Genomic DNA, 72089 nt, shown 5'->3' with positions numbered 1-72089 from the left:
TATAAAAAGAAGCAATGTCTACATGAAAAGTTATCAATTTGTTGAATATTTAAAGATATTAAAATTCATCTCTCAACATCAAAATATATAGCTACCCAAATTTTTTTATAAAAAATTATACTTTTTTTAATGAACATGCAATGACAAAGTTGTGTAAGTTGTAGCCTCTAGCTCTGATCAATTAAAGTGTAAGTGACTCAATATCTTCCTCAATTAATATGAATAGGCCAAGTATTATGTTCAGGCAATTGGGATTTTAAATTGTTCAAAACATCAACTTTTCAAAATATGTGGTGTAAAATGATACACCATAGCCTGTTTCCTGTTTTGTTTATGAAACAATTCTACCTCTTACAACTTATTATATCATTCTTGGTTTACTGCATACTCAGTTTGCACCGATAGGTTCTAATGCAGAAAATAATTCAATAGATATCTATATGAACAAATTGTAAGCTATGTGATCATGAGAAGAAATCCATCCAGTTAGTGTAGTGTGTTTAGTTTCTTTGAAACTATTACTTGAATTCAGTAACTTGTACTTCAGTGCAGTAATTTTATTTTTCATATGATTCATTATTAATTACCAGTATATATTTTTGATTTACTTTGTCATTTTAGGTGCTAAGCAATCTTAAAATAGGCATAACAGCTTTGTTGTATTGGAGTTTCCTAAGAAGGTATGTGGTCCTGTAATGCTAAAATTTTAAACTGCACACAGAATAAATTCTGAATTGTTTAGTTCACCCCCAGATTTTGGAAAGTTAACATTAAATCTTATTATGATTGAGTAATTCCTAGCTTTCTGATTGGCTGAGATCCATCATATTGTAGAAATTGTAATAAGTTGTGTTCTCCTGCACAAGACCTTCCAGGTGAACATAATTGAACATAACATTTATTTTTTTCTACATTGGTCTAAAAATAGATTGAGAACTTCCAGATTGATACAATTACTTATAAAAAGTTTTTCACCTGCACCCTACCTTCCAGGTGAACATTTGTTTTTTCTATATTGGACCAAAAATAGATTGCGAACTTTCAAGTTGATACAATTGATTATGAAAAGTTATTTCAGCTGCACCCTACTTTTTAGGTGAACATAACATTTTTTTTCTACATCACTCAAAAAAAGTGAAAAATTTCCAAATTAATATAAGTGAATATATTTATTTTATCTTACTTCTCTCACTGCATTCAGCTAGGACTTAAACAAATGTAATTAATCAAGAAAAGTGGCAAGGTTTGCTTACCGAGTTTGTATCATTTTTTCATTGAATCATATAATAAAACAATTATTGCTGTTTTTTTTAGTCACAATAATTTAGCAACTTTCAAAGTAGTTAGTACAGTATTTACCTTACTCTTCAGGCTCAGTAAATATTGTACTTTTCATGTGGCTAAATCATTATATTGACCTCAAAACAGCAATACTTGTATAATATTTAGCAAAGATGAAAGATAACTTTCCACTAAAACAAGATGTAATTCAGTAAGTTATAAGTACAGTATCGTAAGATGTCCAGTTTACAAACAAGCTAATATATCCAACACAATGTTGAAACAAAGAGAAAGTAAGTGGATTACCTTGACAACATATTTTACAGGCCCCTGTCTCTACGTCAGTGGATTGCTATAGGAATTTTAACAACAGCAGGATTCCTTGACAGGTAGTGTTTTTTCCCGTGTCAGTGGAATTAGGTAATCTATTGAATCACTCTTGATAATCTTTCTTTCAAAAACAAGCCACATATTAAATTGCAAATTTATGAACTATAGAAAAGTCATTTAGGCCCAAGCTTGTGACAAAGTCACATATGGAAATGTATATGTATGAAATATATCTTTTCTTTAAACTGTCACTGATAGTCAAGGTATGTATATAATTTAATTATGAAATTGAGCCTTTTACAAGGATTCTGAAATTCATTACCCATGAGTAAAGGGTGAGACCCCATGGTATATCTTATTTATTTACAAAGAATACAAGTCTTTTTAAAATCCTCTTTACACTTTGGGATCCTGTATTTGTAGAAAATTTTATATAATGAAATTCAAATTATGTCCACATTGCACTTTACCAAGATTTCAAAACTTGAAGGTGGAATATAATTGAGAGTGACTCAGTGTTTGGCAGTCATGGTCAAAGGTCATGTATACAAGGTCAAGGACACTTGAGCATGAAAAATGGAGAAGTTTAAACTTGAATAAAAGTTGTAAGTGTCAACCAAGAACAGCAACATTGGAAGCATAACTCAATATTTAAAAAATGGCGAAGGAACAGAGGTTGTTGCGGCTTATTTGAACAGCTTCATTGTCAGAAGGAGGAAGATATATGGAACCAAGAAATGTGTAAGAGGATGTCTTGTAATCTCTACTCAAGGTCACTGGGACAAGGTCAATCAACATTTTAGGGGTAAAAACTGTGTCCCTGGATTGGAACCATTTAGGATTCAAATTTTTGATAAGATTCACTGGTTATGTAGACAACATTGTCACCAAAGTAACTCTGTAGTACCGAGGAAAAAGCTTGGTACAAGGTCCTTACTTTGTCAGTTTTCTTTGTGGGATTCATTTCATGTACACTTTAATAATCCAGCTTTTTACATTAACAGGGAGAGAGAAAATAAAATTTTGCAAATCTTGCTGTGTTTTTCAAGATTCAAAAGATTCTTGAATTTAATTGTTTCCCCCAGCTTTTTGCGTTACTATAAAGTGTTCTTTTACAGCTATGGAAGTTATGTGTCCAAAGGGAAGGAATTTTCTGAGCTATACATCACAATTACAGGACTTGTCATGATTGGAGTCCAATGTACCGTGTCAGGGATGGCTTCTGTGTATGCAGAGTATATACTTAAAAAGCAAAAAGAGGTAAATTATTCAGTTAGGATTCACAAGTATGACAAAAAATATTTGTCATATGTTTAAAGGATGATATTATCCGCTTTAAATAAGCTTAAAAATCTTTATTGTCCCAGCTTTCACAAGAGCGAGCGAGTTTTGAATGAGAAAAGATAGGGTTTTCATATTTCAGATGTTTATTACCTATGGCAAGACCTTTTCAAATATACTATGATTTTTGACATTGTGACCTTGACCTTGGAGTTTGACCTACTTTAAAAAATATACAATGGTCATAACTCTTGAATGAGAGAAGATAGGGTGTTAATATTTCACATGTGCATTACCTGTGACCAGACCTTTCCTGTGATTTTTGACTTCATGACGAAGTTTTAACTACTTTTCAAAAACTTTAACATTGGTACACATAAAAACTTTAGAATCAGTGAAGAAAGGGCTTTTATATTTTACTTGTACATTACCTGTGACAACACCTTTCAGAAAGTAGTACAACTGCATTATTTTTTGACCTCATGACCTTGATCTAGAAGTTTGACCTACTTTTCCAAAGTTTTAACTTTTGCTGTTACTTTTGCACCAGGAGAGACAGAGCCTTCATATTTTTATGACCCGTATTGAAGATTCGTTGGTATATAGTTTTTGCCCTGTCCGTCCGTCTGTTTATTTGTCTGTTTGTCCGCAAAAACATTAACCTTGCCGATAACTTTTGATTGGTTGGAGCTATGGCTTTCATATTTCACATGTGTTTTCCTTGTGACAGGGCCTTTCTTTGGGTACCACCATATTTGACCTTTTGACCTTGACCTTGGAGTTTGACCCAGTTTAGCAAAATTTTACCAAACTTTAACCTTGGCCATTACTTTTGAATGGTTAGTGCTAGGGCTTTCATACTCCTCAATGTATTCCATGTGACAAGACCTTTCTTTGGATACCAACAACTTTGACCCTTTGACCTTGACCTTGGAGTTTGACCTACTTTTTGGAAAACTTCGATCTTGGCCATAACTTTTGAATGGTTGGTGCTAGGGCTTTCATACTTCACATATGTATTCCTTGTGACAAGACCTTTCTTTGGATACCAACAACTTTGACCTTTTGACCTTGGAGTTTGACTTACTTTTGGAAAACTTTATCCTTGGCCATAACTTTTGAACAGTTTGTGCTAGGGCTTTCATACTTCATATATGTATTCCTTGTGACAAGACCTTTCTTTGGATACAAACAACTTTGACCCTTTGACCTTGACCTTGGAGTTTGACTTACTTTTGGAAAACTTTATCCTTGGCCATAACTTTTGAACAGTTTGTGCTAGGGCTTTCATACTTCAGATATGTATTCCTTGTGACAAGACCTTTCTTTGGATACAAACAACTTTGACCCTTTGACCTTGGAGTTTGACCTACTTTTGGAAAACTTTAATCTTGGTCATAACTTTTGAACGATTGGTGCTTCGGTTTTCATATTTCACCTAAGTATTTCTTGGGAGAAGGCCTTTCCTTGGGCACCCTTAATTTTGACCATTTGGCCTTGACCTTGATGTTTGACACACTTTTGAAAAAACTTTCACCTTTTCCATATCTATTCAATGATTGCTGCTAGGGCTTTCATATTTCACAGGTTTATTCCTCGAGACAAGACCTTACTTTTGGACCAACATATTTGATTTGCATTTGAGAAAGTTTAACCTTTGCTATAAGTTACCATACGGGGGCATCAGTGTTTCACAAACACATCTTGTTTCACATGTACATTAATTGTAAACAAGACCTTTCAGAATGTTTTATGATATTTGACTTCATGACCTTGAAGTTTAATGCAGTTTTCAGAAACTTTTATCATTGTTGTAACTTTTATTAATTCCAAAATTTTAATATTTTTGTATGATGGACAGACAGGACAGGACAGGACAGACAGACAATACAGTTACAGTATGCCATAAATAATTGCATCCCAAACAATAAGACCCCGAAAACCAGGGACCACAATTATCTGAATTTGCTTGTTAATCTCAAGTTCACCTAAGCCAAAAGCTCAAATGATGGCCAAGTATGGCTAGAGTTGGGCTATCATAGCAGATCAAAGTTGAATCAAAGTGTTATATGAGATAGTTAGAGACTTTCTCAGTGACAACCTGCAATCACTTAGTATACCATACTCTGGATTATGAATTCTTGAAAACAGATGCATTAGGTTTAGGTCCACAATAAAGGGTCTCCTTCACTTCTTCATTTGTTGGGAAGGGAAATGTTACTCTTATTTGTGTGTTTTTGAGGGAAAAAAAGGTGTGTGTGTGTGTGTTAAAGGGTGGGGGGGGGGGGGGGGGAGGGGAGGGGGGTCTGTCATATAAGAATGCATTTACTTCATTTGCAAGAACTTTTAGTACATGTATTTTTGAATTAATTTTTCATACAAAAATAAGCAATATTTGTATTACACTGTGCATTTGTTTTAGATGTCCCTCCACTTTCAAAACATTATGCTGTACACTTGGTTAATTATCATTAACACTTCCTTTTGGATCTATGAAGAAACAGTTCATGAAGAAAAAGGTAAATGACTAAATATGATAAAATTCTACCTGAACACTTCTTGACAAATTTAGAATTATAAGTAACTGGCCTCTTTCTCTTGTAAAGAAGATGAAATAGAATTCATTCTCTGATAGATATGATGTACATGTATATTGTTCTAATAGAAAGTAGATTAAATTATTTTGATTTAAATCCTGGTCTCTGAACTTTTAATGCTCAAATTAATGGCACTTTGAAAATCTTTCACCTCAGTGGATTACCTGGCAGAAGATGCAAGTAAATTTCTATATGCATCCACTCAATGAACTTGGGAAAGAGGAGGGATGCACAACAGTTTTTACAAAGGGATTCAATTAATTTTACCTGTTAGAATATCATATAAATGTAGTTTTTTCTGCAGAATCATAATTTTTGTTCGATCCACTGGTAGAAAATTACACAGATTTCTTAATTGCCACTATACGCCTTAAATGTACTTAAAAGCAATACGAGCTGCATTTTTGATTATTTTGCTGTTAAAATGTGGTGTTATGATAAATCTGTATGTAATTTAAACCTTTATGATCAATTAGTCTAAAATAAAGTATTATTTTTGATCAGAAGAAATATTTTTGTACAATGGAATGTTTAGTGTTATATAAGAAATCAATATTGTACAGGATGACAATAATGCAATTTTGCTTCAATCAAAGCTTATATGAAATAGTTCTTCCATCACAAATATTAACAACAGAAATTTTTTAAACCTTCTTTTTTCTGCCATTGAAATAGATAACTACATATTGACACAAAAAATTCCGATAATTACATATTGACACAAAAATTTCTGACACCAAAGTAGCAGCTCATATTGCTTTAAGTACACAGGGACAAATTTGCAGAGAAAATTTGTGACCTCATACACAGAGTAAATTAATACCATGCAGAAAAAAGTACAGTGTACTTCTACAGTAAACACTGAATTTGACTGTTGCATTGCAGACATCACTAAGAAGTTTCACATATTCAGAGGTTATTCATTGGCTACTTGGATGATTGTTATTACCCAGGTAAATATAATGTACTCTTTTTTAAACTTGTAAGTTATCAATATTTTTATTACATACAAATAAACAGCTAGAAATTTTGTATATCAATATTTGTAGACAAGTATTTGTGACATTCTTTGTTAATTTTTGGTTAATCTGAGAAATACTTTGAATAATTTTGTAGATATATGTTGGTCTAGCGATGTCCTTCATCTTGAAACATGCCAGTAACATTACCCGCCTGTTTGTGGTGTCTTCCTCTCTGAGCGTGACAACCATTCTATCTGTGCTAGTCTTTGGATTACACTTAAATTCTTTCTTTTTCACATCACTAGGATTATTATTGTTATCTCTGTATCTGTTTCATGGTGCCAAATGATTCTTGTGTATTATATATGGTATTACAAAATTTAACAGATGTTGGTATATATAATTTTTTTAAATGGATGTGTAAATGGCTTTGATTTAGACATTGTACACCCTACGTAATAGTCACAAACATGTTGTTTTGGGTTTTTTTCCATACTTGCCAGAGTTATATTGTGTCTTTTATAGATTTTTTTTATTTTATTTTATTTTGAAAATAGTCAGCGTTTATCAGCATTTATGTAGATTTGTATAGACTTAATTGAGGTACCGGTATGTGCCAATTTTTATGTGCAAAGTGTGTGTGTTCAAATTTTCTTTAACAAGAAGAATAATTTACTTAATTGAATTTTTTTTTATTAAAAAATGAATGGATCAATTAATTTCAGCTGAGAGAAACAACATTGTTTTCTTTATTTTTTTGTTTTATTTGATAGACAAAACATTTGCCCAAAAAAACTTTATAGAAAGATAAAGTTAGGAATAAAAAAAAATTGGATGCTGCATAGATAATAAAATTGATGAAGATACATGTTTATAAGATTTTATAAATTTCACAGTTTTTGAGGGGATCCAAACATCTTTTACATTCACATGTTTTACCATAATTTCCTCCTCGCTTCCAACAATTTCATTTAGTTTTATTAAATGGTTTCAGATATTGTTTTGTGTAAAATTAATTATATTCATACTAGCTTTGAGGAAATTTTCTTAAGATGTGCGCTTTAAAATCATAACTTTATTTTAAACAAACTAAACAAATATTAGAGAGAGAGAGAGAAAAGTTTATAAGGAAGAAAAATCATATTTTTTTGAATATCAAAGCTTTGATGATAGAAAATATTCAGTTTATATGTCATTATGCCAGAGGAATTTTAATTTTCTTGGCTTTGTTGGTTTCTACATTACATTATTACCTATTGACTCAAAGGCTGTATAGAATATTGGTATTTTAATAGGTTAAGTTTTGTAATTTTTTGTTACATTTTATTATTCTATGACTGGATGCAAAGTACAGTTGAGCTTCGCTATCCTCATCTTCGCTAGCCATGGGTTTCTGATACGCTACTCTCCTCATAAACCCTTGGCATACGGTGCTGACAAAGGACGGGATTGTTTTGTCACGTGATCATGATTCTTACCAGGTACGCACAGATTGCGTCATCGACAGAAATAAAAAGCGTATTTAAAAAAATTTTGTTTTTAAAGAATAATTAACAAGAAGGTATTGAGTTATGTTAATTTGTTATTTAAACATGTAAAAATGCAAATCTACATATTCAGTATAGATTCTTAATCACATATTTTGCACGTTGCTTTAGAAATTGGATGACACCATATTGCTATTCATAGAATGGCATGTTATCTTACGGATCATTGTTTACTTGCATTTTACATTACCGATATTAAAGAGTCAAGATATATCCCGAACGCAAATATCATCATTTACAAAAAACAATTGCTGATTGGTCGAACGATGTCGATCAACTCCAATCACAACTTGAGAAAAAAATCCCAACTTTTTTTAACACCGTATGCCAAGGGCTTATGAGGAGAGTAGCGTATCAGAAGCCCTTGGCTAGCGAAGATGCGCTATCCTAAACTCTGATATCTTGAATACCATGGATATGTCAAACTGATCTGGAAGTCCCAAGCACTTATTCTTTAAGTGTTTTACCCTTGATATCTCGAATCCTCAGATATCTAGAAGTTTTTTCTCTGCCCCATCAGGTTTGAGATAACAAGGTTTGACTGTATGTGGATTGTTGACTTCAGAACCGTAGCTCTCTGGGAAAGAAAATTTAGAAAGACATATCATACTCTGGTATGTCTGTGATTTTTCTTTTCCAGAGAGCTACAGTTCCACAGATAAAAATGGAATGTTCATGCCTTCAGTCTGTATGCATAATTAATGCAATGACATGTAAAATTGTTGATCAAAATTTGCATATTCAGAAATTCAAGCTAAGAATTGCTGAATCATCAAATATATTAATTTTCTATCAAATAAATTTAAATGGATGACTTTAAATAGCATGTAAACTTTGTTATGTCAAAAAATGTTGAAAGGTGATAAAAACCATTGAAGTTAAAGTAAGATATAATATTTTGAGAACTATTTTGTATCTTAGCCATATTATCCTTGTGGATAAATTATGCCTTTTAATCATTTTGTTGTGTGCCATATATAATAAGGAGATTAAATTTTCATGGTTATTGAATTGCCCAGCAAATTCATAATTTGTTTACCTTTTTTGCTTTTATGCATATTTGGTTGTTTGTTTTTTTGTTTTGGGGGGGGGGGGAGGGGGGATCTCAACTGGGCTGTTCCAAGTTCATTTCAGACCAGGGGTATTTTGGTCTTATTCAATGTTCATACATTGAATGTTTATTGTAAAGTTGAAGGTTTATCAAAACTTTTAAAAAATACATGTATTGAAAAGAAACTGGTACATTAAGTTACACTTAATTGTTACCAGTCTATGCATTGTTGGTTTTCTAATAATTACACTACATTTGATGTTGAATGTAGTGTAATGGTGAGAAGACCTGATTCTGATGTTGTAGTCTGTGGAAAAAAGTTAAAATTCTGCAGTATTACTGGTACTTAAGTTTGCTATGTCTGCCATGTTCAGCAACTGTTACAAAATATTTTTTTTATATGTTTGGGTTTTTTAGCTCACCTGAGCTGAAAGCTCAAGTGAGCTTTTCTGATCACCCGTTGTCCGTCCGTCCATCTAGCTGTCCGTCCGTCCGTCTGTAAACTTTTCACATTTTCAACTTCTTCTCAAGAACCACTAGGCCAATTTTAACCAAACTTGGTACAAAGCATCCTTGGGTGAAGGGGAGTTTAAATTGTAAAAATGAAGGGCCAAGTCCCCTTCAAAGGGGAGATAATCAAGAAAATACGAAAATTGGGTGAGGTCATTAAAAAATCTTCTTCTCAAGAACCACTGGGCCAGAAAAGCTGAAACTTATGTGGAAGCATCCTGGGGTAGTGTAGATTTTAAACTGTTCAAATCATGACCCCTGGGGGTAGGGCAGGGCCACAATAAGGAATCCAAGATTTACATTGAAATATGTAGTAAAAATCTTCTTCTCAAGAACCACTGGGCCAGAAAAGCTGAAACTTATGTGGAAACATCCTGGGGTAGTGTAGATTCTAAATTGTTCAAATTATGACCCCCGGGGGTAGGGCGGGGCCACAAGAGGGAATCCAAGTTTTACATTGAAGTATGTAGTATAAATCTTTAAAAATCTTCTTCTCAAGAACCACTGGGCCAGAGAAGCAGAAACTTACATGGAAGCATCTTGGGGTAGTGTAGATTCTTAATTGTTCAAATCATGAACCCCGGGGGTAGGGCGGGGCCACAATAAGGAATCCAAGTATTACATTGAAATATGTAGTAAAAATCTTCTTCTCAAGAACCTCTGGGCCAGAAAGGCTGAAACTTAAATGGAAGCATCCTGGGGTAGTGTAGATTCTAAATTGTTCAAATCATGACCCCTGGGGGTAGGGCGGGGTCACAATAGGGAATCCAAGTTTTACATTTAATTATGCAGAAAAAATCTTTAAAAATCTTCTTCTCAAGAACCACTGGGCCAGAAAGGCTGAAACTTATGTGGAAGCATCCTGGGGTAGTGTAGATTCTAACTGTTCAAATCATGACTCCTGGGGGTAGGGCAGGGCCACAATAAGTACTACAAGGTAGGGGGGGAGGGGATCAGGTGAAAAACAGCAAGGCCAAAGTTACTCAGGTGAGCGTTTTGGCCCATGGGCCTCTTGTTTATGTTTACCTTTTTCATAGCTCAGTTCTACAAGGAGTTTATGCAATTTGGTGTCAGCACACCTCTTTTGGATTTTAGATCAGGTTCATTGATAAATATGAGCTCTGCTTGTACAAAAAAATGCATGTAGGGATGCATACAACCAGTGGAACTGGCTGGCTTAAAATGGTGGAGTTTACTATGTATCTTAATTTTGCCTTACAGATTACATTTGTCAATGTGAGCTTTGTACTTTTTTGTTATCTTGTACCTGTTGTATTATTGAATTTATGGAAAACATCTTTACTGACAATTGTATATTAAGGGGTTGTATACTAGTATCTTCAACCAAAATAAAGATTCTGTAAATACAATTGTCAATCAAAATTCATCACAGTGAATGGCCGAATCTAGAGAGATCGTCAGAATTACTTGCTATTCTTTTGCACTACTTGTTGAAAAATACTTGTTATAAGTTGGAGTACACCATATTTTCTATAAACAGGTTTGACAACAGAGGCAATTAAATTTTTTTTATAGAATAATTATTGCTGAATGATTCCAGTTGTTAATGCACTGGCTAAAAGGCATTTTATTAAAAATACTGAGTATTGTTTACTTTGACCCCATGTAAATTCAGGCTGATGTTGGTTCCCTTTTCCATTAGATGTCTATAAAAGAATCACAAAAAATCAAACATAGTATTCACTGGGTTTGTATTTGCCATTTATTTGAATGGTAAAACACAATTTCCTGTGTACTGTGAAAGAAATTACAAATTTTTTCCCATCTTATATATATATATATATATATATATATATATATATATATATATATATATATATATATATATATACACAATTCAACTTTGGTATCTCGAACACCGATATCTCAAATACCTTTGATATGACAAAGTGATTTGGAAGTCGGTCCCATCAAGTTCAAGATAACAAGGTTTGACTGTATATATATATATAACTCTACACCACTTTCCATGAAAATCGAATCCCTGCATATCGGTATTTTCCCATAGAACAGGAAAATTTGACCCCACAGAAATAAGTGATTTTACAGTAATTGCCTAATCTGGCAGTTAAGAATTAAACTATTATGACAGGATGTCACACTCAATATGCCAGAGTTTGATATACACATGTACATTGTTATGCCTGCTCTAACTATATGGTCTGTAATTTAATTTGTGCATATTTGATAAAGGGAAAAAAATGGCATACGGAAGAATTCTTTTCTTCTTTGAAGCCAGAGTGACAGTGATTCTAAAAATTCAAACTTAATTTCCTGTACCCATTATTTTGACCTTGTCCTAATAACCATGAGTTGAGGTCATGGTTATTCTTAGGTCACATACACTCTGCATGAAATGAGCTTCAAATGTTTTTTTTAGCTCACCTCAATGAAGTTGGGGGAGCTTATGTAATACTTTCGGCGTCGGCATCCCAGGTTAAAGTTTTTAGTGCACTCAGCAGCAGCTTTTTCTTTTCAAGTTCTTCTGTGCCCTATATTAATCAGAGATGCATGGTGGATGCTTACAGTATGTTTCATTGTACCAGTCAAGGTTTCAGATGCTGCAATTTCAGCTGAAGAATGACCAGGTTAATGTTTTTGGACCATGTTAAAGTTCTTAGAGCACCTAGATTAAAGTTTTTGGAGCAGGTCTCATTTACAAGTAACTATAAGTCCTATATTGACCAAACTTGGGATGATACATCTAAGGAAACACACTAATGGACTTGCTTTGGATGCTGGATCTGACCTACATTTTCCTGATGAGTGACTCGGTTAAAGTTTTTAGAGCAGGTCTCATTTCCAAGTAACTATAAGTCCTATGTTGACCAAACTTGCATGGGTGATACATCTAAGGATGCACACTACTGGACTTGCTTTGGATGCTGGATCTAACCTACATTTTCCAGATGAGTGACCAGGTTAAATTTTTTAGAGCAGGTCTCTTTTCCAAGTAACTTTAAGCCCTATATTGACCAAACTTGCATGGATGATACATCTAAGGATGCACACTTTTGGACTTGCTTCGGATGCTGGATCTGACCTACATTTTCCTGATGAGTGACCAGGTTAAAGTTTTTAGAGCAGGTCTCATTTCCAAGTAACTGTAAGTCCTATGTTGATCAAACTTGCATGGATGATACATCTAAGGATGCACACTACTGGACTTGCTTTGGATGCTAGATCTAACCTACATTTTCCAGATGAGTGACCAGGTTAAAGTTTTTAGAGCAGGTCTTTTTCCAAGTAACTTTAAGCCCTATATTGACCAAACTTGCATGGATGATACATCTAAGGATGCACACTTTTGGACTTGCTTCAGATGCTGGATCTAACTACATTTTCCGGATGAGTGACCAGGTTAAAGTTTTTAGAGCAGGTCTCATTTCCAAGTAACCATAAGTCCTATGTTGACCAAACTTGCATGGGTGATACATATAAGGATGCACACTACTGGACTAGCTTTGGATGCTGGATCTGACCTACATTTTCCAGATGAGTGACCAGGTTAAAGTTTTTAGAGCAGGTCTCATTTCCAAGTAACTATAAGTCCTATGTTGACCAAACTTGCATGGATGATACATCTAAGGATGCACACTACTGGACTTGTACGGATGCTGGAACTGACCTACATTTTCTGGATGAGTGACCAGGTTAAAGTTTTTAGCGCAGTCTCATTTCCAAATAACTTTAAGCCCAATAATGACCAAACTTGCATGGATGATACATCTAAGGATGCACACTGTTGAACTTGCTTTGGATGCTGGATCTGACCTACATTTTCCAGATGAGTGACCAGGTTAAAGTAAACTATAAGGGCTATCTGAACCAAACTTGCACAGATGATGCATCACAGGATGAACACTCTCAAACTTGCTTCAGATGCTGGATATGACTTACATTTGCTGGATGAGTGACTAGTTTAAAGTTTTTAGGTAAGTCCATTCCCAAGTAACTGCAAGCCCTATCGGACCATCTAGGGATGCACACTACTAGATTATTAGTTTGGGACTTTGCCTTACTTAAAGACAACATCCGTTGAAGTGAGCTCTGTAATCTCTGATTACTTATGTTTTTTTCTATAACAAAGTTATTGACCAGATCATTATGAATGAAATATTTTAAGTCCCTGCTATCTTCACAATGTTCATATCTAGGATCAGTCATGACAAACTCTTTGGTAAAAACTACTTTGTAATGTTACAAAGTAACAAAGTTATGGGCCAGACAAAGCACACTTTTCAATCCTGTCTCCTTGTGAATTACCGGTACCTGTTCATAGACATCTTCATTACAAATACCAGACAATTTTTTTTCTATGACCTTGACCCTATTCAAATGATTTTATTTTCCAGTCAGGACATGCCTCTAGTCATAAGATCCTATATATAGTCTCCAAGTCACTTCCAAAGTTAGGAGCAAGGTTGAAGTTGTAGACAGAATAAAACATCAGTCCTAGCTGTCAATCTCATGTGCATAAATAGAGGTACAAGACATTCCTTCCCCTTTTACAAAACAAAATGTATGCAGGGGGTTAATTTGACAGTTACCCAGGTGATTTTCTTTTTACGATATTCCCTCCTATATTGAATCAGTAAGTCTCAGTGGCATCACATACTCTTTCTTCTGTAAACAAATATTACTCAAGTACAAAATGCTCTTATTTTTCCATGAAAGTACAATATCATTTTATTCACTAAGGCAACAAATACTTTTCTTTTCCATAATATGGAATAACCCAATGAAGCAAAATGGGTTAAAATAAAATGCAATTTTACATGAAAAACTAGTCCATGAATTATCGGAATTATAGTAAATTGGTAGATGTAAGGTGTGTAGGGAACTAAGTGTGCATGTATAATTTCACTTCAAAAACACAAAGATAAATTGCAAATACATGTAAATGAAATGACTTGAATACCTGTTCATCTTTATTTTTAAAGAAAGGTTTAGTTTTTAAAATTTTGACTGCATAAAAAACCCTTACAAATGTATCAGAATTCTGAAATGCATTGTACACATATATTGTTTTTTAACTGTTCATTGCATCTGAAGTCATTGTAAATGCTTATGGTACCACAAAATAACAAAATGATACTAAATACATAACATGTTAGACGGTGGAAAAGGTGTATGTAAAATGAAAGACAAAAACACTTTTTAACAATGCTACAAATACTTGGGAATAATATAAGCTAAGATAAACAATTACATTTTGAAAAATTGATAAAATCTGCACAATATTAGTGGAGAGGAAGAAAGATGTTCATTTAATATAAAGGTGAACCACAGCAGTTAAATGATTTATAAGTGGAAATATCACTTATAATCATGCAGTTTTTTTTAATAATAAATATAAATAATGAATTCATATAGTATACATCCTGAATAAAGATGATTTTAACAGTGATATGATTAAAAAACAAGAGGCCAATGGGCCACATCGCTCACCTGAGTAACTTTGGCCATGCTGTTCTTTACCAGATTTCCCCCCTTCTAATACTTATTGTGGCCCTGCCCTACCCCTGGGGGTCATGATTTTAACAATTAAAAATCTACACTATCCCAGGATGCTTCCACTTAAGTTTCAGTTTTTCTGGCCCAGTTGTTCTTGAGAAGAAGATTTTTCTTACATATTTCAATGTATAAATTGGATTCCCTATTGTGGCCCCGCCCTACCCCCAGGGGTCATGATTTTTACAATTTAGTATCTACACTACCCCAGGATGCTTCCACATAAGTTTCAGTTTTTCTGGCCCAGTTGTGTTTGAGAAGAAGATTTTTCAAGATTTTTCTTACATATTTCAATGTAAAACTTGGATTCCCTATTGTGGCCCCGCCCTACCCCCAGGGGTCATGATTTTTATAATTTAGCATCTTCACTATCCCAGGATGCTTCCACATAAGTTTCAGCTTTACTGGCCCAGTTGTTCTTGAGAAGAAGATTTTAAAAGATTTTTCCTATTTATTTCAATGTAAAACTTGGATTCCCTTTTGTGGCCCTGCTCTATCCCCGGGGGTCATGATTTGAATAATTTAGAATCTACACTACCCCAGGATACTTCCACAAAGTTTCAGCTTTTCTTGCCTAATGGTTCTTGAGAAGAAGATTGTTAAAGATTTTTCTTATATATTTCAATGTAAAATTTGGATTCCCTATTGTGGCCCTGCCCTACCCCCGGGGGTCATGATTTTAACAATTTAGAATCTCCACTACCCCAGGATGCTTCCACATAAGTTTCAGCTTTTCTGGCCAAGTAGATCTTGAGAAGAAGATTTTTAAAAATTTTTCCTATTTATTTCAATGTAAAACTTGGATTCCCTATTGCTGCCCCGCCCTTCCCCCGGGGGTCATGATTTTAACAATTAAAAATCTACACTACACCATGATGCTTCCACATAAGTTTCAGCTTTTCTGGCCTAGTGGTTCTTGAGAAGAAGAATTTTTCAAGATTTTTCTTATTAATTTCAATGTACAACTTGGACTCCCTCTTGTGGCCCCGCCCTACCCCCGGGGGTCATGATTTGAACAATTTAAAATCTACACTATCCCAGGATGCTTCCACATAAGTTTCAGCTTTACTGGCCCAGTTGTTCTTGAGAAGAAGATTTTTAAAGATTTTTCCTATATATTTCTATGTAAAACATTGATTCCACATTGTGGCCTCGCCCTACCCCCGGGGGTCATGATTTGAACAATTTAGAATCTACACTACCCCAGGATGCTTCCATATAAGTTTCAGCTTTACTGGCCCTGTGGTTCTTGAGAAGAAGATTTTTTAATGACCCCACCCTATTTTTGTCTTCTCTTGATTATCTCCCCTTGTGAGGGGACTTGGCCCTTCATTTTAACAATTTAAATTCCCCTTCACCCAAGGATGCTATGTACCAAGTTTGGTCAAAATTGGCCCAGTGGTTCTTGAGAAGAAGTCAAAAATGTGAAAAGTTTACAGACGGACGGACAGACAGACAGACAGACGGACGGACGACGGACAAAATGTGATCAGAAAAGCTCACTTGAGCCTTCGGATCAGGTGAGCTACTATCCTAGCAGGACAAAATCCCATGAAGCACACCTTTTATCAGGTGATAACTTCTTATACAGTATATACAATCTGAATAGCTGACTAGTGATTGGTTGGAGAATTAAATGTTAACTGTTCTACCTAATACCAAATGTGCATTTCCTACTAAAAAAGCCAACCTTAAGAACCCAAATTCTTTTACATAATTTTCAAATTTTAGTGTACATATTCAATCTGAAAATATGTTCATGTATTTGAATCAAAATATACTATTCTATTCAAGCAACGAAAAGTCTTTCAATGTATTTAAGATATGCAAATATCAAGCTTTGAAAGTAGTCCATTACATATCTTGTATCACAATGCTTTATTTTAGTCACATATTTAAGTAATGAATAAGGGAAGTACTTGCAAAATGTTGGCACTAAGTGTGAAAACAATAATGATAAATTTAACAACAAAGGTTCCTTTATGGCTAATCCCACATATCCCAGTGTTCTAGTGGCACTATACTTAAACAATAATAATAATGGAATACATAGGTTACCATACAACACAACAATTCAATCTGAAAATTAATATACAAAGATAATTTAACTACTGGGTATTTATCGCAGCATTGAAGTCTACAAATTTTTAAAATTTTGTGAATTAGTCAAACAGTTTGTACATTGTCTATGTTTGTGTAATTAGTGTCACATGTCTTAATTTACCTCTGCAAAAGATTTGAAAGGAAGTCAAAGTTGTGAAAACAGACTTTAAACCAATTACTATTAACATACATAAATTAATGAATGCACTCAAAACTTAGGGCAATCTTCCTCATCAATTGATTAGTATAATCGTATGTGGACAAGAAAGCAGCAGGAAAAGGGCTAAAATATGATTACAACTAACATAAGTATGTTTACATCATCTTTTCACAGATAATGGATGATAAATCTGTTCTTGGTATTACATGTGTATATCCACAGTCAGCCTTCTTTAACCTCACATACATGTATCATACTGCATCAAGTTGACAAAATATTAGTGAGTGATGATCCTCTGCAGATCTTGCAAATTTTTTTTTTAATTTGAATTTTAGTGATTCACACTGCTTGCAGAAACTTCTTAGATATGATACATTTTCAATATACATATATATATGCATATGATCAACTTAGCCTAAGGTGTAGACTAGGGGTATGGAATTTAAAAATTTTGGAAGTGGGCTGAAGAGTTTGCTTGCTAGATGTTCATTAGAATGAAAGATTTTTGAAGATTGCAATATTTCTATTAATATATAAGGCCCTACAACTCAGGCCTTGGGGTGCAGGGATCTTGAAATTCAACATTTCTGTTTCCCTTTTCCCAAAGATACTATATACTGGCAAAGATGTGTTCATGCATTTCAGAGAAGAAGCTAAAAAAAATTTCAACAAATTACTTCTGATGGACATAATTACATTGTAAGACAGATGGGAGTGACTCAGATGACCTAAAAATCTGGCTTCAGAGTATTTTTCATACCATTACAAGGTTTCAGTAATTTTAACATTGTGAAATTATACATCAGTGTAAGCCAGCATAAATTAACTTATATTTTTCTCTGTTTTTTTAATTGCTCAGTCCCCCCTCGTATAGATTTCCTTTTAAGTGAGTCCCTTTTTTCTCTACTCTCCAATCCCAAATCATCAAGACTATTACTTGAGCATGCAATAATTGAAGAAGTTGATGATTGTGAACTCAAACAGGTGTCGCTGTCACCTTTGATTCGACTCAGTTCAGAGTACACATCAGCAAATTTCTGATCAAACTCTAAGATTTTTTTACTGAGATCGCTTATTGTCTGGCTCTGTTCCGATATTACGGTGTGCTGACTCTGTATTTTCTGTCCAAGTTCTGTGACAGTTTTGCTCTGCATATGAATCTTTCTCTCATACTCCAATACTTTCTTGCGTTGTTCAACATAACGAGCCTTGTTCTCAGAAAGCTCTTTTTTCTGCTGTTGTAAGTTGGCCTGAAGTCCTCTTACTTGGTTTGATAATCTTGAAATTTCTTGCTTCATTGAATGTCCTCTTAATGTTCCTCCATCATTCAATGCAACAACTTTCAAAGATGGGCCTAAAATAGTAAGATAGGAATTAATTTTCAGTATTTCATACCAAGCATACAGTTGGAATGGTGCAAGTATATGTCTAAAGATTTGAAATTTAATATACAGATTTAAATACATGCATTACACAGACAGATGCCAACACTTATGATTTTGGCATAAGGCTTATGCTTTGAATGTCTAAAATATGCCTACGATTATTTAATTTATTCTTCTGGTTTCCTTTTTTTCTGCTTCAGAATTTTGAAATACATTGTACCGGAATTTTCATACCTGTCCCCTTTAGTTTTCACTATTATAATAAAAAATTCATAGTCCTTACAGTGCTTGCTTGTATAGAGTTACATTGTCTGTCTCTATGCTAATGATCTAAATCGTTATTAAGTAAAATCTCAAGCAGCCAGAGGCCTAGGTGGCCCTGGAACACTCTCCATACGATTTTTCATTTTATAACATTGACAGATCTGTACAGATTCAAAATCAAAGCACTTTTTTCTATAAAAAATATATTAGAATGCTTTTTCCAAATCACAGCATAACTGTAATTCGTTGCCACATATGTATTTCATACAAAGATTTATGATTCAAACGTAGTACAGGTCTGACGACTATGTGAAAGTTGATTTTTTTTTGGGGGGGAGGGGGTATATTACCTGGACTCTGTTCCCTACTGGCACAGTCAGTGAAGGGATAAGGAAGAGTGACAGCTGGCATTTTGGTCTTTAGTGATGGAGCAATCTTTTCCTCAAAATGCTCCATAGCCATAGAAGAAATATCTCTAAGTTCTTGGAGGAATTCATGGGCCCTTGGAGGTTGTTGAGGGTACTTAAGTGTATTTAGAATCCTGAAAAGTTCATCCAGAACCTACGAATGAAGAGCACAATTACATCAACATAATTTCTCAATCTATGAGCACATGTCACTTACATAAGGTTTCAGAACAACTCACAAGGAAAGACTTTAAATGGCTAAAGTTATAACTTATTAGAGGTTTGATTTTAATTACAGATATAGATTACTTTTTTTCTAGTTATGTCAAAAATGCACTAATCCTCTCTACTGTTTCAACAAGAAAAATTAATTTACCTTCCCAGGAATAAAACAGCAAAGACCCATGTCCATATATCTCATGTATGTCATTCCTAATAAGGACAGCCTAGTCTCAATCGCTGACAGGATATCGACATGCCGAGCCAGAGGATGATTACGCCTCTCAGATTCACGCCTTGGCAGCTGACTTTTGACTCTCTTCTGTATTTGAGAATGAAGTTTGTCCACCTTTGAGAATCCACTATTTAAAAGTTGTTCACAGAGTTTGTTGAAGATCTGACAGGCCTGGAAAAATTATGACAAGAGGTTGAAATTCTACTGTCACTTTACTTCTGTCAAAGAATCAGCTGACTATTATGGTTGAAATGTATTAAGAGAGAGGGAGTCATTTCAAAAAAGACTATTTTTTTTTTTAAAATATCTGATAATACATTTGTATTTCATTTTGGTTGTAACACATCATTTGATTGGATAAAAAACAAGAGGCCAAGGGGCAACATCGCTAATCTGAGCACTCTTGCTAAGAAAAAGCAGAAATCAGTTCAGTTTTGAAAAGTTTAAATATAAAATTTGGGGGTGGGTGGGGGTAGCGGTGTTAATTTGAACTAACTTGAATCTATACTTCATAGGGATGCTTTTGAATTAACATGACAAATAATGGCTTTGCTGTTCTTAAGAAGAAAATTTTGATTGATATATCCTTTGTATTCCTTTGTATTACTATGATCCCCTGTTATGCCCCCCCCCTTTTCTTCTGGGGGGGAGGGTCATGATTTGTACAAATTTGAATTTACATTACCTGAGGATGCTTCCATTTAAATATGACTAATCATGGCTTTGCTGTTCTTGAGAAGAAGATTTTTAAAGATTTTCCCTATGTATGCCTATGTAAAACTTTGATCGCCCAATGTGGCCCCACCCTACCCCAGGGGGTCATGATTGGAACAAGCTTGAATCTACACTACCTGAGGATGCTTCCATATAAATATGACCAATCATGGCCTTGCTGTTCTTAAGAAGAAGATTTTAAAAGAATTTTCCTATGTATTCCTATGCAAAACTTTGATCCCCCATTATTCCCCCACCCTACCCTCAGAGGTCATGATTTGAAGAAACTTGAATCCGCAAAACTTTGATCCCCCATTATTCCCCCACCCTACCCTCAGAGGTCATGATTTGAAGAAACTTGAATCTACACTACCTGAGGATGCTTCCATATAAATATGACCAATCATGGCTTTGCTGTTCTTGAGAAGAAGATTTTTAAATATTTTTCCTATTTTTTTCTATGTAAAACTTTGATCGCCCATTGTGGCATCACCCTACCCCCAGGGGTCATGATTTGAACAAACTTGAATCTACACTACCTGAGGATGCTTCCACATAAATTTCATACTTTCAAGCACAGTGGTTCTTGAGAAAAAGATTTTTAAATCATGCCATTAATTTTTCATGAATTCATAATTATCTCCCCTTGGAAGAAGGCGTGGCCCTTCATTTGAACAAACTTGAATCCCCTTACCCAAGAATACTTTGTGGCAAGTTTGGTTGAAATTAGCCCAGTGTTTCTTGAGAAGAAGATGAAAATGTGAAAAGTTTACGACGATGACAACGGACAAATTTCAATCAGAAAAGCTTACTTTGAAGGCTCAGGTGAGCTAAAAAATAGTTTATATCGTATAACATCCTATGTCACAATGACTTAAGTCAAAAATGTCTCAATCTGCTTGATGTTTCACAATTTAAAATATGTACAATTTGAAGGCATTTTTGAAGGAGAAATTAGAGAGGTTGAGATCTCATACGTGTACGGGTACGTCTAGTAGGGGATTTCCCTAAATTTCTTGCGTATTACATCATCAGTTTTGGTGTTGATCAGTTTTCTACACATTCCTACAACTTGTAATAAGGCATCTACACGTAGGTGTAAACTTGTAGCTTTTTCAATAAAGACTAGTCAATTTATGTGTGAAACTGTTATTGTTGTTAAATATTAAGACAGCGGAACATTAACTGGCAAAATTGGAAATATGCAGCTTACGTCATTTCCAACTGTTACAATCAAAACATTAAATGATAGACAATGGAATGGGCGGGTACAATTCGGCACGGATGTCCGAGAAAACATTGGATTGAGATTCTAGTTTGAAAATCATTTTCAATCCACCTCAGCTACGCTAGAAGGCAATGAGTTACTGATTGACCCATTAGACAAATAATTTCAATTTCCGAATATTCTGAAGTTCAAATATATTAAGATTTTCTGACCCTTGTTTCAAAAAAAATATAAACTTAAGGGACAAATATTGATTTCTGTTAGGTATGTACATGCATGTATTGAGAGGGGGGGGGGGGGGTGCAGGGGGCTGAACGATCTTGGAAATTAAAAAAAGAAGAGTTTTTTTTTTAGTTTGGACAACCCCTAAAACTAAAGAAAATACCCCTTGTCATCCTAGAAATATATAATATATTTTGTCATGTAAAGACATGATCTGACTCAACAAGTTTTTACCCCCCCCCCTTTTCTAGAATCAAAAAAGCCATCCCCTGAAAAAATAATTTCTATCTTCTATGACTTTTACATGTCCTTAAAATCATAGGCTAAAAACTCATATAAACAATAATAAATATGAGTTTCAAATCGTGTATTTGGGAATGAAATTATTTGTCTTTTGGATCTTACATTCACTCTCTGCGTTTGAAAACAGCTCAGGTGGATTGAAAATGCATTTCAAACTAGAATTTCAATCCAACGTTTTCTCGGACGTCCGTGTCGAATTGCACCCGCCCATTTCATTGTCGATCATTAAGTGTTTTGACTGTAACAGATGGAAAAGACGTAAGCTGTATATTTCCAATTTTGCCAGTTAATGTTCCGTGGTCTTAAGGATGTTAAGTTTTATGAACACGTATTTTAACCATGTTTTGTTCACTAACTTAAGTCAAACTGATGTCACAAAACTACTACATAGTTGAAACAGAGACACCGATTACAGTCTACACATTCATATTACACGACATTAAAATCCCAACAGACAAATTACAAAAAACGTGTACGTGTACGTCAATGTTTGTGCACATGTACTCGTACAAGTTTAAAATCTCAACCTCTCTAAATTGTCTTATTTTCTACACTTAAAGATGGAAAATTTAATTATAAGGAATGAATTTAATTAAGCTTCCCAAGTTATACTGGTATAAACTGGGTTGGAACAGTTTATGCTTTTTTATAAACCGCTTCGCAGTGCCACCAAATTTTCATGAATTCTTAATTATCTCCCCTTGAAAGAGGGCATGGTTCTTCTTGTGAACAAACTTAATCCCCTTCATCCTAGGATGCTTTGTGGCAAGTTTGGTTGAAATTGGCCAAGTGGTTCTTGAGAAGAGGTCGAAAATATGAAAAGTTTACAGACAACAGACAGACGGTGGACACTCTTTGAACAGAAAAGCTCACTTGAGCCTTCAGCTCAGGTAAGCTAAAAATAGACAGATAATGCTTAAATCAGATTTTGAATTGCCAAATTTAGCAACCATTGCCAAATTTGGACATTACCTTGTAACTAGAGAAACCCAAGCATACTCATATTAATAATCAAGGCATTTAAATAATACAGTTAATTAAGCATCTGTGGACGCACTGCACTCTCTGTCATTGACTCTTACATTCACCTCTGTCACTGGCTAGATTATATCACTACAATTAGCGCATCATAAGTGCGTTTGTTTTACTTCATTATAATTAGGTTTTTGCTTTTTGTCTCCTAAGTTGATGTAAACTCAGTATATCTAGAGTGATTACTTTAACTTTAAAGATTCCTTGGAGTATCATTTTTTAATCTCTCTTCAAAAATCTCGACATGAGCCTGTTGCAGAAGTGTATGAGAGAAAAACGAACAACAGCTCTGCATAGGAGATGGTATGCGCTGTTCAAGCAAGTTTAGTGTATATACACTTAATCTCGTAAGAAACAAGAGACAAAGCAACGGACAGTTGATTTGACACAGTAATAATCCAACATCTTAAACAACGTATAAGATGAAGGGGGTATGAATGTTTTTATAATTATTTTTGTCTTCTTATCTAAAAAATAAATGATGTCAATAAAAAGATCCAATATTGTCATGGCCGTAGGAACCGGGGGGCACGGGGGGGCCGTGCCCCCCAATAATTTTGCCTATATATAGATTTCTATAGAAAACCAGGGACGTATATACTAACGGGATAGGCAACTGTCGCAAGTCTCGCAATATCTCGTAAGTTGTGGGATTTCGTAAGTCAATTTTAATTAAATATATCTCTTTTGCTATCAAATATTTCAGAATAAAATCTTAATTTATCTATCAAAAAATTATTCAAGATTTATTATTAGCACTGTTTTTACTCCTTATCTGAGAATTACGTTTATTTAAAAATCAGTGCGTGCCCCCTATCGGCCGTATTTCCGAGAAATCGCCGATTTTAGTGGTTGTTTACTTAATATCTAAATTATTTCATAATATGTGCTTTGAAATTTATTAAATATCCGTTCTGATACACAAAAAGAACAGATTATATTAATCAGAAAACAAGCTTTTTACTGGGAAAAAACGTAGTTTGAAAAACTTGCAGTGTTGTGTGTGCCGTTTTGGGTAAATAAACATGGCGCTGAAGGAGTTGCCTATCCCGTTAGTATATAGGTCCCTCAGAAAACATAGCTACTATATGCTTGTGCTCCCTCAATAAAAACGTCTGATGAGGCCATCATTAAAAATATCTTTGTTTCCCCTAACCCGACCCTAAAATTTCAAGTTGAGTAGGTAGGTAGGTAAATTATTTTTTTTTCTGACAGCAGTTTTGAAAATACATTCTGAAAATTGAATAATATCTCTATAAATAAGAAAGAACCAAAAAAAAAACAAAAAAAAAAAAAAAAGAAGATTTTTAAACCGAATATCATACAAATGAAATTTAAAAGCAACATGTATGGTAAATTAATTCACAAATACTATTCATTTGAACTTGTGAAATATCTCAGGCCAGCGTAAATTTATTGAAATTGACTTTTTACAAAAAGACAAGATTCGCAAATACTCAACCATCGGCCATCCGAGTATATTTTTTTTCAAACCTACTATCATCTTCGAGTGCTTACACAGATAAAATGTCAAGGGCCTTGCGTGGCGAAGTAATTCTAGTGTTTCGTTTTGAAGTCACGACGTAATTCAGGAGCTTATTCTAAGTCACAGGTCCCGACATGGGGCGTGGAAACTAGTCAGTCAAAAGAGACTGTAAAAAAACGTAGGGCCATGCAGTGTCACAGTTTACATGTAGATGTTGGCACAATAAAGATCCCTTATTGATGCTTTATGATCAATGGCCATAAGTGCCAAGAAAAAATCTAAATTAGGAGCCCTCCACCAGGCAGGTGTTCAAATGTTGTCGACCCAGCAATTTTTAAAGATATTTTAAAGCAAAGAAACAACCTTTTTTCAAGGGCCCAACTAAAGAAAAGAAAAATACACTGGATGTCTCAGGAAGCCGTATCATAAGCCAACTTTAAAGATTTCAACACTATTTGAAAAGAGAGTACTGTATAAACAAATATTTAATTCAACCAAACCATATCTAAAATGATTAAAGTTTCAAATATCTAATGTTATAGTCACGAAGTTTACCCCATAAATAAAAGGAATGAAGAAACGACATCCGAATTATATTCATGAAGCTGAAATAATTATACAAATCATATGGCCCTATATAGTAAAAATAGAATCATACATGAAGTGTTTTTTTTTTTAGATCGAAACGAATGAAATGGAGTGAAATTTATTGATATGCATACACAAATTGGGTCCCTCTTCTGCTCATGAGGCAGGCTTTGTCATGCTTACTACTTAAGTTAATTTTAGAAGACACATTTGTAAATACCATCTTAACACTCCTTAGTCATGGTATATTTAATCACGAAATGTTTCAAGAGTGTTGGATTCTAATAAGTTAAAGATGTATATTAAGCTTGATACATCGCCGTTGTTTTATAACACTAAGTAACCCTCTGTTGCCACATGTTGTGGGCGCCAAATGAGAGTAAAACAAAAGCCGCCGTTCTGATAAAAAACGAATTTTGATGAAATTGTGCTTTTTAAAGTCGATAAACAATAAAAATAAATATTTGAATAATCTTATTAAAAAAACTTTTCAGTCGGCACGATTTAAGTGGGTCGGTCGCGTTAGAGGAAACAAACCTATTTTTTATTTTGGCCTGACCTTTTCTTTTTTTTTCCTTTTTTCTTTTTTGCTTGTCAAGGAATTTTTGGTAGTCGATAGTGCCCCCTCAACTGAAAATGTATGGCTGTGCCCCCCAAACTGAAATTGCTTCCTACGGGCCTGATTGTTTCATATGAACCCTCATAAATCAACACTTTACAGTTCTCTGATAAATCTGACCCATCAATACGTCGATTGATTTAATATTCAACTGTAAAATCAGCTGTTTCATTTATCAAGGAAGTATATACACACTTACACCGCGTATTTCCGCCAAATCGTTATAAGTTAGAAGTGACAAAATCTTCTCTATGATTTCTTCTGGCAGTTGGGTCAAAAGAAGTACTTGTTTTTCGTCGCTGTCTTCCTCGGGTTCCATTTTCTGATCGTTGCTTTTCTCAATGAAACAGGTGAAGGCCATAATAGGTTGCACTAATATCCGTAAAACGATTTAAGAGAAAAATCCAGAGACATTTTATGTCTCTGGAAAATCCAAGAATAAAAAGGGACCTATAATTGGAATTTAAATAGGCCTTTTTGTAAAACAAAATAATTCATTATCATATATTTAATTTATCATGTTAAAAATATAAAGGGCATGTATATTGTTACTGTCGATTCAATGTACATTCAGGGACCTATATACTATAACTTTTGTTAGTATATAGGTCCCTGGTACATTTAATATATTTTAGAAATACAAATTAATATTTTTTTAAACGAAATTTTCATTTTGGTTCATTTTATTCTCTTTTTTTATTTATTTATTTCATTTATTTATTTATCTTTTTTTTTTTTTGATTTGTTTTCTATGAACTTAGATCAATCGGGATCGGAATTCAGTATATCAGTGAATTATGGATGTTTCGGGACCGCGATGTTTCGGGACCCCGACGTTTCGGGACCTGACAACACGTTTCGGGACTTGGGTTAACACGTTTCGGGACTTGGGCTAACACGTTTCGGGACTTCTAAATATTTTGTAAAGGAAATGAAATAAAACTTGTTTACTTGTGTTTTTATGTTTATACATGTATAATTTCTCAGTTTGATACACAATTTATAATTTAAGAAGCACTGATTGGAGTTTTTATTAGTTTTAAAGTTTGCCTGCGGCATGGAGGACGCCTGCCGAGAAAATCAAACGCCCGCGGTGTTGTCCCTTTAATTTCTTATTACAGTATTTGATATATTACCTTTATAAAGTATTTGGTTAACATTTGACCAAAATTTAATTCAATTTTTTTTAAAATATGTATTTGATTTATTTATAGTGTTTGATACGAGAGTTTGTAGAATTAAAGCCGGGAGACAATCGTAACTGCTGTGTGAAGACCACGGACGTGTTTTTCTTTCTAAGACTTTCTTTCTCTCCTTTTTAATAATAATTTTAGGTATTTGATTTCATATTTGTTTACAAAATTTACAAAGGCTCAAGCTAGCACATGTGCAGTAAAAACTTTACGTTTTACGGGTAGTTGTTTTGAATCAGAATCTGAAATATTCCATGTTCAACTTTTTAAACATCAATGTATAAAATTTATAATTATTATTTCAGGTTATATATGCAACAAAATCATAAAAGCAAATTTATACAAAATGTTACGGGTAAGAGAAATGTTATAACTTAAGCTATAAACTTCCTACACATCCATGTATACGTTAAGCAGAGAAGGAAAAAAAAAACGAAATTGTATTTGACATTTCAAATATATATAACGTCAAAGAACAGCTTGTAAAGTAAATTTTACTGAAAGTATGATGTGTATATATATACCATGTATGCAACATTTGGAAATAAACCAAACTTACTAATTTTCAAAATATAAACACGTTTAACTTATTTTTCATCTTAACGTTTCAAAGTTAGACAATTTCTTCGTCTATATGCAAAGTACATGTACTCGATGGCTTAAGAAAAATGATGAAAGTAATCGATTTTATTCATTTATTTTAATTAGAAAAAAATTATTCCCACGAAAGTCCCAAATATTCCCGCTATATATTGTTGTACTATCAAAATTGTTAATTTGTCTACAATGATATGGATGTCTGAATTTATGTTTACTGTGTATACACAGACTACAAATCTCAATGAAACTCAATTATCGATCTTCTTATATACCCGACCAGTGCGTAATATTATATGTGGTGTTACATAGTTAGGTACATGACAAACTTTAAATAATACTGTAAATAAATACTAAATAGTATTTAATTTGCAAATATTAAATTTTTCATGCTACGTGAACGTTGTAAAAGTGTTTAAAAGACATTCTACATTGACTACGTTAACAGGTCAACTTAAATTTCAAATTTCCACCTTGCCACATTAAATAGATAAAGCTATGATGAAATTTAAAATGTTTTTAAAAACATTATTTGAAACGATATCAAATGAAATATGTTGTTTATACCATTTAATGCTTTTTTTTTAAAGTATGGTATTTTTTTTTTAATTTAGGGCCAATGTTCTCGCAACATTTGTAAAATATGTTTATTTACAATGTTTTGGAAACTTTAAAAATGTTTTCGTAACATTTCCAGGGAAGAATCTTACAGATACTATGCCAAAACCTTTTGGAAAAAAAAAAATATTTGAAACCGTTTGGGAAAAGGTAGACAACATCAAGATCAAAACATTTTGAAAACCTTTATATTTTGTTGAACTATTGTTTGATTCTGAATTATTTCATTTACCAATAAACAAACGATATTTTTTCCATATTTTTAGATTTTTATTTTCTTAAAATAATTTCAAAAGAAACCACACAATCTTTTTACTTCCCATTACCGGCGGCGTCTTTATACATGTACGTAACACCTCCCTATGTACAGAGTATCCATGGTATCAGTTGGGATATGTGTACCTGATCCCAGTTGTTGTTTTAACATATATTCGACGGTAGCTGGAGATCACTTGAATATTTTAAAATATCTATCATCAACCTGAGAAGATTAAATTTTGGAACCCACCCCCCCCCCCCCCATCACCACACACACACAAAAAAATAACTAATAAAAAAAATGATAAAAAAATAAAAAGAAATAAAAATGAATATTGTAAAGATTTATTCTTCTTCGTCTGTTATGAAAAAAACCCCATCAAAGTATATCTTTATGACAATTTTTATTATATATATACATAAAAATTAAAATTCGGATTTAGCTTGAAATATTACGTACTATGTGTAATTAGATTAATATGCTATATCACCATAATAAAATAATTTGTTTAGATCCCGAAAAAAATTAACTCAAGTCCCGAATCGTCTTGTTGCTAGTCCCGAAACGTCGTATTAATCAGGTCCCGAAACGTCGTGGTCCCGAAACATCGTGCACCCATATCAGTAACCATTGCGTCTTGTCTTGGAAGGGAAGCGCGAGTGCTCGAATCAGGAAAAAATGTTGAAATTGATATTTGTTTTGTTCACATTGCTGTTTTTCCAAATAGAATGTAAGCCAATAAAAGTGACGGAAGAAAACTGGTCAGATGTTCTTGAAGGTGAATGGATGTTAGAATTGTAAGTAGATACGACAATTTACAACTTAACACGTCATCTATCAAATATTTTTAAGGACACCACAGAAACAACCAGTGATAAAAAAGTTGTTTGAGATGATTTCAAAGGTAACTTTATCATAAACAGGGGTATTTCTATTTTAATTTTAAAAAATACTCAATTTACATGAAATGAACTTAATAACTACTAATCCGAGATTCCTCTGACTCTAACCCCTGCTTTTATATTTTGACATCTGCAGGGGAGAGTCAGAGCGGAGGCCATATTGAAAAGTGGGAATTCAGCGACACCAGCTGGTGTCGCGACTCTGCCTACCTTTTACAACTTTATTTCGCGGATCTAACTTCCGAGACGCGGGAATTCAGTAAAGGGATGATTCTTCTACAACTTAATCATCACTAATACGATGCTATCGCCATTTAAACGGCCCTAACACCGACAAATGAAGCATCACTTGAATAAGGTCACCTCCTCGCCATTCAATTTCTTTGCGCATGACGTCAGCACACAAATACACAAAATTCCAATCGATTTCAAATTAACACGTGGTCAAAACACGTGTGGAGTTTTCGCAAAAAACATGAGGGTGCGGTGAAAAAGCACAGAAAACAACAGAATGATGTTACATTTATTTACTGATAAGGAAAACAACTGTCGAAAGTGGCCTCTATGCTCATATGAGAAAAAAATTATCAGCATCACCACACATGATTTGTCCATGTGATAGTTTGTTTGTGTATTTGTGTGCTGACGTCATGCGCAAAGAAATTGAATGGCGAGGAGGCGACCTAATTCAAGTGATGCTTAATTTGTCGGTGTTAGGGCCGTTTAAATGGCGATAGCATCGTATTAGTGATGATAAAGTTGTAAAAGAATCATTCCTTTACTGAGTTCTCGCGTCTCGGAAGTTAGATCCGTGAAATAAAGTTGTAAAAGGTAGGCAGAGTCGCGACACCAGCTGGTGTCGCTGAATTCCCACTTTTCAATATGGCCTCTGCTCTGACTCTCCCCTGCAGATGTCAAAATATAAAAGCAGGGGTTAGAGTCAGAGGAATCAAATAACTACATGAAAATTCTTAAAATTCAATACCAACAACATTCTTCATAACATCACATCAGATGTCTGTGTTTGTAAACATGGGCACGAGCTCTGTTATTGTTAATGTTTATGTTTTACCTGTTGTGCTCAAGTTGAAAACTCTGCTCAGACACTTCACTGCATGAACACGAGCTGATAAAAGAAGTTTCTAATCACACTTTTATGATACATATGTATATTGGTCTGAAATACTCTAGTATTAAACATGTAAGTCATGATTTGATACCTAAAATTTTTTAAAAAATTAACTTCAGATCTGTGTCCAAGTCCCTTTATTGCCTTTGATAATCACCTTGGCTAATCAATGTTGCAATAAAAAAAACTCTTTAATATGTAGACAGTGGAACCGTTAGGGCGAGCACAGATATACATTACTGGATATCTATTCAGTGTTAACTAAGATCCGCCTCTTCAATCGGCACAAGACATTTGGAACATCAAGACTGTGACATCCCATGACGTTGCATGCTAGTTGTACTATCAAAAGGTCTGAAAAGGGCCAATTTTAACAAAGAATGTTTAATTTACTATTTATCTGCAATATCCACTAAATCAAGGTGAGTTCATTATTTTGGTGAACTTCTGTTGTTACTGCAAGAACAAAGTTAGCAATGAGATTGGTGTTGCATTGTGGGTCCAAGGGTAACTGTGAAAAATAATTCATTTGGATCAATGTGCTAAGTCTGAATTTTCTCTTCGCTCAGGCATTGCTTTAAAAGCTTGCAGTGTCGAGTAGCACTTTGCACAACTCACTGCACTCCTTATAACTGTATAGTACAGTTGTTTTACCAGCTTTGAATAATTATTTAAAATCTAAGTTGTTTGTCAAAGACCTGCAGATTTAAATGAAGCATCAACAAATTTTAATCTTCCAGAGAAACTTTTATTTAATAAGTTTACATGAGTAGTCATTTTCCCAGTTGCAAATAATTTGATGAGTTTCGAATACATTAGCTGTTCCTATGCAGAATGAGACTAGATTAAAAAAATTTGTCTCATACATCAACTATTGACATGCCTTTGAAAAGTTAAAAGAAATGTTACCAAGTAAGCTAATGGTTTTTCTGATGGATAAAGAGAATTAGCGATTAAGACTACAACGAACAAAACAAATATATGCATGTAATAGTGTTTATTATATACCCAAGTGTGTATCACTCAATTTTACTGTAGATTTCGTACAATCACTTGACGGTGTGATCCGACTTTCTGGATCACCACACTGTGGTTTTCTGAATCCATATCACCCCTCTCTGAAATTGATGACGTAGTACACAGAAATGTGATGTTATTTTTCATCAAAAAATTCCTTGACAAAATGCTTTGTTTAATAGGAAAATCTGATATAATTGATCTCAAAAGTTTTTTTAAAACTATATTTTGCTAGTTGTAAGGGAGGTGTATAATAAATTTATCATTATAACAGTAACTTGATCCGAAGAGCCGTATCACGTCTCGTTGACAGGCGCGGATCATCAGATCAAACTCAACGCTTAGCGTCTCGTTTGATCTGACCATCCGTGCCTGTCAACTCGACGTGATACGACTCTTCGGATCAAGTTACTGTTATAATAATGTATATTTATTATGGGTATTTGGAACTGGTAAAATGACAGCATGAAAATATTCTGATATCTTCCAGTGAATTACTTATTGGTTTTTGTTAGAATACATACATGTATCCTGCTTACTTTTGGTAGCTGAAATGTTCAAACGTGAAAAATTAAGGTGTTGACAGACAATTTTCTACAGAAAAATGTGTTACAGTGATCTGGATTATTGCATTTTAGATAGTGGTGTTCCAATCATCAATTATAATCGAAAATCAGTTGATTGCTGGCATAATCCAAGCGCTCGATTACAAAATTTTTATTCTGATTAATCGGGTTATTTATTTTATTTAAGAAGTGTAATAGTTTTTAAGCCGAATATTCCAGCCGTGACTTGTCTATTAACTTATTTGTGTTTCGTAATGGAGCAGACGAACAAACATTGTATTTATACCCGGGTAACACAGCTCATTTCCGGGTATGGACGTACTTTGGATCCTACAAAATGAAACAGCTGGACTAGATAGAACATTCTATCGTTAAAATGATATTGTCGTAAGGACTAGGGCTTGTCCCGAGACACAGTTAGATTAGTTTAACTACAGCTGGACCACCACAGAAAGTAGTTATTCACCTATTATTACCATTTAAAAAACTAAATTGACAGACTTTTTAAATGTCCGATTATAATTGATAATTAGTTAGTTACAGTAGTCCGATCATCAATTGTGAAATTCTTACCGATTCCCATCACTAATTTTAGAGTAGATCAACTTTCTCAAGTACAATATCGAATACAAGTTGACTGCAAAAAATCAAACATTACAGAATTTAAATAAGCATAAATAAGCTTTCATTTATTTTTACACTTTAAAATTTATTAATTATCAGCTCTGACTGCATGTCTTAAATTGATTAATTGGAACTGGTCAAAATAAGTTTATGTTCTTTTTGTGCACTCTGACTTTACTATTTGAACAATTTTAAAATTCTTTAAAAAGGAATTGAAAAAAAATATTAAATAAATTTTTTTCAGTTGGTAATGATCGAGTCCCTATACCAGACTCAAATTCTCTGCTGGATTGACAGCCCTTTGGACCTAGAACAGCCATCAGTATTTTTTATGTTTTGTAGATCTTTCTATGTATTTCTTTCTTTACTTTTTAGTATGGCTCCATGGTGTCCTGCATGTAGAGGATTTGTAGAAACATGGGACAAATTTTCTGACTGGAGTAAAGATTTGGAAATAAATGTAGGAGTTGTTGATGTGACAGAAAATCCAGGTAAGTTTAGATGTATTGATGTAGTTTACAGTACATGTATTACAAAACATAAAAAACAATAGGACCAGATTAGCTCTTTTTGAGAACAAAAAGGGGATTCCATGTTATTACCAAGTAAGTAAGAAATCTAAGGACTATTTGCTAGCTTTTACTGTTACAATAACTTAAAAAAAAACTAAATCATTCATTTTAGATTTCATTTGTGATTTTTTTAAAGGGGGTGGTGGTAATATGGGTGTCTCATGGGCTCTGTGTTTTATGAGCTTCTTAGACACAGTGTTGTGAATACATGTACTGATATCTGTTCAATATTGCAAATCCAGGAATGAAATTTGAAGTTTGTTTAACTCCTTGTCATTAGTTTATTTTTAGTCCATGACATTGGAAGACATGTAAGATCTGTTAAATTTATTTGAGGAAATTATATTTTCAATGGAGGAAAAATAACAATCATTTACAGGTTTACTTGGAAGATTTTTGACTGCTGCTTTGCCTTCAATTTATCAGTAAGTCTGGGTAACACTTGCACTAGATCTACTTATATTATTTTATATCTTTTATTTCACTGCTTTGATTAAAATGGCATGTTTATTGATGGAGAAGTTGGTTTTTAGAGAGATGGAAATAGTTGATTAGCATATGTTTTAGGTTTTAGTAGCTGAGTACACTTTACATACCATGCTGTTCTTTTGATAAACATGTCAGTAAAGCATTTCCAACCCTTGTTTATTGAAAGCCTTTTTAAACACAATGTAACTGTAGAAGGTAGGGTTTGACACTAACAGAGGCCTGCTAGCCCGGGACAACTGAAAATTGAGGTCGGGGTACCAAACAAGTCATCAAACTTGTCCTACGGGGCTACTGAAATTTTAAATACCAAATACTTACTTAGGAGCAATTGAAAAGGTTAATTAAAATGTGAAAGTTTCGATTTTGTTAGTGAGGTTTAAGGAATAATGTTGAATCATCATTATCACTTAGGTCAAACTGTTGACTATTATTGCCTGACATTGTTTTGGTCCACCATATCAATTTTTATCATGCAAGTGTTTGAAACTCCCGAAAATACTTGTAAGCAATGCTATGAGGTAGACAATGAACTAACTTTGAAAAAGGGTGGTTTAAGAAGTAAATGTAGAATCTGTCAACAAGAAAAAAAAGTCTTCATTTACATTTAAAAAGTGACATAATTTTGCCCTGAGATATAGCCAGAATGCAGAATTTGGCATATTTTTTTTTAAATTTTCCTGTGGAGGCTCCTCATAACCTCTCCTGCAGGAGGGGAATCCCCATCCCACACCTACCCCTCCAGTCGTTTCGCAACTCAGCCTACAGCCTTTGGCTGCTGGACAACTAATTCATGAACAGGGCTAGTAAGACTTATAAATTGCTAGGTCTGTGGGCTAATATGCTTTAAAAGTTAGTGTCGACCCCTGGGAGATGTTGTATATGTATGTCTTCTTAAAATAAAATAAATCACTAAATTTTAATTGGATTATTAAAAAAAATGTAAATGTTCGAGGCCTATGAAGTACATGGTTAAGTTTAGAAAGGCTTTCAGTTTACCAGTACATTGCATTGCTATATTCACACTTTGACCTTTGCCCTCTATATTTTAGGTCTCAGTGGGAGATTCCTGATCTCTGCCCTTCCATCTTTATACCAGTAAGTGTCAATACGTAGAGAAAATACTGAGATAACTGATCTCTGCCCTTCCATCTTTATACCAGTAAGTGTCAATACATAACTGATCTCAGCCCTTCCATCTTTATACCAGTAAGTTTCAATACATAGAGAAAATACTGTATAAAAGTACTGTAGAGATTGAAATTATTAATTCACTGAACGGTTACTATTTGAATTTACTCTCAGGGCTCACCCTCTGACTATATGTAATCATTATGGTAAATAAAGGTAAAATGAACTCATCTTAATGTTAAAAAGAATTATTTCTGCTAAACCTTCACTGCTATAAAATGTGAAAACCTTAACTTTACCAAAATGAGGGCAAAGGTCAATTTTATATGCACCATATACTTTCTTCTACAAGTAGGCATTTTTAAAGTGTGGTTGTAACTGGTCTATTAGGAAAAAAGGTAAATAGATTATGCTTAACTGACAGCTGATTCAGATGTGAATTATTTACTACATTAATATGATTACTGAACCTGTCACTGTTTACTGTGTTGGTAATCATGTTTCAACAGAAAATTATTTATTAATGATATTCATTACTCATTGCTGTAAGACTAGAAGTCAGGGAAAAAAATGCTTACTATCTACAACACTTTTATATAAGTGATTGAATAAAAATGCATCCTTAATATTAATACATGTATCTAAAATTTAGTGATAAAAGTATGTTGAAAATTTTTAGTCATTGCTGAAATCAGTAATATTTCAAATTCAAAGAAAATTTTTACAAGTCTTTTTTTTCTACTAAAATAAATCAAGAAAAAAAAAATCAGTACATGTAATGAATTAAAAAAAAAAAAATTAACTGTTCTGCATGCCAAGTTCACATTAAAAAACCCAACTCTGATTCTTTAGCATTAAGAATGGAGAGTTTCGCCAGTACAAGGGAGGAAGGAAGGAGTCAGAACTGATCAGCTTTGTAGATGACCAGAAATGGCAGGAAGTGGACCCTATTCCATGGTATTTCTCTCCAGCCTCCATCCAGTAAGATCAATGTCAGATAATCTTATACAGTCACTCACAATAAAATGAAAATTTTATGGGCATTTTTTAATGAAATTAAAATTTCAAATGTTTTATAATTTATATATATTACTCAGAAGAGGAGAGAAAGTGACAAAAGACAAACATTTTATCATCTAAAATTAAATATCAACTTAACAATGTTATTATTTTTCCAAATAAATTTATATGAATATAAAGTGGTGTTCTGAATTTAATGATACCTTTCTTACTTTCAGAATGGCAGCATTGGGACAGTTCTTTAAAGCTGCTATGGCAGTCAGGGTAAAAATCTATTAAAAAAGTTATTCACACTTGCCTAAAAGATAGTTTTCGATAGGCCTGAATTTAGCAAGAGTTATTTCCCTTTGGCCGCTGTGTTGGAGGTCCAACTACCGAATTTTCTTCTTTGAGCAACCAATTTTATACTCGTATGGCAGAAATATAAGGGCAAAAATTTTTAAAATACCAAAATTATGAATTAAAGGAAGCTTGTGTTAATATAAATTCGTAAGAAAAATTGTGTTATCTTCACCCAATTCCCCAATATGACAAGTTTAAATTGGTTGAATAATGAAGGAAATCAGGCTTGTATACCTCCAATATGGCGACCAAGGGGAAATAACTCTTGCTTAAATCGTGTCTATCGAAAACTATCTATAAAGAAGTTATGCATAAATAATGTATAATCTATAAAAGCAATATACATATACATGTTTTAACACACATACAAAATCCTCTGACAGCTATGGTTGAGATGCATTTAAATTTAAAGGGTAACAAATTTATCCCATTTTTGTTTGAGTTTTGTTAATTTTTAATTGATTGTTCTACTATCTCTTAACAGGACATTTACAATTCTATGACCAAGGATTATGGGATACCAGAGTGGGCCTGCTATGTCATCTTTGCCATAGCAACTATCCTTGCAGGGTTGATTCTTGGATTGGTCAGTATTATCGTCTTCTTTTTTATTTTTATGTTTCTTTTGATACAAACAGGACACAGGAAGGCTATTTCTTTTTCCATCTGTCTGTTGTTTGTCATTCCAGCCATGTGACACATCTTTTCTTACTTCAGTGGATAAAAACTATCAACAGATGAAAAGCTTGCACATTTTTCAAGTATTTAACTAGGGCTGGGTATCGGCTAGGAATTTCGTATTGTGATATACTGCGATATTTTTAACTGTATTGCGATATGTATTGCAATATTTTCAATAACAGTTAAAATGACCTTTTCTTATTTTATTAACCTCCATTTATAAGCAGAGTGTATATTACTATTATAAATAAAACAAGGAAAAAAAAGTTCTTGTTGATGTCACTACAGTTTTGAATTGAAATGCAACCATACAACAGCAACCTTAGTGTTTGGCATGATTGAAAACGTTTCTGTCATCTTAAATTTCATATTTTACTTTAGAAATCCCAAGCCCAAGAATTTTTCCGGTATATTGGTTCTGAGAAAACATATCACAATACAATATTTTTTGTCAACAACTCGCAACATACCAGAATATTGATATTATTGTGCACCCCTATATTTAACATATCTTGTATATAAATTTCCTGCTAGAAAGATTATAAAAACTTTATTGGTTTTTACTTTCAGATGATTGTACTGTGTTGTGATATGATGCTGCCATCCAAATATGTCCCTTCACCAACAGAAAAACCTCAACCTAGGCCACAGGGGGTCACCTTACAAAAGGTACCGCTTTAATCAGCAAGTTATCTCTAATCTGAGAGAGGAGGAATAAGTATATACACATATATTGATCTCTAATCTGAGAGAGGAGGAATAAGTATATACACATATATTGATGAAGCAAATCTGATTGTGATGCCATTTCCTCAAAGACAAATTTAAAATCATGTAGCTTCTTTTTATTTTTGCTGTTTACTGGCATAGGGGTAATTTATCTTACCAATTCCATAAGGAGCACCATATTTATCTACCAATGGTTATCAGATTTCATACTTGTTTGTAACAAGAATAGGAATATGGAAACTAAAATTTGTAGCAAGATGATAAGATAAATCTATCATATCAAGGGTAAGAAAATTTTACTTCCCAATGCCATACAGTGAAATTGCAAAATTTCAAGGGGGGGGGGGGGGGGGGGAGTAGTAATATTCCTTGTTTTGGTGGTATGAAGAGATCCATGAATTTCTGTCCGCCACAAAATGTAACATTTCAAAAATATAACAACTTAACACTTCATCAGGAAATCACATCCCTAGGACCTTATAATTTTTCTTCAAACCACGAAAATTTGACCCCACAAAATAAGTAGTTTTACAATATCAGTTTGTGGTACATGTATTTATATCCAAAAAATAGGTTTAGTCTATAGAAACATTATTTTCTTCAGTTACTAATGTATATGGAAGTACTTGATGTATAACATACCCATTAGAACAGTTTAAATTCAGACACCAAATTCTTGTGTATTAATATGAATCATGATTATAGCTTTACTCAGAGGATCGTGTGTTTCATACAGTTTTGGAAATTCCCAGAAATAATTTATATAGATAAATTCACTATCACTTTCATTCAGTTTTTAATTTTGGATAAAATTTCTTCTATATTAAACCTTATTCCTGTTGTCCTATTGTTGTTTTATAGGAGGATGAAGATGCTGATGGAGAGGAATCAGAAACAGACATTATTGATAACTCAAAACCAGCTGATAAAGATGGCGATACCAAACCAAGGAAAAGGAGGGTTAAAAAGGCAGACTAATTTTATAGACATGTATGTGAAAGTCCTGTGGGGGATAAAATATTTTCAAAATGGTGTAAATGCAATGCAAATTAAAAAGAGTGTTAAATTTTCCAAATACATTCATCCCTGTTGAAGAATGTGTGGCTAAATTTTGTATGAATTTTATTATGGTTGGTTTTTGAGTGTATTTAAGTTTTAATCAGAGAAATGATTTTATATGCTTGGTCCCAATTTTTGTTTGTTTTATACATGCTGAGTGAATATGATGTATTCTTATGCTGGATTTAACATTTGTACATGTATGTAGAAAATATAACTGAATGTCTACAAGACTCCAAGTCAGAACGTGCCAATAATGAACCTAAAATTTTATTATTTAGAGAATGTGGTGTTTAAACAAGCACTGCTTTTTAAGCATGATATGTAGCATTGTAAACAAAAACATCTTTTAAGTTATTATTTCTAGTGACCTAGTTTGACAAGTACTGCATTTTTTATGATCTGAACATAAGGTGTGTGGAGTTTAATATGTGTATAGTAATAAACTTATTGTTCTTATACATTTATATTCCTCAGTTTTACTATGAAGAGTACTTATGTAGATAAGTGTTTAAATCTGATGGTTAAACCTGTAAATCAATAACAATAATGTGTTGATTCTTTTACTCTATGAGGTGAGTAAATGAATTGTTAAGTTTTATAACTTTACAGCCATTACCGTAGAGTAGTCAATATGTATGTGAGTTTTTTTTTGTATGAATGCTAAATGAATATGACTGTGATTTTGGTAGAGGTATAAATGTTGTAATTTGATACACTAGTGTAAGATATTTACCCACCTGTCTATTCTTTATGTATATGTTATTATTTTTTTTTTTTTTTAGTTTTTGTAATTTAAAAAAAATATGAGCAAAAGAAACTTTATAGTCCATTAAGATATTCAAAAGAAACTTTATAGTCCATTAAGATATTCAATGTTTTAGATTCAGAAATTTGTATCTATTTTTTTGTTTCTTCTCCCAACTAATCTGATCCTGGGATCATGAAACTTTTAAGTTTAAATGAGTAAATGCCAACAATTGGTAAAAATTTTACAGATACTTAAGCCTAAGTCTGTTTCATGATCATGGGACCAGGTGTTTCAAACTTTTGAATATTTTTAACAGTTCTCTTAAAATTTTAAGCTTTTAAATCCTGTTCTAAGATCAGGTTATTTTTACCCCACTTTATATTACAGAGAAACCAAATAGCTTAAACGAAGCAAAAACATGTGCTATTTGTTCTACCAGTTTAAACCTTTTACTGGAAGTAAACATTAAGTATTTTAAAAGCTGTTTTAATTTTTCAGGGAGTATTAAGGAAATACATAGCCATCAGATTGCTTTTATTGTGTTCTATGCAAGTTTTAATAAAAGAAATTATATGTTTACATGATTTTGAAGTTAAATACTTTGAAAAACTACTGAGTCAGAAATATAAAGATATTAGATTTGAACAGCCTTTAATTTTCATGATTCAAGATTAAAAAGGAGGTTTCTTCAATAACTGAGAATGATATTTATTGCCATCAAACCATTTTCTTCAATAGGAAGAGTGACGACCTAATATATTAAAGATCTGATAAAACTGAAGAAAATAAATTGAGATGAATTTTTTTCCCTATGTTTCTTGGCTTGAAACAGAAACCATTATAAAAAAAATCAAAAACCATTTATTTTTTTTATATTTGTTAAGAAATAATTTAAAGAACTTTATACGGAAAAGGCCTATCCCTTTCCCCATTAAAATCAAAATTTTGAAAATCTCTTGAAATGTGCACAATTGTATATATATTTTTTATGAAATAAATCTGAATTTACAAATGCATTGATTGAGAAAAAGACAATATTTTTGTCTCTGTGACCTTACCTTAATAGAATGCAAACTTGATCAGGATTTATTTTCACATATTTCATTGATATAATCATCCTACACATTATTTCAAAAGATGAATTAAGTCTGAGCAGACCTGTGCTTGTTATTTCCAGTCAAATTATCATCATAAAATGCAATATTTTCATTTGAAATCATTGAGCTGTTGAATACACATCATTTTCTGACATCTATCTAACTTATGATGTCACAGCAAATGAAATAGTTTTATGCTTTGAAGTCTGCATATATCATACTGGCTTAGAACATACATCAAAGTTTGAGTTTGAGGGCAGATATTGGCTTTTACCAAATATAGTCCTTTATTCTATGTCTAAGATATCATTATTAAAATAATATTAATATTGTCACTACAATTTTGCTGTTTCACTTGAAAATGATTTCATGATCACAGAAGTAACTAGATCTACAGTGTACCGGGTCATTAGTTTGTTTTTTTCTCGCCTACCATATTCGGTTTCAATATTTGGTTTTCATGCACAACTTCAGTGATCAGACGACATTTTCAATATTTTATTTGCACTGAAAATGCAAACATTATAAAGCAAAGAAATAGGTAATTTTTGCACGTTAGCCAAAGAATAGAAGGATATTTCTTTTATTTTTTTAATCTTTTTTATGAAACGTCAGTATGCAACATACTAAATATTCTGGATACTTCTTTCACTTTGTTGCTATTTTACGGAAGCCCATTTAAAGGTGCTTGGACACAGATTTGAAGTTAATATTTTCTCAGATTTTCTGTATAATTTCATGACTTATATGTTGCTATAGCATTTCATACTAAAATATAATAAAAATCTTATTTTATCTCGAAGTTATTGAAACTTCAAATTTCTGGACGCGTTTGATTGACACATCCTTGCACTTTCACAATTCTTAATTTTATTCTTAATACTTAAGAAAAGTGGCAGTTTTGTTGTGTATAAATGAAAAGTATTAAAACTATAATCCAGAAAATTCAGAGGAGAAATGTTCGAAAGCAAAACCCACTCACAGTATTGTCAGTCCGTGCTCAGTGGTGTGTGCAGACTTTAACAATTGAACACACCCGGTGAATCGTAAACATTAACAATAACAGAGCTCGTGTCCTGTTTACAGAAACAGTTTACGTTTCACGGGTGTATTCAATTTGTTAAACTCTGTACACAACACTGAGCACGGGCTGACGATATTAGTCAGGGGGTTTGCTTTCGCACATTTCTACTCTGAATTTTCTGGATTATAGATGTAATGTTTTTCATTAATACAAAACAAAATCGCTTCTTTTCTTAAATATTAAGGATAAAGATAAAATTTGTGAAAGTGCAAGGATGTGTTAATCAAACGCGTCCAGGAATTCGTAGTTCCAATAATTTACAGATAAAATAAGTTTTTAATTATATTTTCGTGTGAAATGCTATTGCAATATATAAGTCGTGATATTATACAGAAATTTTGAGAAAATATTAACTTCAAATCTGTGTCTAAGCACCTTTAAGACCTATCAAAAAATATTTTTGAATTCGATATAACAAATCGTTCGAAATTGTTAGAATGAATGTAATTCATTATAACAGTTTCTTTGAATTCGTTATAACGAATTTAATCCCTTATAACAAATTTATTGAATTCGTTATGTTTTCTAGGGATGTCAAAATATTTATTTTCTGTAGTCGAACATTCGATTGCATTATTCGAACGATAGTTGAATATATTCGAAACTTTTTCGGAAAGTAAAATTGTATTTCAGGCTTCAATGTTACATGACATATTTAACCCGAAATCCCCTTTTCTTAAAATTATTAAAAAGTAACATCAAATGTTACACACAGATGTTAACATGGACCTCAAATGTATGATTTCCCTGTCAATCATTTTCATAAATCGATCTGTAAAGTCGGTTTTTAGGAAGCATAAAAAATGACAGTACGATATATATTTTAAAGCTTATTAAAATGATGGGGGGGGGGGGGGGCACACTGTAAATATGTGATAATGTTGTATTGTTAAATATTTGAATATACTTTTTGTACCAACTATCAAAATGTCTTTAAAATATATAAAAGAATATTAATTTTATAATAATTACCTTAGTGACCAAACATGTCACGGCTATAATGGGTTCATGATATGAGATCAAGTCCAATTAATAATTTTACAAAGAAAGCGCAGTATAACGAAATAATTTTATTACAAAAACAACACATTAATTGACAAATAGTACTCGCGGAAGTAAAGCATTTATAATTACTGTACTTTCTACATATATAAATCCAGCAGTTTTTAATGAGGAGAATTATCTTATTGACTGTGTCTGAGGAAACCGGTTTCTCAATTTTAGGATGAGAATTCCATCTCTTTATCACTCTTTTATTGAATTTATTTATTCGAATGTCGTTTCGTTATTCGATCGTCGGTCCATTCGACTGATGGTCGAATAGTCGACTATTCGTTGACATCCCTAGTTATAACGAATATAAAAAGTTGTTATAACGAATTCTGAAACTTATTATAACGAATTAAATTCGTTAAAACGAATTCTCTAATTTGTTATAACGATTTAAATACGTTAAAATGGATTCGACAAATCGTTATATTGAATTCATACATATTTTTCTATAGTCCCTTATTGTTGAATTTGATTTAACGAATTTAATTCGTTATAACAAATTTTTAGCTCACCTGAGCCGAAGGCTCGAGTGAGCTTTTCTGATCGAAATTTGTCTGTCGTCGTTGGCGTTGTCGTAAACTTTTCAAATTTTCATCTTCTTCTCCAGAACTACTGGGCCAATTTCAATCAAACTTGGCACAAAGTATCCTTGGGTGAAGGGGATTCAAGTTTGTTCAAATGAAAGGCCACGCCCCCCTCCAAGGGGAGATAATTACGAAATAGCAAAACATTAAAGGCATTATTGAAAAATCTTCTCCTCAAGAACCAATGGGCCAGGAAAGATGAAACTCAGGTGGAATTATTGTCAGGTAGTGTAGACTTAAATTTGTTCAAATCATGACCCCTGGGGGCAGGGTGGGGCCACAATGGACAATCAAAGTTTTACATAGGGATATATAGGAAAAATCTTCAAAAATCTTCTTCTGAAGAACAGCAACGCTATGATTGGTCATATTTATATGGAAGCATCCTCAGGTGGTGTAGATTCAAGTTTGTTCAAATCATGATCCCCGGGGGTAGGGTGGGGCCACAATGGATGATCAAAGTTTAACATAGGTGTATATAGGAAAAATCTTCTCAAGAACAGCAAAGCTATGATTGGTCATATTTATATGGAAGCATCCTTAGGTGATGTGGGTTCAAGTTTGTTCAACTCATGACCCCGGGGGTAGGGTGGGGCCACAATGGAAGATTAAAGTTTTAATGAACATAGGAGTGTATAGGAAAAATCTTCAAAAATCTTCTCAAAAACAGCAAAGCTATGATTGGTAATATTTATATGTAAGCATCTGCAGGTGGTGTAGATTCAAGTTTGTTCAAATCATGACCCCCAGGGGTAGGGTGGGGCCACAATTGACGTTCAAAGTTTAAGTAGCAATATCTAGGAAAAATCTTTTTCTCAAGAACAGCAAAGCTATGATTGGTCATATTTAAATGGAAGCATCCTCAGGTGGTGTAGATTCAAGTTTGTTCAATCATGACCTCCAGGGGTAGGGTGGGGCCACAATGAAAGTTCAAACTTGTAGAGAAAAAAGTCACAGTTAGTCAAAAAAATCATGTAAGCATCCTTAGTTAGTGTAGATTTAATTTTGTTCAAATCATACCCCCCCCCCACTCCCTTTTAGGGGTAGGTTGGGACCACTTATGCATTTAAGCCTTTCAATACTAAACTGATTTTTCCTCTTTTCCTAGCCACAGTGCTCAGGTGAGCGATGTGGCCCCTGGGCCTCTTGTTGAATTTGTTATAACAAATTAAATTTGTTTAACAAATTTTAGAATTCGTTTAAACGAATTCAATTCGTTATAACAAATTTTTGAATTCGTTATAACGAATTCAAATTTGTTATAACATATTAAATTCGTTATAACGAATTCAAAGAAATTGTTATAACGAATTAAATTCGTTATAACAAATTCTACAATTCGTTATATTGAAATCGAAAATATTTTTTGATAGGTCCTAAATGGGCTTCCGTACTATTTCAATTTTGCAGAAAAAAATAAATAAAATCTTTGTAAGATTTCTTAAATTGTTTTTTACTATTTAGAAAATTGTTTGAACGATTAAGAAATTCGTTTGTACAATTAAGAAAATCGTTAGATCGATTTATAAATTCGTTTGTACGATTTTAAAAATTCGTTTGTACAATTTATAAAATCGTTTAAACGATTTAACAACTCGTTTGTACGATTTACAAATCGTGGATATTTGTTTGTACAATAGGCCTATAACAATTTATTGTACGATTTTTTAAAAAATCATTTGTATGATTTTTTAAAACTGTTTGTTCTTTGCCTCTTAAGTACATATAATGTTCTTGACTCATTCAATGGAAAGGGAAGCAATTTTTATACAATCAATACTGTGGAAAAATAACTGAAAACAATAGACATTTATCAACATGTGAGTTTGCATTCCTTTTTAGCTCACCTGAGCCGAAGGCTCAAGTGAGCTTTTCTGATCAAAATTTGTCCGTTGTCTGTCGTCGTCGTCGTCGGCGTTGTTGTCGTTGTAAACTTTTCACAATTTCATCTTCTTCTCCAGAACTACTGGGCCAATTTCAACCAAACTTGGCACAGAGTATCCTTGGGTAAAGGGGATTCAAGTTTGTTCAAATGAAGGGCCACGCCTTCTTCCAAGGGGAGATAATCATGAATTCATGAAAAATTAATGCCATCATTTAAAAATCTTCTTCTCAAGAACCACTGTGCTTGAAAATATGAAACTTATATGGAAGCATCATCAGGTAGTGTAGATTCAAGTTTGTTCAAATCATGACCCCCGTGGGTAGGGTGGGGCCACAATGAGCGATCAAAGTTTTACATAGGAATATTTAGGAAAATTCTTTAAAAATCTTCTTCTCAAGAACAGCAGAGCCATGATCGGTCATATTTATATGGAAGCATCCTCAGATAGTGTTGATTCAAATTTGTTCAAATCATGACCCCCAGGGGTAGGGTGGGGCCACAATGGGCGATCAAAGTTTTACATAGGAATATATAGGAAAACTCTTTAAAAATCTTCTGAAGAAGAACAGCAAAGCCATGATTGGTCATATTTATATGGAAGCATCCTCAGATAGTGTAGATTCAAGTTTGTTCAAATCATGACCCCCAGGGGTAGGGTGGGGCCACAATGGGTGATTAAAGTTTTACATAAAATACATAGGAAAAATTTGTAAAAATCTTTTTCTCAAGAACAGCAAAGCCATGATTGTTTTTTTTTACGGGTGCATCCTCAGGTAGTGTAGATTCAAGTTTGTTTAAATCATGACCCCCAGGGGTAGGGTGGGGCCACAATGGGAGATCAAAGTTTTACATAGGAATACATAGGAAAAAGCAAGCCTTTTAAAATCTTCTTCTGAAGAACAGCAAAGCAATAATTAGTCATATTTAAATGCAAGCATCCTAAGGTAATGTAGATTCAAATTTTGTTCAAATCATGACCCCCAGGAGAATAGAGGGGCCATAACAGGGGATCATAGTTATACAAAGGAATACAAATGATATATCAATAAAATTGTCTTCCTAAGAACAGCATAGCCATTATTTGTCATATTAATTCAAAAGCATCCCTTTGAAGTATAGATTCAAGTTCAAATTAACCCCCCCCCCTCCCCCTCGAACCACTTTTATATCAAAACTTTTCAAGACTGAACTGATTTCTGCTTTTTCCTAGCCAGAGTGCTCAGGTGAGCGATGTGGCCCTTGGGCCTCTTGTTTTATTCCTATTGCTATCCGTTTTCGTCCGTCATCGTGCGACGTGGGTTAACATTTGAACACTTTTAGCTTCTTCTCTGTAACCACTCAACCAATTTCAACCAAATTTGGCATATAGCATCGATTGGTGAAGGGGAACAAAAATTGTGAATTTCATGATCCCTGCCCCCTGGGGCCTGAGGGGTGGGGCTAAAACCACCAAAATTAATGCAATCTTTAAAAATCTTCTTCTTTACTCCTGGACATCAAGCAGTCAAACTGTTGGCATGATTGTAATAAGCATTGAGCCCTCTACCAAAATTGTGAAATTCATGGCCCAAGAGTCAGGGGTTCTGGTGCTAGGGCGGGGCTATATAGATCATATAGTGAAGGTGCATTATTTCTTTGAAAATCTTCTTCTCTGCTCCTGGGTATCATATAAACTAATTAAGTACATAGTTATGAAGAACAAGAGTGCCTCTTCCAGAATTGTGAATTTCATGGCCCCAGGGTCAGGGGTTCTGATGTTAGGGCGGGGCTCTATTAATTATATAGTGAAAATGCATTAATTCTTTGAAAATCTTCTTCTCTGTACCTGGGGATTAGATAAAGTAACTAAGTACATAGCTATGATAAGCAAGAGTGCCTCTTCCAAAATTGTGAATTTGATGGCCCCAGGATCAGGGGTTCTGGTGAAGGGAGGGGGGGGGGCTCTATTGACCACATAGTGAAAATGCATTAATTCTTTGAAAATCTTCTTCTCTGCTCCTGGGTATTAAATAAAGTAACTAAGTACATAGCTATGATGAGCTAGAGTGCCTCTTCCAAAATTGTGAATTTCATGGCCCCAGGGTCAGGGGTGCAGGTGAAAGGGGGGGGGGGCTCTATTAATTATATAGTGAAAGTGCATTAATTCTTTGAAAATCTTCTTCTCTGTTTTTGGGTATTAAATAAAGTAACTAAGTACATAGTTATGATGAGCAAGAGTGCCTCTTCCAAAATTGTGAATTTGATGGCCCCAGGATCAGGGGTTCTGGTGAAGGGGGGGGGGGGGGGGGCTCTATTGACCATATAGTGAAAATGCATTAATTCTTTGAAAATCTTCTTCTCTGCTCCTGGGTATTAAATAAAGTAACTAAGTACATAGTTATGATGAGCAAGAGAGCCTCTTCCAAAATTGTGAATTTCATGGCCCCAGGGTCAGGGGTTCTGGTGTTAGGGCGGGGCTCTATTAATTATATAGTGAAAATGCATTAATTCTTTGAAAATCTTCTTCTCTGCTACTGGATATTAAATAAAGTAATTAAGTTCATAGTTATGATGATTAAGAGTGCCTCTTCCAAAATTGTGAATTTGATGACCCCAGGGTCAGGGGTTCTGGTGTTAGGGCGGGGCTCTATTAATTATATAGTGAAAATGCATTAATTCTTTGAAAATCTTCTTCTCTGCTCCTGGGTATTAAATATACTAACTAAGAACATAGTTATGATGTGCATGACTGCCTTCTCAGAAATTGTGAATTTCATGGCCCCAGGGTCAGGTGTTAGGGCGGGGCTCTGTTGATTATTTGCATTAATTCTTTGAAAATCTTCTTCTCTGCTCCTAGGTATTAAATAAACTAACTTAGTGCATTGTTATGATAAGCATGGTTGCCTCTTCCAAAATTGTGAATTTCTTGGTCCCTGGGTCAGGGGTTCTGGTTTCAGGGTGGGGCTCAATTGATATATATATATATATATAGTGAAAATGCATTAATTCTTTGAAAATCTTCTCTCTCCTGGACATTAAATAAACTAAGTATATAGTTATGATGAGCATGGCTGCCTCCTTAGAAATTGTGAATTTCGTGGCCCCTGTGTGAAGAGTTCTGATGTTAGGGCGGGGCTCTACTGATTATATAGGGAAAATGCATGAATTCTTTCAAAATCTTCTTCTCTGCTCCTGGGTATTCAAACAAAGGAAGTACATGGTTATGATAAGGAAGAATGCCTCTTCCAAAATTGTGAAATTCATGGCCCCTGGGTCAGGGGTTCTGGTGAAGGGGGGGGGGGCTCTATTGATTTTATAGTGAAAATGCATAATTTCTTTCAAAATATTTTTTCTACTACTGGTTATAAAGCAAAGAAATAAGTGTATAGTTATGATGAGCAAAGTGCTTCTTCCTGAATTGTGAGTTCATGGCCCGTGGGTAAGATGTTCTGGTGTAAGGGGGGTACTTTATTTATTTAATAATATAGTGAACATGCATTTCTTTGAAAATCTTCTATGCTTCTGGGCATATTTGAGGCAAACAGAGCAAAAGTTTTAATATGCAAGGGTATTTTTACCACAATTTTGAACACCTGGATTATTTAGTCAAGTGTTCTGGTCCTGGCCAGGGCTCTATGAACTTGTATTCTGCTGAGCAAAGTTATTCCCCTTTGCCATTCACCTTTGATAATTTTAAAATCACTGTAAATAATGTATTTGAAAGGTTAATAGAATAAGAGAATTATGCAAGAATATTTATTGTATAATACAAAAAGTACTTTCATAGTTTTAATGATCAGGTAGACTTGGAAATAATAGATGAATAAAAGTGAGGCAAAAATAACTTATCTTTTTTAATGTTCTTCAATTAGGCCAAGAGAGACCAATGTGAGAAGTAGTAACATGGGGTTAAAAATAGACATTTTGTTAATAGTTTGAATGGTAATAGTGATAAATGGGGGACAGATAGATTCTATACCAATTATTTTGTTGATGCTTAGCATACTATTTTTCTTCCTTTTGGGCAACAAAGCTTCATTTATAAGTTTATGGATCCTCTAAATTGTTGTATTGCACTCAGGTGACCGTTAAGGCCCTTGGGCCTCTTGTTTTAGTTCTTGTCTATTTTCATCAATTTTCTACCCAAATTGGTGTGCCTTCTCTATGCATTTTACTTTCTTGGAAGTGCAAAAACTTCCCTACCCCACCCCCGTACCCAATAATGAATTAATGATCATTACTTTAAACAACATTTTATTCAGATAAATCTGAATTATCATTATCAGAGAAGTCCCACTTTTATCTTAGTACACTCTTTTTCTCTTGATTTAGAAAAACATTGTGAAAGACCTCCTGCACTAATTTCTGCACGGTCAAACCGTCCCACGCACACGTTCATGTATCAAAAACATTTGTTGTAGAACGGAGAGTTGCCCCATCCCGAGCCCCGAAAAAATAGGATTGCTGAGTTTGTTTAGTACCCCCCCCCCTTTTTACTTGTTCTTTGGAGATTTTTCTTTTTTGCTTCGTGTCTGGATACTGGAGTGAATGTTTTGAATTAATTTTCAACAGGAGAGTGAATAACCATACTTGACAATAATGCCTATGTGAAGAGCAATTCTCTATATTCACAAATCTATCGACTTATTATTACTAACATGACTTTAACTTATTTCTGTCGTCTTGTTTTAGTTAGGTTTGGTTACAGCATGGTTGTTGGGGTGTAATTTTGTTGAGGCACAAAATTGCATGTATTGATATAGGTTCAAAAAATAAATTTAAAAAGAACACGACAAAATAAAATACAAAACAAAACAAAAATTAAAAACACAATTCAGTACAATAGGAACCAGTATTAGTCTTGTTGCAAAATGTATTTCAGTTACAACTTTTGAATATTTTAGATAATACTGACATATACTGTAGCTGCTCTAATTTGATATAATTTCATTTTTGATGAACTGATCTCATAATTTGCTCTCTATTCTTTGCAATCAGGCCTATAGGGACGATTTTAAACGTTGTGTGTGTGTGTGGGGGGGGGGGTCCAGAACATCTAATTTGGGGATTTATTATAATTGAACAAAAAGATGTTCAGTCCATGTATCAATATCAATCTCTTTTCAAAATAGTCGTGAGAGAATTGCTTATTCATTTGCATATCAATGTATTTCCATGTTTTTATAAATTGTACAAACGAATTTCTAAATCATATAGACGAATTTTTAAACCGTTCAAACGATAATAATCGTACAAATGATTTTGTAAATCTTAAAAAACGAATTTCTAAATTGTACAAACGATTTTTAGAAATCCTACAAAGGATTTTCTAAATTGTACAAACGATTTGCAAATTGTTCAAACGATTTTGTAAATCCTTCAAACTATTTTCTATATCGTACCAACCAATTTCGAAATCGTTTGTACGATTTGAAACAATCGTACAAACGATTTTCTTAATCGTTTGTACGAATTTCTAAATCGTACAAACGATTGTCCAAATCGTTCAAACGATTTTAAAAATCGTACAAACGAATTTCTAAATTGTTCAAACGATTTAAAAAATCGAACAAACGATTTTATTTATTTTTTTCTTCAAAATTGAAATGATACATATGCCGTCGTAGACTTCCACTCACAAGAACATAACATTATAGCACATAGTATCTTGGGTGGGGGGTGGGTGGGAGTTAGGTATCCCCCCGTTTATGGGCCTTAAGATATCACCAAATAAAATTTTGATTTGGGAGAATTCTCCTTTTTTCGGGGGGGGGGGGGTGTCAAAGATTTTTTTGGGGAGGTGTCATTTTTTTCTCCTTATGATATCTCGCCCCTTTTTTCAAAATCAATCCTATATACATGCCTAACATTTATTTATTTGTACTCTAAAAATAGAATTATATATTGCAAATTAATACAACTGGTTATTTTTATTTTAACCCTGTTTCTCTCGTTATATTTGGCTAGTACTTCAATATTTAAATATGTAAGATGGCATGGATTGTTTAAGGAGTTTGTGTCATTTAATATCACAATATATTAAGGTATATTTTCAGTTGTTTAATTTCATTTTAGTTTCAGTTAAGCCACCAATTCCTAAACATTATTGCGCATCTACAGGACACCTCTAATCAGATTTGGCTTCTAATTTTGCCAGTAAAAGGGGTTCTAGGAACATGCATGCTTTTTTGGTAAAAAAAATGTTTTTCGATCTCCATTTGCTCTTCAGGGTGAAATGGAGATAATGAAACCTTATTGCACATCTACAAGACACTATCAATAATATTCCAAAAGACGGATTGGGTATTGCTTAAAATGTCAGAGGAGTTCGAGGGAGAAAAAATGCTGATAAGCATCGTTTTTCGATCTCTTATTAGACCACAGGGTGAAAATGAAAAATTCTGAAACTTTGGTGTACATCTACAGGACACCATTTACAATATTCCAAAAGATGAATTGGATATTGCATAAAATGTAAGAGGACTTGAAAAAGGGGTGGTATTTATAGAACAAAATGCCGTTTTCGACTCCCTCGGCCCTCCTATTCTCACAATTAACATGAAAATTTAAAACCATAGTACAAATCTAAAGACACCGCCAATCCTGAAGATTAATTGGATACTACTAGTACTTTTAAAATGTAAAAGAAGCCTGATGCAGAAGCAGATAGTGTGACAGACGGACGGATAAATGAACCGAAATAACAATACACATATATATATATATACCTGTTTTTTTCATAAGATACTGAAAATTCCGAAGGAGGTAAGTCTATTCCTTATGGTACACACATTTACACCATGCTCTCTCTCCCTTCCTTCCTCGGCTTTGCGTGTCCATAGTGCATGGCCGCAGGAACGGGGGGGGGGGGGGGCACGGGGGGCGTGCCACCCAATAATTTTACCGATATATAGAATACTACAGAAAACATAGCTACTATATGTTTGTGCCCCCTCAATAATAACTTCTGATGACAATTTGATTTTTTTTTTTTTTTTTTTTTTTTTTTTTTTTGGCTTGTCAAGGAATTTTGGTTGATAGTGCCCCCCAACTGAAAATGTATGGTTGTACCCCCCTGAAATTGCTTCCTACAGGCCTGCAGTGTGTTATTTTGCCATTGTGCATTACAATCAGAGGTAGATCAGATTTTACATTGAGGAGGAAGATATGTTAAAATATATGGATATATTTTTGCAAACAAAAAATAAGATATAAAAAAAAATCTTGCATTTTAAAGCTATATATGGCGTATCTGAGCTAAGAAATAAAAATACGAGATTGAGTGAAGATAAACATGATATATGTTATTTACGTCCAAATTTAAATTTTCACCGATTTTGAACTTGAATAACCTCATGTTTCTATAGTTATATTGACTTTAAAATGGCTGTTATTTAAATGCGGAGCCGGTAAATAAATCGGTTATTGTTTTAAATTTCTGATATCTTTGAAACGTGATTGATTTAAATTGTGTAATTTACAGGAAAGTCCTATCTTTATATAAAGTAATAAAACAAATAGAAAGATCTTTTTAATTTTAGTTAATCTGAACTTATAAAAAAAAAATACGCCATATATGATTATATGACTTTAAGTATCATTTGTGAAATGAAACTCACCGTATTGAAATATTTCAAAAATTGCATCGTCGTATAAATTTAGCTCTTCAACTAGCAAATAATACTCCTGGTAGTATTGAGTAGAAAATTTGTCACTGATTCAACTTTGACAATGGAATTTTGTTTTTCTTCCCGTACTGAAGAATAACTGAATAGGCTGTTTAACTGCTCAGACCAATAGGAGCCTGTCCGGGGGGGGGGGGGGATTTCACAAGTATATACTTTAGTTACTTAACAATAGATCCGCCACTAATATTTTATCCCATGCTTGATTTCAGCTTTTGATCTATGGCCCATGCGTGAAAGCTCCAACTTCCGGTATCTGAATAGCTTTGATCCCATGGTCGAATGCATTCCATTTCCCGCCATCTCACTGATTCTACAAAAAAACTCGAGTTACTCATGAAAGGTAGTGATTCTTTTAGTATATATACAAATATCTATTTATATTTAACGCTTGAAAGTACCAGCTAACGTTGAAATGGGCTTAACGGTAACATTCAGCGAACAGTCAGACCAGACTTAGGGCCAGGTCAAGGTATTTCATTCGTCAGTTTTTTTAGAAAAGTTTTGTTTAATAATAAAAATATCAATTACAATGTAGTATTTTATGACATATTTGAACGTATGACCCTCTAAGGGTAGGGTAGAGCTACCTTGGGAGATCATTTGAAAGTTTTATATTGAAATACATATAATAAAACAGTCTTCTTCTCTCAGCTTTTTGAGAAAAGTTTTGTCTTAACCCTCTAATACCAAAAATAAAAATTACAATTTAGTATTTTATGACATATTTGAATTTATGATCCCCTGGGGTAGGGTACAGCCACAATGTGAGATCAAAGTTTTACATTGGAATATACTAAAGAAAAAATCTTTTTCTCAAGAAGAACAAAGCCATGACTAAGTTTATTAATATGGAAGCATCCTCAGGTAATGTAGGTTCAAGTTTGTTCATATTAACCCCCCCCCCTTTCCCCTGTAGGGTTGGTCCATAATAGGAGATCAAAGATAAAGTTATTGGAATTCTGAAGAAGAACAGCAGCTGCAGGACCGTGTTTAGTCATAGAAAGTCATATGCAAGCATAGTAGGATGGAGTATATTAAAAAAAAAAAGAAGTTAAATCATCAGGTGTGACACAATATCTTGATTTTATCGATATACCTGTAGCTTGAATGGGTTGAATTGGCTATAAAGCTTTATTTGGCTCTTCAAAATAGCTTGAAAAAACTAGTAATTTTAGTTTTTTTTACAAATAGGAAATAGGCAAGAAGTTACAATTTTATGACTTGCTCATATTTGTACCATGGAATCCAAATAGAAGGTATTTCAAATATTGCTGCTTTTGAACATCTTTAAGCAAAATATGTATTTCTGTTCTTTGGGTAATTTTAAACCCACCTTTTGTGCAGTGAGGCAAGGCTAAGTATGATTACTTCACATTGTGCTGAATAATTACCTATCAATTACCTTGTTGACCACAATTGACCCCTCTTAGAACTTCAATCAAGAAGTACTTATTACTGAGTGATTACGAATCAAATGCTTATAGCCCTCAGAATTTTAAAAGTCTGGAGGAGACACAGTTTGATAAACAATTTTTTCAGGCATTGTTTTCAGGACAATTAATACAAAGCTAAAAACTGTCACTGCATCAAAGTGCAACTTTTTTGCATGCTGCAAATTTTTAAACAGTGAAAAAGGCACAGTTAACAAGAAAGTATAATAACACAGGAAGGTGTTCTCTCTTCTTAATAACTAAAGCTATAATTGTAAATAGCTAAATCAAGCTATATCTCATTTATACTTTAGATAGCTAAATTGAGCTACATCTCATTTATACTATAAATAGCTAAATTGAGTTTTATCTCATACTATAGATAGCAAAATCAAGCTATATCTCATTATACATTAGATAGCTAAATCAAGAGATTGTGTGGAAGTCCTGCTCAAGGCCTCTAGGGCTAGGGTGTGTCTCTTAGAGGGTACCAGAGCTAATTACAAGGGTTTGTAGAAATAGATCTTTTTCAAGAGAAGCATTAGCTATATAGTCCTATATATGCAAAATTTTCTAAGTTGCGTGGACCTTTTTTAAGTCATAGACTATGGACTATTAAGGATTAGGATAGGGCTTAAATTGAATTGAATATTGAAATTAAATTTTTAGGTCACCTGAGTCTTTCAAATGACCTTTGACTATTTGTTTTTGTCCATCATCATGCGTTAACATTTAATCATTTTCAGCTTCTTCTCTGAAATTTTGATATTTAGCGTCTATAAATAAATGGGAAAGAAATTGTGAATTTTATGGTCCCCGTCCTCTCTACCAAAACTGTCAAATTCATGTACCACATGTGCCAATCAAGTGTTCAGGGCCCACTGTGAAGCTAAGTTAGTCATGTATAGAAAATACATAAAACTTTTGACACAGTTTTGTTAAATTATGCAATGCACCAACCTTTGAATTGTCATGGACATCTTGCCATCAAAATATTAATATGCCCCGCAATGAATATGGCCAGGGCATATAGTGTTATGTATGTCCGTCTTCTGTTTTTCCACCCTTCTGTCACACTGTGATTAGCTCAGTTTCAAAGAAAATTTGTTGACTTTGATCTTTCCTTTGACCTAGACCCTACTTTCTTTAATTAGTGTTTAGCTCAGTTTCAAAGAAACCAAGATATTTTTATCAAACTTCATATATGCTGATTAATACTGATAAGAACGATTCAACTGCATCATAATTTTTTTTTTAAGCTTGACCTTTCCTTTGACCTTGACATCACTTTTCTTAAATTTGTGTTTAGCTAAGTTCAAAGGAACTCTGAGTTATTTTAATCAAACCTTATTTGCTTATACATAATGATGACAGCTATTCAACTGCATCAACAATTTGGACCTTGACCTCTCCCATGACCTTTTCCTCACTTCTAGTATTAAGTTTAGTTTCAAAGAAACTCAAAAGATATCTTAATCAAATCTAATATGTTTATACATATTGGTAACAGCTATTCCACGGCATCAACATTAATTTGACCTTAACTTTTCTTTGACCTTGATTTCAAATTATGTTTAGCTAAATTTCAAAGAGACAATTCAAGATATTTTTACCAAACCTTATATGCTTATGCATATTAATGATAGATTTTCAACTGCTTCAACATTTTTTGGCCTTGACCTTCCTGTGAGCTTGATCTCACTTTTCTTAGAATAGTGTTAAGCTCAGTTTCTTTAGCTCAGTTACAAAGAAACTTTTCAAGATATCTTAAAAAAATCTAATATGCTAAGACATATTGGTGACAGCTGTTCAACTTAATAATATTTTTTTGACCTAGACCTTTCCTGTGACCCTGTCCTCACTTTTCTCAAATTTGTGTTTTAATAGCTCAGTTTCAAAGAAATACCAACTGTGTCCAATTTTTTTTTATTCAATGACCTTTTACTTCACTATTAAATGTGTATGAAAATTAGTTTTAAATAAACTGTCCAAGATATTTTCCTCAAACTTCATATAGAAATACAAATTTTCATGCTGCAATACTTAAGAACCCTGGTCGGGGCATTAATTTTTCTGAGTGGACATAGTTAAAATGCTTCAATGGTCTATTGAATTTTACCGAAGCAAATAATGAAAAAAGCAAAACAAATTGATCTTCTCTCTCCCCCAAAAATGGATGAACAAAAAGCTGCATGAATCTACTCTGAAATGACAATTAATAAAACCAAAAGGCACTAGAAACAGCAATCTAAGATGCCTGGACTTAGGATGGCTTGATCCTTCCTATGACCTTGACATCACTATTCCTTATTTTCAATTTATCTTATGTTTAAAAAATATGACTGGGGCATATAGAGTTTGTCATGTCTGTCTTCCATCCTTCTGTCTTTCCATCCTTCTGTCCTTTTGTCTTTCCATCTGTCCTTCCATCATGGTTTGCATTTAGCTCATTTCAAAGCTCAGTTTCAAAGAAACTATTCATTATTGACAAGATATTTTCATCAAACTTCATATGATGACAGACATTGTTGAGAGCTATTCAACTGCATCAACATGTTTTGACCTTGACCTTTCCTTTGACCTTGACTTCACTTTTGTTTAATTAGTCTTTAGCTCAGTTTTAAAGAAACCGTTCAAGATAGCGTAATCAAACTTCATACTAAAGCAAGCAATTCAACTGCATTAAAATTTTTTACCTTGATGTTTCCTTTGACCTTGACCTCACTTTTCTTAAATTTGTGTTTTGCTAAGTTTTATAAAGAAACCATTCATGATATTTTTATCAAACTTCATATGCTAATACATACTGATGTAACTTTTAACTGCATCAACATTTTTTGACCTCAACCTTTCCTTTGACTTTGACCGCACTTTTTTTTAAACTAATGTTTAGCTCAGTTTTAAATAAACCATTCAAGCTATTTTTATCAAACTTAAATGCGGATACGTATTTGTGAAAACTATTCAATTGCATAAAAAATATTTGAACTTGAACTTTCTTGTGACCTTGACCTCACTTTTCTTAAATTTGCATTTTTCTTAGTTTTAAAGAAACAATTTAAGATGTATTTATGTAAGCTTATGCACTTATACATAATTTGGTGAGAATTTATCATTTATATCCAACTTTTTAGATTTCAATTTTAAAGAAACTACCGGTATTCAAGATATTCCACCAAATATTAGGCACTAATTTTCATGTTGCATTACCAATATACCCTCGGCGGGCATTCAAGTCGTTTGGACATATTTCTAGTTACAGTAATCTTTAAAAAACACTTTCTATACTGATAAAATTGGTATGAGCAATTTAAGTTATTCAATTTTTTTTACCTTGGCCAACCCTGTGACCTTGAATTTCACATTTTTCCTCATATTGGTCCTAGCTTACCCTGTTTAATTTCATAAAGGATTACTTCAGAAATTTCCATTCATCAATAAATCTCATGTAAAGGCTTTTATTCTATATACATTTAAGAGATCATATATTCATTTACTTAATGTGAGATAAAGAACAAAAAACAATTAGGCTTCATTTAGGTATAAGATAAAAGATACCCCTTCGCACTTGTTCTGTTCTTTCGTTTCAGAGTCACAGTCGTCGATGGATTCAGCGCTGGAATGCTAGGGGTGGCGGCGGTCTATAAGGAGGAACAGCATGCCAACATCGATGGAAAAGAGGTATTTCTTAGTTCTTAAGAAATGTGAGGTAAGAGTTTTCCCTTCATTCATTGTTTTGTGTTTGCACCACCCACTAAGTACTAACCCAACCTCCTCCCTCCCCTTCGCACTTGTTCTGCTCTTTCGTTTCAGAGCCACAGTCGTCGATGGATTCAGCGCTGGAATGCTAGGGGTGGCGGCGGTCTATAAGGAGGAACAGCATGCCAACATCGATGGAAAAGAGGTATTTCTTAGTTCTTAAGAAATGTGAGGTAAGAGTTTTCCCTTCCTTCATTGTTTTGTGTTTGCACCACCCACTAAGTACTAACCCAACCTCCCTTCCCTCCCCTTCGCACTTGTTCTGCTCTTTCGTTTCAGAGCCACAGTCGTCGATGGATTCAGTGCTGGGATGCTAGGGGTGGCGGCGGTCTATAAGGAGGAACAGCATGCCAACATCGATGGAAAAGAGGTATTTCTTAGTTCTTAAGAAATGTGAGGTAAGAGTTTTCCCTTCATTCATTGTTTTGTGTTTGCACCACCCACTAAGTACTAACCCAACCTCCTCCCTCCCCTTCGCACTTGTTCTGCTCTTTCGTTTCAGAGCCACAGTCGTCGATGGATTCAGCGCTGGAATGCTAGGGCTGGCGGCGGTCTATAAGGAGGAACAGCATGCCAACATCGATGGAAAAGAGGTATTTCTTAGTTCTTAAGAAATGTGAGGTAAGAGTTTTCCCTTCATTCATTGTTTTGTGTTTGCACCACCCACTAAGTACTAACCCAACCTCCCTTCCCTCCCCTTCGCACTTGTTTTGCTCTTTCGTTTCAGAGCCACAGTCGTCGATGGATACAGCGCTGGAATGCTAGGGGTGGCGGCGGTCTATAAGGAGGAACAGCATGCCAACATCGATGGAAAAGAGGTATTTCTTAGTTCTTAAGAAATGTGAGGTAAGAGTTTTCCCTTCATTCATTGTTTTGTGTTTGCACCACCCACTAAGAACTAACCCAACCTCCCTTCCCTCCCCTTCGCACTTGTTCTGCTCTTTTGTTTCAGAGCCACAGTCGTCGATGGATTCAGCGCTGGAATGCTAGGGGTGGCGGCGGTCTATAAGGAGGAACAGCATGCCAACATCGATGGAAAAGAGGTATTTCTTAGTTCTTAAGAAATGTGAGGTAAGAGTTTTCCCTTCCTTCATTGTTTTGTGTTTGCACCACCCACTAAGTACTAACCCAACCTCCCTTCCCTCCCCTTCGCACTTGTTCTGCTCTTTCAGAGCCACAGTCGTCGATGGATTCAGCGCTGGAATGCTAGGGGTGGCGGCGGTCTATAAGGAGGAACAGCATGCCAACATCGATGGAAAAGAGGTATTTCTTAGTTCTTAAGAAATGTGAGGTAAGAGTTTTCCCTTCATTCATTGTTTTGTGTTTGCACCACCCACTAAGTACTAACCCAACCTCCTCCCTCCCCTTCGCACTTGTTCTTCTCTTTTGTTTCAGAGCCACAGTCGTCGATGGATTCAGCGCTGGAATGCTAGGGGTGGCGGCGGTCTATAAGGAGGAACAGCATGCCAACATCGATGGAAAAGAGGTATTTCTTAGTTCTTAAGAAATGTGAGGTAAGAGTTTTCCCTTCCTTCATTGTTTTGTGTTTGCACCACCCACTAAGTACAGTGGCTCCCGTTTTATCCAATAGTCAAGTTGTCAGTCTAATTTTATCCGAATAGCCGATTATTAGAATAGCCGATTGCTCCATACCGAGTCCAAAGATAGATGTATAGAGCTACAGGTATTGATAATGCATCGTAGCAAATTTCAAACTTGCACTTTCGTTTTCGTTTGATTAGTTTACTTAGTGACTTTCCTACATTAAATTATTTCACTTACTTGTGAATTTAATATGATAACATTTTTCAAATAAATTGATGGATAAAATATATTCTTTGATAGTTATTGCCATCTGTATTCAGCACATGTTTACATTCCCTCTTCGATGGTCGCCATTTTGAAAACGGAAGTAGACTAAATGCTTGACTAATAACTGTAAACTATTTTTCCCTGGATAGATTGTAAATTAAAAATAAACAAAAATTTTAAATAAATTAACAATTTCGTTATTATTCCTTTAATAAGGTTACATACTTTATACTGTTTGTGACAATTCTCTGGTCAATGAGTTTACCAATCTCGTACTTGTCTGCCATGTAAAGAAAGATGGTATGGATTTTGCATGTTTATTTATAGTACGGGACGTTTGTGATTTTAACCATAAATTTTGCACTTAAAAGTGAACAAATATTTAGCCATATGACCAAGTTAAACGATTGAATAGGCTTATTTCATTATCCAAACAAATTGTCATACACAAGCTAATCAGTTCAATAATTAAAATTTCAAGCCGAAAAAATTGCAAATAATTGTCATAATTAACAAGTACATCATTGATTAACATTAAAAACCCAAGCTGATCACCACAATTGTAAACAAAACATATCTATCTACTATGCCCACTATTAACACAGGTAAGGTGCCTGTGTGCGTCCAGCCGTAACTAATCCCCTCATTGTGTACTCAAGCTATGCAGTCAAGGTGAGAGGTGTCAGACTGTGTAAACAAAGGCTTCACATACGAAGTTGGAGGTGTGAACAAGGTGCTGATTATCAAAAAACACTATGATAGTCCCAAATTTTTGTATCAGATAAAACGAAAATCCAATATTTTCTCATCAGAATATCAGGTGAAATTATTAATAAATATATAAAAAATGGTTTTGTGCTCTGATATTATATTGAAATAGCCGAAATATTCGTTAAACCGCTATCCGATAAAATGGAAGCCACTGTACTAACCCAACCTCCTCCCTCCCCTTCGCACTTGTTCTGCTCTTTCGTTTCAGAGCCACAGTCGTCGATGGATTCAGCGCTGGAATGCTAGGGGTGGCGGCGGTCTATAAGGAGGAACAGCATGCCAACATCGATGGAAAAGAGGTATTTCTTAGTTCTTAAGAAATGTGAGGTAAGAGTTTTCCCTTCCTTCATTGTTTTGTGTTTGCACCACCCACTAAGTACTAACCCAACCTCCCTTCCCTCCCCTTCGCACTTGTTCTGCTCTTTCGTTTCAGAGCCACAGTCGTCGATGGATACAGCGCTGGAATGCTAGGGGTGGCGGCGGTCTATAAGGAGGAACAGCATGCCAACATCGATGGAAAAGAGGTATTTCTTAGTTCTTAAGAAATGTGAGGTAAGAGTTTTCTCTTCCTTCATTGTTTTGTGTTTGCACCACCCACTAAGTACTAACCCAACCTCCCTTCCCTCCCCTTCGCACCTGTTCTGCTCTTTTGTTTCAGAGCCACAGTCGTCGATGGATTCAGCGCTGGAATGCTAGGGGTGGCGGCGGTCTATAAGGAGGAACAGCATGCCAACATCGATGGAAAAGAGGTATTTCTTAGTTCTTAAGAAATGTGAGGTAAGAGTTTTCCCTTCATTCATTGTTTTGTGTTTGCACCACCCACTAAGTACTAACCCAACCTCCCTTCCCTCCCCTTCGCACTTGTTCTGCTCTTTCGTTTCAGAGCAACAGTCGTCGATGGATTCAGCGCTGGAATGCTAGGGGTGGCGGCGGTCTATAAGGAGGAACAGCATGCCAACATCGATGGAAAAGAGGTATTTCTTAGTTCTTAAGAAATGTGAGGTAAGAGTTTTCCCTTCATTCATTGTTTTGTGTTTGCACCACCCACTAAGTACTAACCCAACCTCCCTTCCCTCCCCTTCGCACTTGTTCTGCTCTTTTGTTTCAGAGCCACAGTCGTCGATGGATTCAGCGCTGGAATGCTAGGGGTGGCGGCGGTCTATAAGGAGGAACAGCATGCCAACATCGATGGAAAAGAGGTATTTCTTAGTTCTTAAGAAATGTGAGGTAAGAGTTTTCCCTTCATTCATTGTTTTGTGTTTGCACCACCCACTAAGTACTAACCCAACCTCCTCCCTCCCCTTCGCACTTGTTCTGCTCTTTCGTTTCAGAGCCACAGTCGTCGATGGATTCAGCGCTGGAATGCTAGGGGTGGCGGCGGTCTATAAGGAGGAACAGCATGCCAACATCGATGGAAAAGAGGTATTTCTTAGTTCTTAAGAAATGTGAGGTAAGAGTTTTCCCTTCCTTCATTGTTTTGTGTCTGCACCACCCACTAAGTACTAACCCAACCTCCCTTCCCTCCCCTTCGCACTTGTTCTGCTCTTTCGTTTCAGAGCCACAGTCGTCGATGGATTCAGCGCTGGAATGCTAGGGGTGGCGGCGGTCTATAAGGAGGAACAGCATGCCAACATCGATGGAAAAGAGGTATTTCTTAGTTCTTAAGAAATGTGAGGTAAGAGTTTTCCCTTCATTCATTGTTTTGTGTTTGCACCACCCACTAAGTACTAACCCAACCTCCCTTCCCTCCCCTTCGCACTTGTTCTGCTCTTTCGTTTCAGAGCCACAGTCGTCGATGGATTCAGCGCTGGAATGCTAGGGGTGGCGGCGGTCTATAAGGAGGAACAGCATGCCAACATCGATGGAAAAGAGGTATTTCTTAGTTCTTAAGAAATGTGAGGTAAGAGTTTTCCCTTCATTCATTGTTTTGTGTTTGCACCACCCACTAAGTACTAACCCAATCTCCCTTCCCTCCCCTTCACACTTGTTCTGCTCTTTCGTTTCAGAGCCACAGTCGTCGATGGATTCAGCGCTGGAATGCTAGGGCTGGCGGCGGTCTATAAGGAGGAACAGCATGCCAACATCGATGGAAAAGAGGTATTTCTTAGTTCTTAAGAAATGTGAGGTAAGAGTTTTCCCTTCATTCATTGTTTTGTGTTTGCACCACCCACTAAGTACTAACCCAACCTCCCTTCCCTCCCCTTCACACTTGTTCTGCTCTTTCGTTTCAGAGCAACAGTCGTCGATGGATTCAGCGCTGGAATGCTAGGGGTGGCGGCGGTCTATAAGGAGGAACAGCATGCCAACATCGATGGAAAAGAGGTATTTCTTAGTTCTTAAGAAATGTGAGGTAAGAGTTTTCCCTTCATTCATTGTTTTGTGTTTGCACCACCCACTAAGTACTAACCCAACCTCCCTTCCCTCCCCTTCGCACTTGTTCCGCTCTTTCGTTTCAGAGCCACAGTCGTCGATGGATTCAGCGCTGGAATGCTAGGGGTGGCGGCGGTCTATAAGGAGGAACAGCATGCCAACATCGATGGAAAAGAGGTATTTCTTAGTTCTTAAGAAATGTGAGGTAAGAGTTTTCCCTTCATTCATTGTTTTGTGTTTGCACCACCCACTAAGTACTAACCCAACCTCCCTTCCCTCCCCTTCGCACTTGTTCTGCTCTTTCGTTTCAGAGCCACAGTCGTCGATGGATTCAGCGCTGGAATGCTAGGGGTGGCGGCGGTCTATAAGGAGGAACAGCATGCCAACATCGATGGAAAAGAGGTATTTCTTAGTTCTTAAGAAATGTGAGGTAAGAGTTTTCCCTTCATTCATTGTTTTGTGTTTGCACCACCCACTAAGTACTAACCCAACCTCCCTTCCCTCCCCTTCGCACTTGTTCTGCTCTTTCGTTTCAGAGCCACAGTCGTCGATGGATTCAGCGCTGGAATGCTAGGGGTGGCGGCGGTCTATAAGGAGGAACAGCATGCCAACATCGATGGAAAAGAGGTATTTCTTAGTTCTTAAGAAATGTGAGGTAAGAGTTTTCCCTTCATTCATTGTTTTGTGTTTGCACCACCCACTAAGTACTAACCCAATCTCCCTTCCCTCCCCTTCACACTTGTTCTGCTCTTTCGTTTCAGAGCCACAGTCGTCGATGGATTCAGCGCTGGAATGCTAGGGGTGGCGGCGGTCTATAAGGAGGAACAGCATGCCAACATCGATGGAAAAGAGGTATTTCTTAGTTCTTAAGAAATGTGAGGTAAGAGTTTTCCCTTCATTCATTGTTTTGTGTTTGCACCACCCACTAAGTACTAACCCAACCTCCCTTCCCTCCCCTTCACACTTGTTCTGCTCTTTCGTTTCAGAGCAACAGTCGTCGATGGATTCAGCGCTGGAATGCTAGGGGTGGCGGCGGTCTATAAGGAGGAACAGCATGCCAACATCGATGGAAAAGAGGTATTTCTTAGTTCTTAAGAAATGTGAGGTAAGAGTTTTCCCTTCATTCATTGTTTTGTGTTTGCACCACCCACTAAGTACTAACCCAACCTCCCTTCCCTCCCCTTCGCACTTGTTCCGCTCTTTCGTTTCAGAGCCACAGTCGTCGATGGATTCAGCGCTGGAATGCTAGGGGTGGCGGCGGTCTATAAGGAGGAACAGCATGCCAACATCGATGGAAAAGAGGTATTTCTTAGTTCTTAAGAAATGTGAGGTAAGAGTTTTCCCTTCATTCATTGTTTTGTGTTTGCACCACCCACTAAGTACTAACCCAACCTCCTCCCTCCCCTTCGCACTTGTTCCGCTCTTTCGTTTCAGAGCCACAGTCGTCGATGGATTCAGCGCTGGAATGCTAGGGGTGGCGGCGGTCTATAAGGAGGAACAGCATGCCAACATCGATGGAAAAGAGGTATTTCTTAGTTCTTAAGAAATGTGAGGTAAGAGTTTTCCCTTCATTCATTGTTTTGTGTTTGCACCACCCACTAAGTACTAACCCAATCTCCCTTCCCTCCCCTTCGCACTTGTTCTGCTCTTTCGTTTCAGAGCCACAGTCGTCGATGGATACAGCGCTGGAATGCTAGGGGTGGCGGCGGTCTATAAGGAGGAACAGCATGCCAACATCGATGGAAAAGAGGTATTTCTTAGTTCTTAAGAAATGTGAGGTAAGAGTTTTCCCTTCATTCATTGTTTTGTGTTTGCACCACCCACTAAGTACTAACCCAACCTCCCTTCCCTCCCCTTCGCACTTGTTCTGCTCTTTCGTTTCAGAGCCACAGTCGTCGATGGATTCAGCGCTGGAATGCTAGGGGTGGCGGCGGTCTATAAGGAGGAACAGCATGCCAACGTCGATGGAAAAGAGGTATTTCTTAGTTCTTAAGAAATGTGAGGTAAGAGTTTTCCCTTCATTCATTGTTTTGTGTTTGCACCACCCACTAAGTACTAACCCAACCTCCCTTCCCTCCCCTTCGCACTTGTTCTGCTCTTTTGTTTCAGAGCCACAGTCGTCGATGGATTCAGCGCTGGAATGCTAGGGCTGGCGGCGGTCTATAAGGAGGAACAGCATGCCAACATCGATGGAAAAGAGGTATTTCTTAGTTCTTAAGAAATGTGAGGTAAGAGTTTTCCCTTCATTCATTGTTTTGTGTTTGCACCACCCACTAAGTACTAACCCAATCTCCCTTCCCTCCCCTTCACACTTGTTCTGCTCTTTCGTTTCAGAGCCACAGTCGTCGATGGATACAGCGCTGGAATGCTAGGGGTGGCGGCGGTCTATAAGGAGGAACAGCATGCCAACATCGATGGAAAAGAGGTATTTCTTAGTTCTTAAGAAATGTGAGGTAAGAGTTTTCCCTTCATTCATTGTTTTGTGTTTGCACCACCCACTAAGTACTAACCCAACCTCCTCCCTCCCCTTCGCACTTGTTCTGCTCTTTCGTTTCAGAGCCACAGTCGTCGATGGATACAGCGCTGGAATGCTAGCAGGAGGAACAGCATGGAACAAGGAGAATCCTTGGACTTGGCATGATCCTGTCCTATTTCCGAAGGTCAGTCTCTATTATTCTTCAAAGTTTAGTTAATTTTTTTTCAGGGTATGTGCAATTGCCGGCTTATTAGATAATTTAACCTTTGCATCTTTATGAGTTCAAAGGCTAGCATAAATAATTTTTATAAATGTTATATGATCAAGCCTGGGAGTGGCTATGATCCAGTCTCTTAAATATAAACCTGGTAGAGGATTATTACAAAAGAATTAAAACAACAAGAAATAAAGTTTTCAGAATTATATTCCGATGATATCCCAATTTTTATTATAAATAACTAATCAACAACATCATGAATATATATGATCACGCAATGCCACTTGCTAGATTTACTACAGGACCCCTTTGAAATTCTGACAAAGTTTTAATAAACGTTAATTTCTAAAATCTAATTTCATAAATAATAAATAAATAAATAGATTTAACTTACATTGACATTGTAGTAATGACTAAGATATTAAATTCCACAAGTCTGGTAATGATTACAATATTAATTACTACAAATCTGGTATTGACCAAAGAAAAAAACCCCAAAAAATTATTTTGACTGTAAACTAACCATTAACACTTATATATGGCATAAACTAACCAAACTTGACATTGTGCAACCCATTTGGTCAACTTGAATTGTACATAAAAGTTGTACAAGAATTTCCACAACTGGAAACATGAGAAAATGGATCGATTGACTGGAAGTACAAAACATACAATAAACATGGTCCAGGGATGAATTATAAGATAAAGCAATGATATACAACAAAATAAATACATTTTAAACATATTGTAACAATGAATGAAGCTTCCAGTTGTATTAATTATGAGATAATAAATAAAGAACTATACATTTTATCAACACGTGATTGAAAATCGTCAAAATAACTTAATTTTTTGGAAACCTTATTTTTTCGCAAGATACTATTTATAAGTGAAGTGACATATTTTCAGTCATTGCTCTATAAAATTGTCAATAGACAAATTCTATAAATGTGAGAATAAAAATTTTATGATTAGAAGGTGTTCCATAATTACATTAAAATAAAGTTCTCGCAAATAAAAGTGATTTACAGTAATCTATGTGAATGTTAAGTAACTATTATAAATTATCCAGATTAAAGGAAACTGTAGCCAATATAATATGTTTCTAATCATAGTAAGCTCTGAGCAGTAATGATCTGTAATTATCCTAACTCTATTGTAGCATTATTTGATGTCATGAGGGGATGCTCTGCTTGTGTATATACAGACCTTCTTCAGTTTATGTCCTCACACGGAGCCACTAGAAGACAAACACCTGGATAAGAGGAAGAACACAGCAAGAAAAGACCTTATCCCAAAGGATGTACACTTTTGGAAACCAGAGCAGAAGTATGTCATGAAGCCCTTGATGCAGTCAGATATAACACTGTAAATTCATTCTTAGGTACTACTATTGTAATACTGGAAGTAACTGTAAATCAACTATTGTTCACAACAACATTTATTATACCTCATTATAATTCTATGCAACGCGTTATCTGATTGGTTCTAGATTATCACATGACAGGGCCATAAAACTTCATATTTCCCTGTCGTTGTCATGTTTTTCATCATATTCAACCTCTTTGGAGACCTAGTGCATTTTCCCGCAATAATTGAACGAAAACTCCCAAGAATAGTAGATGTTCACGTCACAGAAGTGCTGAAGTGTTTTCAGTAACTTTACGTTAAAGTGAATTTGAGATAGGTGCCGAATTTGAAAGTTTAAATTTTTTAGCTAGCAGAAGGCTCAAGTGAGCTTTTTTGATCGAAATTTGACCGTTGTCTGTCGTCGTCGTTGTCGTTAACTTTTCACATTTTCAGCATCTTCTTCTCAAGAACCACTGGGCCAATTTCAACCAAACTTGCCACAAATTATCCCTGGGTAAAGGGGATTCAAGTTTGTTCAAATGAAGGGCCACGCTTTCTTCCAAGAGGAGATAATTATGAATTCATTGTGGCATCATTTAAAAATCTTCTTCTCAAGAACCATTCTGCTTGAAAATCTGAAACTTATAGGGAAGCATCCTCAGGTAGTGTAGATTCAAGTTTGTTCAAATCATGACCCCTGGGGGTAGGGTGGGGCCACAATGGGCGATCAAAGTTTTTCATAGGAATATATAGGAAAAATCTTTAAAAATCTTCTGCTCGAGAACAGCAAAGCCATGATTGGTCAAATTTAAATGAAAGCATCATCAAGTAGTGTAGGTTCAAATTTGTTCCAATCATGACCCCCAGGGGTAGGGTGGGGCCACAATGGGCGATCAAAGTTTTACATAGGAATATATAGGAAAAATCTTCAAAAATCTTCTTCTCAAGAACAGCAAAGCCATGATTGGTCATATTTATATGGAAGCATCCTCAGGTAGTGTAGATTCAAGTTTGTTCAAATCATGATCCCCTGGGGTAGGGTGGGGCCACAATGGGCTATCAAAGTCTTACATAGGAGTACATGGGAAAAAATCTTCTTCTCAAGAACAGCAAAGCCATAATTGGTCATATTTAAATGGAAGCATCCTTGGGTAATGTAGATTCAAATTTTATTCAAATCATGACCCCCCCCCCCCCTCCAAGGAGAATATAGGGGCAAAAACAGGGAATCATAGTTATACAAGGGAATACAAATGATATATCAATAAAAATTGGCTTCTTAAGAACAGCTAAGCCATTATTTGTCATATTAATTCAAAAACATCCCTATGAAGTATAGATTAGAGTTAGTTCAAATCAACACCCCCCCCCCCCCCCTTGAACAACTTTTATATCAAAACTTTTCAAGACTGCACTGATTTTTGCTTTTTCCTAGCCAGAGTGCTCAGGTGAGCGATGTGGCCCCTGGGTCTTGTTTTTTTTTTTTTAAGTTTTTGCTTGTTTCAGTTTAATAAACAATTAATTGCATGAATGTTCGGGAAACATGAAGATTTATTCAGCCAAGAAATATCATATTCCCCTCGGGCAAAGCCCTCAGATAATATGATTTTTCTTGGCTGAATAAATCTTTATATTTCCCTCACGATCATGCAATAAATGTATATTATTCGCTATTTATCACTTTAATATCTCTCTTTAAGGACTACATTTGGTGCCTGAGGAATTTTTTTTTACATATTTACACAATAATAATTAAAACAAATATTTTGCTGCAAGAAATATTTGCAAATATATACATTTGTGGTATCTCTCTATCAAATAAACGTACAGAGAGCAAATATCTTGAAGTTCATACCTGTATGAAGTTTTTCGAAGGCCATAGGTCATTGCGTGACCTAATCACACATCACAGTGATATCTACATAAAAAGACTTACTCTACTTAGCAATATAGCATGCATGCTTTTCATGTATAAAAATGTATGAAATATGCAAGTAAAATAATATTCATTTTATTTACATTGTAAACGAGTATTTAATACAGTTCTTGATTGATTTTACATAGAGAATAGAAAATTAAGTGTTATAAGTTTCATGTCTGAGATCCCTTTGTTTAATAGTTATAAAAATAATTAAATACAAAATCATCGTCAAATTTTCAGTCTAATCAATAAAACTGAAAACAAAACTTTTCTTAAGAACAACTGTGTAAATAATTTATCAGGATCTTATCAAGCAGCACAGCGTCAGATAATGTAAAGAAAATCACAAATCCTATAAGCATATTCCCAATAAACCTGAAAAGTGGAAGGGCATACACTAGAGTGTTTAAGACTGTTTAAGCTGAAATGCGGAATATTAATTGCTTATATCATGTAAATCTAAAAAGTGCTGGGAGTTGATTCTGGTCTGAAGAATATTTTTAAATTCTTTATGATGTGATGGCGAAGTGGAAATTTTTTGCTATTTCACACATTCTTGGCGAAATTGCAAGGACTTCCCAAACAGCACAAACCAACTCCCAGCACTTCTCAGGGAAGGGATGTGAATTTTAATGTGTATCAATTTTTAAGGCAAAAAACAACCAGATGCCCATGCACTAGCGTCATTTTCTACATTCAGCCTAATAATTCTATTTTTACACCAGTCATGACACACAGCTGATATATACAATGTAAATTGTACTAAGTACAACATGAACCTATTCATTACTGGTGACTATATTATCTTTCCTACAATTTTATAGTTACCATTTTTACAGTGATTATTAAATGTAATACATATTAAAAACATATTAAGATAATATTTTCCATTGATTTCCTTAACATAGCTAAGCATGACTGATTGATGTTGACGGACCCTCCAGGATGTGGAAATGAGCAGCTACTGTGAGCCAGACGGGAATTGGTGGAAACTACTGGAAAAGGCAAGATTGATGGACGTTGACCACACAGACCACAGCTAGGTTAAGGACACTCATAGGAAGTATGCATTATCATATATTCCATAAAAAAGATTCAATATTAAAAAAAATAATCAGTTTAATTTTGTTGAATGGAAATTCTGATATCTGTACAAGTATATTAAGGGTTCTCTTCTGAGTTTGGCTTAAGTGACATCACTGATAATATGATCTGTTTGTCACATGACACCTAGGTTAAAATTAGAAAGTAAACGTACAGCTACAAAAATTGTGAAAATATCGGTGAGATATGGATACATTTTTTATTTTGAAATTGACCGTTTTCATTGAGACAAATTCTGTCATGTGAAAAGTGCTGGGAGAAAGTTTATCAAACTTGGGAACTGTGACATATTTAGCCATCTTTTTATAAAATAGAGAAAAAAGCAAAGTATGCCTTGAAGATATATTAAATTGCAGAATGAAGCACACAACCAGCTCCAAGCACTTTTTAAAATAGAGGAATACAAGCTACATGTGATTAAAAGCTAAAAATTTATAGTAAAGCTGATGACGTTGAACTTTTTGGGATTAATGAGAACAAGACTCTGTAAGTTTTTTTAGTTTATTAAAGTAGAAGTATTCTTATTTCTTGTCACAAGACTGATGGACATAAGTGACCCTCCAGGATGTGGAAATGAGCAGCTACAGCCAGACAGGAATTGGTGGAAACAATTGGAAAAGACAAGACTGATGGACATTGACCCTTCAGGATGTGGAAATGAGCAGCTACAGCCAGACAGGAATTGGTGGAAACAAGTGTAAAAGACAAGACTGAAGGACATTGACTCTCCAGGATTTGGAAATGAGCAGTTACAGCCAGACAGGAATTGGTGGAATCAAATGGAAAAGAAGAGACTGATGGACATTGACCTTCCCAACAGCAAGACATATCAAAGTAGATAACTGTCACTGATCAGGTATGTGATATAATCAATGATCGAAGATCATTTTTGGAAAAGTACAGCAAAAGAATATTTGTTCCTTGAACTATATTATTTAGATATGTTTGTTCTTTTCTTAATTTACTGATAGATGTATATTAACTTCTATTTAATAGTGTGCTTTGATGATTTGGTGACAGTACCCAGTAGGAGACTCAGATGAAGTCATGTGGATGTGCTTGATGTGAATGACAAGGATCCCTCAGGTATGTGAAAGTTACCCTTAGCAGGCCATTCTCTATGACTTTTGGTTTCTCATTTTTACTTCATTGGACCTGATTATTACCTTTTTTTCATTCTTTAAAAACAGAAACTAAAGGAGTCAGTAATCATTACCCCTTTCACTTCTTTCCTGAAAAGTGATTAACACAAGACACTTGCATCTGACAGGTTGAAGAGGAGATGGTGTTGGTGAAGTTTTTTTCAACAATGTGGAGTATAGCATTTACAACCTTACAGGAATTGGTGGGAGCAACTGGAAAATGCAATGCTGATGGATATTGACCCTCGAAGATGTGGAAATAAGAAGCCACATACAGACGAATGAATCGGAAAAAACTAGAAGAAGCAAGACTGATAAATAAAATTCAAGATGCAGGAAAAAGCAGTGCATTCCGACTGGAGTTGGTGGAAACAACTGGAAAAGACAAGACTGATGGACTTTGACCCTTTAAGATGTGGAAATGGGCAGCTATAGCCAGACAGGAATTGGTGGAAAACCTAGAAAATACAAGACTGATGGATGTTGACCCTTCAAGATGTTAAAATGAGCAGCTACAGCTAGACAGGAATTGGTGGAAATAATTAGAAAAGACAAGACTAATGGATGATGACCTTCCCAACAGCAAGACTTACCAAAGTGGATAACTGTCACTGATCAGGTATGGGACATAA

At 34.7% G+C, this 72089-nt stretch overlaps 3 protein-coding genes across 4 annotated transcripts in view; 2 read left to right on the top strand and 1 right to left on the bottom strand.

Annotated features, from left to right (window-relative positions):
* LOC133183753 (probable UDP-sugar transporter protein SLC35A4) overlaps positions 1 to 9043 on the top strand; it is an 18434-nt gene extending 9391 nt beyond the window's left edge. Inside the window, exons 5-10 of the mRNA XM_061318661.1 lie at positions 622 to 680; positions 1608 to 1670; positions 2730 to 2871; positions 5315 to 5411; positions 6375 to 6442; positions 6606 to 9043. Of these exons, the coding sequence (XP_061174645.1) occupies positions 622 to 680; positions 1608 to 1670; positions 2730 to 2871; positions 5315 to 5411; positions 6375 to 6442; positions 6606 to 6800 (624 nt within the window). The 3' untranslated portion in view covers positions 6801 to 9043. The remainder of the gene's footprint in view (positions 1 to 621; positions 681 to 1607; positions 1671 to 2729; positions 2872 to 5314; positions 5412 to 6374; positions 6443 to 6605) is intronic.
* Positions 9044 to 14493: 5450 nt separating this feature from the next.
* Positions 14494 to 26427, bottom strand: LOC133182416 (F-box only protein 28-like). The gene is made up of 4 exons (XM_061317259.1): positions 26259 to 26427; positions 19790 to 20038; positions 19357 to 19567; positions 14494 to 18711 (listed from the first exon to the last, which is right to left on the bottom strand). The coding sequence occupies exons 1-4, from the start codon at positions 26418 to 26420 to the stop codon at positions 18185 to 18187; spliced, it is 1149 nt and encodes a 382-aa protein (XP_061173243.1). The 5' UTR covers positions 26421 to 26427; the 3' UTR covers positions 14494 to 18184.
* A 2944-nt stretch (positions 26428 to 29371) lies between these two features.
* Positions 29372 to 40314, top strand: LOC133182422 (thioredoxin-related transmembrane protein 1-like). 2 transcript variants are annotated; one of them, XM_061317266.1, is made up of 8 exons: positions 29372 to 29523; positions 33340 to 33455; positions 35075 to 35120; positions 36006 to 36134; positions 36392 to 36437; positions 37000 to 37101; positions 37767 to 37865; positions 38787 to 40314. In XM_061317266.1, the coding sequence occupies exons 1-8, from the start codon at positions 29405 to 29407 to the stop codon at positions 38901 to 38903; spliced, it is 774 nt and encodes a 257-aa protein (XP_061173250.1). In that variant the 5' UTR covers positions 29372 to 29404; the 3' UTR covers positions 38904 to 40314. The 2 variants fall into 2 exon arrangements, with proteins under 2 accessions (XP_061173250.1, XP_061173251.1); XM_061317267.1 differs by lacking the exon at positions 35075 to 35120 and adding an exon at positions 33916 to 33961.
* The last annotated feature ends 31775 nt before the right edge of the window (positions 40315 to 72089 follow it).

Source organism: Saccostrea echinata, unplaced genomic scaffold (assembly GCF_033153115.1).
Source record: "Saccostrea echinata isolate AGI-Se365-2 ecotype Australia unplaced genomic scaffold, CSIRO_AGI_Sech_v1 ptg000009l, whole genome shotgun sequence".
Classification (NCBI taxonomy): domain Eukaryota; kingdom Metazoa; phylum Mollusca; class Bivalvia; order Ostreida; family Ostreidae; genus Saccostrea; species Saccostrea echinata.
This window is presented reverse-complemented; position numbering and strand designations above follow the sequence as displayed.

Coding starts and splice junctions, on each gene's coding strand:
- LOC133182416 (XM_061317259.1), bottom strand. CDS start 26,420: ATGGCCTTCACCTGTTTCATTGAGAAAAGCAACGATCAGAAAATGGAA. Junction 20,039..26,258: donor ATTTGGCGGAAATACGCGGT/GTAAGTGTGTAT, acceptor TAATTTTTCCAG/GCCTGTCAGATCTTCAACAA. Junction 18,712..19,356: donor CAGTAGGGAACAGAGTCCAG/GTAATATACCCC, acceptor TTACTATTTTAG/GCCCATCTTTGAAAGTTGTT.
- LOC133182422 (XM_061317266.1), top strand. CDS start 29,405: ATGTTGAAATTGATATTTGTTTTGTTCACATTGCTGTTTTTCCAAATA. Junction 35,121..36,005: donor GCCCTTCCATCTTTATACCA/GTAAGTGTCAAT, acceptor CTGATTCTTTAG/CATTAAGAATGGAGAGTTTC. Junction 37,866..38,786: donor AGGGGGTCACCTTACAAAAG/GTACCGCTTTAA, acceptor GTTGTTTTATAG/GAGGATGAAGATGCTGATGG.